The following is a 71436-nucleotide window of genomic DNA, read 5'->3' as shown; positions in this document are numbered from 1 at the left end:
TTGTGTTAATTTACATGACAACGATGCTCAGAGCAACTGAAAACACAACTTTTTGAAAACAGCTCCAAAGGTAGAATTTTTCAAAAATGTTCTCATAACTTTTTGAAAATGCATTGAATCCGTCTCCGTGGAAACGGGGGAAGTGCAACTTTTTCTGAAATGCTGCCACTGCGTGTGTGCTCCACGATTAGTAGTTGTGCACATGCTCAGTGGAGACAATCAGTACAATGTTTCGTCCGTGGTGTCATGACTACCAGTCCATATTCTCCTGGACTTGGTACTTTTATTTTGACAGTCACCTTAATAACAATCCAACTTGGTGGTCTGTCCACGAGAATGTTTGTGTTCTCTCATTGTTGATGTTTAGAGTCCATTGTTTGTCTGCTGCATCTGTGTGTGGTTTTATTACTACAACAACCAACAGCGCCATCCCGTGGCCTGGCCTGCTAACTATGAACGGTATATTTCGGTTACAGTTTCAAAAGTTGAAGTTTGTGCATTCAGTTTATAGAGCTTTGAAGTTCACGCACACATGTTTTTATTTTCCTTTTTATAATATCTGTAGTAGAAATGAGTCGAGGCAGAAGCCAAGGCTTATGCCTGCCTATCCCTTTAAATCCAGTAAAGTTACCGAGGACAGCAGTGATACAAGATAAAAGAGAAAAAAAAACTGATAAAAACGTAACTTTTCCGAAACGAAAACCCAAAAGCGATAAGTTTACACTCAGTTGAGTAAATGAGGTGTAATTCTGGCGTATCGTCCAGAAGGTCTCAGCCCCCGGGGGTGTTCACCACTTCCACTGTTGCTTTTGTTGAAGACTTTTGTCTGAACCCCCACAACGGAACCACTGTCCCAAAAAGGTTGGGACACTTGGCACAAAGTGAAAGCCTCATCCCGCAGCCCAAATACGTATCTTGTTTGTCTAATTGACTCTGGGGGATTGTCGACGCTCACGACTCAGATCAAAATGTTTCAGCTCTGCTTCATCAGAGTATTCAGTTCACTGGCGTCTGCGTCCACCAGACAGGCTTTATATTGATGTCCAGTGGGAGTGTGAACGCAGCACGGATGGACGTGATGGATGTGATGACTTTTTAATGTTTATTCATCATTTTGTGGTTGTATGAAATCCTCTCCAGTTGTCACATGGACCGAGTCGCATTTCACAGCTCCGTTTGTTGCAAAACCTGCATGACATCTTTAAATCTCAACCAGAACATCCTTCTTCAGTCAGTCAATAAAATGTATTCCAAAACAAGCAATCCACGGTTGTTGTTTTTTTATCGTCTTTATACAAACAGATGACATCTAGTGGTGAGTGCATGTACTACACTTTTAGCAGCAGAACCTTTATGGTTACTTTTAGCTGTTTTATCATATTTTGTTATAATGCCTCGTATTTTTTTTGCTTACTGTTCGCAGTTATTCAGAAACATTACAGACTTTTCTTTTGAGTTACCTTCATGAAAAAGTAGAAAATGTTGTGTTGAATCTGTGAGTCAGCTTGTGGTGGCGTAGTGCATTAGTTGTTGCATTAGTTCCTCCACTGTGGCATAAAAACACTCCATTCATCTCCTCCCTCTCTCTCTCTCTCTCTCTCTCTCTCTCTCTCCCTCCCTCCATCATCACGTCATGTGTTCATCTATCCGCTGTGTTCTCACGCGCCGTCCCCTCCCTATCTGTCCCTCCATCCCCGGTCAATCCCTCCACTCCTCTCGTCCCATTCACTTTTTTCTCTCCCTCCCTCCCTCCCTCCCTCCATCCCTCCCTCCCTCCCTCCCTCCCTCCGTCCCATCATCTGCTCGTCCTCCCGCCCCTCCAGTCCCACCCCGGCGGAGATGGGTATTGACATCCTGCATCCGACCTTGAGGACAATCAATCCCAACCCCACATGTCCCCATCACAGCTACACACACACACACGCACGCACGCACGCACGCACGCACACACACACACACACACACACACACACACACACACACACACACACACACACACACACACACACACACACACACACACACACACACACAAAACCAGCCTAATGTTAACATGCATCTTGTAGTAACTGAGCGACTCAAAGTGTCCAAACTTCCTCCAAAAGTTGGTTAAAAAAAAAAGGCAGAATGCAGCTTGAAGGTGTGAAGAAGACGAGCTCGGATTCACTTTTACTTTCATAAAAACCTTCGTCAGAGTCCATCAGAGGCTAAAGAACTGATCTTTATACGGTGAGCATTACGTGTTCACATGCAATGAAGGCATTCGACGATGAACCCTAATAGATAGTAACTGATTCCTGAGGAGTTTCCGTCTCTCCTTCAGTGTTTCCCTTCCATCAGCCAAAGAAGCTGCACGTCTGAGGAAGAGCTGATCTTTCCAAGCGAATTAGCAGCCACAGATCAAATCAAACAGTAAAGCTCCTCCCTGAGGCTTTGTGGGAAGCCTTGACGCTAAATTCTGGACGGATTCAACTTTACCTGCTCAAGCTGAGGAACAGCTGCTCTGAACAACGTCACCTAGACGGTTCATTATTCTGCAGAAGAAAGCAAAGTCTTTCAACTTTCCACTGAACTGAAGCAAAAGATGCAAACACTTTTCAAACGTTCTGGTTTTCCTCTCACCACATCTCCAGTTACTCTGTCGCACTCGTTTCACTCCAGGCTGTGAAATGATGAACTTCTTCACCTCCATCATGAAATCTGTGCATTTTTAAATCTCAGACTGTGAAGGCAGAGACTGTTTCTCTGGGAAGCCTCTTTTTGTCTCTGCAACCTCACAAAAGCCTTGTGAATTATTTCTCATTTCATCAGAAATCCTAATGGAGCTCCGTGGTCCCAAGGTCATGCAGATCATCAATAGTTCATCAGCGGATCGGATGGCGACAGGATGAATTCATGCTCACCTCTGATTGGTGGGAGATCCATTCTGCGGCGCGGCGCAGGGGCGTCCTGGGTTTCACTCAGATTTATCGAAGAAATCCCCGGACGAGGGCTTATTTACACCTCAATGAACTTCAGTGAGTTTCAAAGTCTCAATCTCTTTGTTTTGATCTAATTTTCTGAAGTCCCTTCGTCTCAGGGTGTGTTTTTGTGAGGAGCCTTGGAGGATGCTCTTCCTCAGCGGGACGCGCCCTCCTCCTCCTCCTCCTCCTCCTCCTCTTCCTCCTCCTGTTCCTCCTCTTTCCGGAGCTCTTCCAGGAGCTCTGTGATCCGAGGCGAGTCCTGCTGAGGTCACCTCCTCCTCCAAACCCAGTTTTGAAGACGGTCAGAGTGCAGCGGAGGCTTCTGGTGTCAGGCACAGATCTGGAGGAGGTGCAGGAGAACAACGAGGAAGAGTCTCCAGCAAGCAGCACAATATGTCTGTGTGAAAAGAAGCAATGAGAAGAGGGAAGAGTGTAGCTGGAGAGGCTGCAGGGACAGGCGTCTCACGTCAAAAATTGATTGGAGAAGTTAATTTTGTCCTCGGGGCCGGGGGGGGGAATGCTTCTTTTCCTCTTCTGCTGTAGTTTCCTCTCCTCTCTCTGAGGCATGAATGACTGAGAGCTGCATGCACTTTCTCCCTCGCTCACTCTCACTCCCTCCTACACACACACACACACACACACACACACACACACACACACACACACACACACACACTGGTTATGCCTCCTCCTCCCTTCCTCTCTATAACTCCTCCCTCTGCCATCATTGAATTCACTCTTCAGTTCAGAGCTGTATTAACATGACAGAGCAGAACTGTGTGTGTGTGTGTGTGTGTGTGTGTGTGTGTGTGTGTGTGTGTGTGTGTGTGTGTGTGTGTGTGTGTGTGTGTGTGTGTGTGTGTGTGTGTGTGTGTGTGTGTGTGTGTGTGTGTGTGTGTGTGTGTGTGTGTGTGTGTGTGCTTTAGCCCATCCATATCATAACAGCAGACTTGAACATGATTGTCCATTTAATTTTTTCACTATATGACCTTTTCTTTGTAACTAAAATATTTTAATGTAAAGTTCCAGGGTGATGATGCTGGATCTCGTGCTGGATCTTGTGCTGGATCTCGTGCTGGATCTCGTGCTGGATCTCATGCTGGATCTCATGCTGGTCTCTGCTGGTCTCTGCTGGTCTACTCAGTCTGGTCTGTTCTAGACTGGTCCGTGTCACTCTGATCTGGTCTGACGCGGGTTCAGCTGGTACTACTAACAGATAACAGGCTGGTCTGCTTTTTCCTGCCTGTGGCTGGACTTTGGAGTATTAGCAGGATGTGCTATTGCAGCTTCTGTTTCCCGTTATGTTTTGATCTAAAGAGTGTCACTGCCTTTACATTTTCATGCATCCAGAGCATTGAAGTGAGGGCTTAACAATCAATCAGACTAACATCTAGATTATAGAGCATCTTCCTCCTCTAACCGGCAGATTATAGAGCATCTTCCTCCACCAACATGCAGATTATAGAGCATCTTCCTCCCCTAACATCCAGATTATAGAACATCTTCCTCCCCTAACTTCCAGATTATAGAGCATATTCCTCCCCTAACATCCAGATTATAGAGCATCTTCCTCCACGAATATCTAGATTATAGAGCATCTTCCTCCTCGAGTACTGACTTCAGCCAACATTCACATTATAGAGCTGTTCATGCATCAATCTGACGATTCCAAACCGTTGTGGTGACGTTGCACATTCTCTTGTTGCACCAAAAAGATTCTATCTTATTCATTCATTCAGCTTCTCCATGAGGATGAACGACATCAATGTGCTGCGAGACCGAAATCGGAACTCTGTTATTTTGGTGTTTTTTGTGCATGTGAGGATGCTCATGCATGTTTTGTCATCCAGTGTCCTTACTCAGCAAGATGTGGACTATCGCACGATGCACTGTAGCAGGCGCGCACACACACACACACACACACACACACACACACACACACACACACACACACACACACACACACACACACACACACACACACACATTTAGGTAACCGGAGACTGGTCCCTAATGTGCGGGGGGGAGGGGGGGTTGGGGGCTCTATTTCCTGTGGAAGAAAGTATCTAAGATGAAACAAACTGCTGATAGACACTGAGGAGGGATCAAGACAAAAGCAATGAGATTACGTCAACGTAAACCAGGGAGATGTGTGGTCGCTTTTTCTTTGCCAAAGGAGACGGAGCAGAAAAACACGTTTTAATAGTGAAATTACAAAAAAAAGGTGAATAAAAGGGAAAACCATGTAGATTTGCAGCACATTAACATTTCTAAATTTGTTCTACAAAAAGCATCGTACATCATCTCTATCAGATCACATGACATCCATCAGACACGCGGTGTGATTGGATGAGAGGGACGCACCTCTCCTGCGTATATGTAAAAGTTTGTGCAATTTGAAATGAAGTGACAGAAGAAAAGCCATTAAGGCCCTGCGTGCGTAAGTTCCTGTGCATGTGTGTATATATGTGTGTGTGTACATGTGTGTGTGTGTGTGTGTGTGTGTGTGTGTGTGTGTGTGTGTGTGTGTGTGTGTGTGTGTGTGTGTGTGTGTGTGTGTGTGTGTGTGTGTGTGTGTGTGTGTGTGTGTGTGTGTGTGTGTGTGTGTGTGTGTGGAGATGGGGAGATGTTCTGGGTCAGGCAGGGATCAATGTCAAATGGCCTGGTTAACAGCACACAGCTGACAAAGTCATTCATTTTTGCCGGCCCTCTTTTCTCAACGCACTCTTTCTGTGTGTGTGTGTGTGTGTGTGTGTGTGTGTGTGTGTGTGTGTGTGTGTGTGTGTGTGTGTGTGTGTGTATTCATGCATATCTTTGGATAATGTTGTGTGTCATTGTGCTGCAAACCAACAAAAACAAGTGCGTGATGCGGAGGACGCATCCCACCCATGATGTACACGGTGTCCGCTTACACAACACATCACACACACACACACACACACACACACACACACACACACACACACACACGCTTCCTCTCACTGGATGCTTTTATCTGAAGTGCCTGAACAGGAAGTGCGGGGCAGATTTCTGCGGCGAGCTCGGTGTTCAGGCCGTGCTGACGACAGCTTTGATGAGTCGGGGTGAAATGAGTGACGAGTCGTTTTCGGGGTTCTGGCCGACGTGTTTTCTCTGAGTTAAAGGTGAGAAACGGTGAAAGTGCCTGGCCCCGGAGTGAAGTGCTTCTCTGTGGCTCCTCGTTCCTAAAGCAACTTGAAGTTTGGGTTTACCACTGACCACCTCGACGGCAATGCTTTAGAGCCAGAAGCCTAAATTTAGGTTGAAAGGAAGGAAACTGGGTGGAAAAAAGACGGGAATAGAGTGTATCGGCGTTATATCATGACATTGAACGTAACGGCGGGTGGATGACGATGAATATTTGCTTCCGGTTTGACCGTTTCTTTATTAAAGATATTTATTGCTATTTTTATACTGTGAAGGTGCATTGCTGGTATTTAAAACAACTTCGGTGTGTTGCATCCATTTCCACATTTGACGGTTTAGTTTTTTGAAGCAGCGGTCGACGTCAGAAGCGATCTTGTTGCAACAGCTGTCAGCGGTCAGAACCAGCATTAAGGCCGTTGTGGTGTGTGTTTGGACGTCGCTGCATGTGCAACGTAAACTAAACACTTTAAATAAGCCTTTCAAGCCTGCTTGTTTCAGGCATGGTTCCTGTTTCAGACTCAAATAGTTTAAGTTACCGTGAAAGAAGCCCAATAGCCACAGTAGGAAGAAGAATCCCGAAGAGTTTGACACACGAGACCAATGAAACTGGGGCAAAGACAGAAAATGATAACAGGCCTGTGGTGGCGCTGTAACACTGGAGCTGTATTGGTCTTTAAACTGGTCTCAGGACTACAATTTCTGGGTCGTGGTTTATACTTGGTCTGGAGATGCTCCGGTGTCGCTCTGGACGCTCTGGTTTATCTGATGCCAACACATGAAACTTAAAGCGCAGGATTTCTTGCTCTTCTCAGTTTCTTCTTCTTTCTCACACTGATGGAGTAAAAGAAGAAGATTTGGTCGTAAAATCCCAAACAAACCTGAACCCGTCTCTCTGTTGGTGGGCTGTGGAGAGGAGCTCTCGCTCCATCAGTATATGAAGGGTTAAAGAAGGTATTTGAATGATTGCCATCTGTTCCGCTGTTCTATCAACACATCTGATAAATGTTGCAGGCTTTGGTGAATTATTCCAGATTAAAGAACAAATCTAATCCAAAAGGATGAGGACTTCACTTGCAATGCACGCTAAGCACATTTACATTCATTATCGGTGCTTCTTCGGTGGCGCTATTTCGCCCGACGGAGGGCTGAGACCCTGATGACCTCGCCCTCCCACACCTCCTAATTGTTGCTGATACTTGGGTGTAGAGCGGGGCAGAGCCACCGATCCATTAACCGAGCAGGTCCGGCTTGATTGGCTCCGGACGAACCCCTGAAATAGCCGGGTTGGCCGTCGGCCAAGCGCCCATTTCCTGTGCGTCTGAGAGGAGCTCCAGCCACCGAGGCTCAAATGCATTTCCTGACTGTGTATAAAAGTTTTATTAATGACCAGGAGGAGTGCATCAGCGGCTGTGCCACACTCATTCACCCACTCATCAGGAGGGAGAGGAAGCTCCCGGAGAGAGGCACGACGTGATGCAGGCCGGAGAGAGAGAGAGAGAGAGAGAGAGAGAGAGAGAGAGAGAGAGAGAGAGAGAGAGAGAGAGAGAGAGAGAGATGGGTGGAGGCAGAATGAAGTGAGGCAAACCAGAGCAGCAACTTTAGAAGATAAATGCAGATGGTCGAGGAGGTTAAACGGAATCTGATGTCATCTCATGTAGTGTTTGTGTTCAAAAGACTTTAATAATACATCTTCTACGGTTATTCATCCAAATTACAACACACACACACACACATCTGTTAGTGATACATCTAAATAATTGCTGTTTCTAACATTTCACGTTTTTTAAATGAAATATATATTTTTTTATAAATATCAACTAAAATGAGGGTGAAATATCTTTTAGTGGCAGCAGATTCGCTGAATACAAGCACAGACTGTTGTCCGGTCCATGAAGTCCCGCATACTAATCTTAAATTGGAATTATAAACAGTCTGTCTGACATTACAGATTAGATAGTAAACAAAATAAATGTGTTTTGGGGGATATTCAGAGAAAAACATCAATAGTATTCCCTCAGTATCCAAACAAGTTTCAGTGCGAGTTCCAACGTTCACTAAAAGCTTCACCTAGGGGTGTCAAACATCAGGCCTGTGGACTAAAACCAACCTGCAGGTGGCGCCAATCTGCCAAACCACCAAGGAAACTGTAAATATCCAGAGAAAACGTGGATTTTGTTTTTGTAGCAGCACAACTAGCTCGCCAGCATTAGCCAGAGAAGCATGCTGTCAGGGTTTGTAAAACAAATTTGTATCAAAAAAATACCCAAAATGCAACAGCTATAGGAGAGGTTTTTGGGGACATTTCATTGTATTTTGCCCAATAAAGTTTAATTTAAATTGGCATTATGTTGAGAATGGAGTCATTTTCTGTGGTGATTGTTTGTTTTGTTTTTTTATAAAAATGTATATATTTTTCACATATTCTGCACCACAACAAAGAACATTTTTAAAGGGTCATTTTGGGCAAAATTCACTTTCTAAAGGTTTTCCAACAGTACTAATCGTCCCCATACCTGGACTGACGCCCCAGAAGTGAAGACAGTCTGTCCTCTCTCTCCCTGGCATGTTTCAGTTTTTAAAAAGTGTGTTGCTCCAACCAGCCAATCAGAAATCAAACCCTATATCGTGTCATCGGGGGTTCAGCCAATCACAATCAAGGTAGGCCCTCATACTATAAGCTCTGCTCTGGCACATGGCACCACGAGAGGAAGAACGTCCTCCTCTTCCCAAGATGGGCATGTATGGGCGGAGCCAGTCCAGCTCACGCAGACACAGCAGATTCTGAATGCAGCTCCTATGATCCAATATTCAAATGGAGGAAAATTAAGGAAAAGCAATAAACTTTGAATACAAAGTTTTTGGACTGAGACCCACGTGAAAGTGTTGAAAAGCTGAATTATAAGACTCCTTTAAATATAAATGTTATCATGCCACTATTTTACTGGTCCAGGCCACTCAAGATGGAATTGAACTGTTTGTGGCCCCTGAACTAAAATGTGTTTGACACCGCTGACTTAAATACTTCACGAAAAGCCATAAAACTTCATTAAAAATAGACGTTGGGTGTTTTTTCACTGCTGCCAAACCAAGATGTGATCATGTTAACCTAAACGGGTTGATGTTTCATGGACTTGCCTGATACTTGTTTGTGGTATTTATTGTCTGAAGAGGATGACTCATCGGGACTTTTCAGTTTCTGTTTTTCTCACTTTATTTGCACGTATTTCTTACACCCTGCTGTTCTCTGGCCTGAATGAGAAAAGAATTTAAAAACTTTAAATCGTCGCCTGTGTCCCCCGAGGTTATGTGGAATCGGTAGAAGCTGAGGACGGCATGAATGGAGAGGCTTCCAACGTGCACGGAGGAGCATAATTACATCAAATGGATGAAAGATGAGAGCTGTCAACACTTTCCTGGCAGGGCGGAGAGACGGCGGCAGAGGACGAGCGTGAGGCCCGGAGAGTGATGACGGCCGTGACTGGTGGAAAACTGAAGACTTCCAGACCGAGCAGACGCAACCTGGACGCAGGTCTGGTAGCAGTGTGTGTGTGTGTGTGTGTGTGTGTGTGTGTGTGCGTGTGTGTGTGTGTGTGTGTGTGTGTGTGTGTGTGTGTGTGTGTGTGTGTGTGTGTGTGTGTGTGTGTGTGTGTGTGTGTGTGATGGACCCATGAATCCACTTGTGCATGTCAGCCATCTTGAATTATGCAATCAGTCGGTTCAGCACGTTATGAAGAAACAGGCCTGAATGGAAGTTTTACTGCTGTTTGCATGAGTGTGACCTGCAGCTTCCACCCTCGCTCTGACCCAACACGGGGGGGGGGGGGGGGGGGGGGGGGGGGGTGCGGGGGTGCGGGGGAAACACCACCACCCCCACCACCACACGCGTGCACATGCACACACTTCCCGTCCCCGCTGCCCAGCAGGGGGGCTTCGGCAGGTCGCTGACCCCGGGCATGGGGCCTGGTTACTGGGAGAGGGGGTCGATGGGCCCGGCCGTGTGGAGGAGAGGGTCAATACGCCAGAAAGAAGAGATTTATAGGGAATTTAGTTTGTTGTTGTTAAAAAAAAAAAAACGAAAGAAAAAAATGTATTCAATTCAATACAGAACAAAATATTTTGAAGTCTTGAATGAACGGAGCAGAAAGAAGATTAACATTTATACTCTGCCCCTTTATCTGAATTAATCATTTACAATTTAAAATTAGAAGCAAACGGCAAATCAGAAAAGAAATGTAGTGGCCGACGAAGCCGCTCTCACTTATAGCAGTTATATATCTGGAGATAAGAACAATTTCTGTCATTGTTCGTTGCACAAAAGCAAGAATACATTCACCAGATCCAATCACCAGATAAATAACAGCAAAACCCCTTAAAAATCTCTGCAGAGTTTGACGTCCCTGTTGTAGAGAATTAATTAAGTTTTGTTTTCAAATAAATTTATAAAATCGTAAAGTTGTGAACTTGCTCTCACTCTTAAACCTCATTTATCATAGATATTTTTGGTGGCTTATTAAAAAACCTAATTTATTGCAATTTAATAATATTAATAATACATTGGGTGAATGTATTTTCGATTTGCATCGCTTAAATAAATTGAAATAAAAGGGTAAAATTCTTCAGTTCCTGCTAAACAAATAAAAGATATATGGAAATTTTACCAGTTCGAATAAATTTTGTTAAATGTGCGTAATTGAACGTACAAAAACACACTTCAGTGTAACTCGTGGGGGGGGGGGGGGGGGGGGGGCTGGAATCTAATTTCACTGAAAAGACTATTAACACATCATTATTAGAAACATGATTTACTCAAACTTGCTGAACTTTCAGCCTTTAGCTGTAAATAGAAATTTGACAATAGAAATATTTTATCAAAGAATTTCCCTCGATGAAGTATTTCCATCCTATTTCTTTGAGTAAAACTCATTTTAAGTTGCTGGATTTTTAATAAAAATGTTCAAACTTTGTACACAGAGAGAGAGAGAGAGAGAGAGAGAGAGAGAGAGACTGGAGTGTGTAATGGGGAAGAATTGATTATGGCTGATAACTCTGCTCTTTGATGTGGATAATGCAGTCTCTCTCTTCCTGCCTGCACACTCTAAAACCCCCGGGCCTCAGAGGATATTGGGTTTACAGTGTGTGTGTGTGTGTGTGTGTGTGTGTGTGTGTGTGTGTGTGTGTGTGTGTGTGTGTGTGTGTGTGTGTGTGTGTGTGTGTGTGTGTGTGTGTGTGTGTGTGAGAGAGAGAGAGAGAGAGAAATTACATTTTCATGTGAATAGACATGTTTGCTATTTTAAAAAAGTGTTTTGTATGTATGTGTGTATCAAATATGAATATATTGATGAAATGATATATTCACTGTGATATCAATTATATCTGGTCTGAGGGTTTTTTCGACTGGTTTGAAGTACTTCTGAATTCAGTGTTTACCTTTACCAACATTTAGTTTAACTTTTACATTTTCTTTTTAAGAATAATCTGCAAAAGAAATTCTTTTAAAGAATCAAGTCAAAGTTTGAGCCTTTTCCAACAAAAACCAGGAAGATGGTCAGTAAAATGTTTTAATGTTTGAAAATGTGAAAGTGTTCGTAGATGTGAGCGTGTAAATGTAAAGCTGAAATAGAGCGAGCGTACGTACAAACCATTCTGATAACAACATGTATAAAACCCTCTTTGTATGAAAACGTTTGTTTAACTTCAAATGGAGGTCAATCTGACTTTTTGAAGCTGGTCTGACTGTGTCTCCGTGGAAACGGGACAAATTACATTTTGGGAAATGGTCCGTCTCCGTAGAAACGGTGTAAAACGCAACTTTTGAAAAGTCTTTGACTGCGTTTCCATGGAAACGGGGGAAAACCCTTTTTTTTTTCTGAAACGCTGCTCCTGGACATGAGCACCACCACCGTAGTAACTAGTAGTTGTGCACATGCTCAGTAGAGACAATCAGAACAACGTTTCCTCCGTGGTGTCATGACTCCCAGCCCATATTCTCCTGGGACTTGTTACTTTTATTTTGACAGTCTCCGTAATAACAATCCAACTTGGTGGTCTGTCCACTAGAATGTCTGTGTTCTCCTGTTGTTTATGTTTAGAGCTCGTTGTTCTCTGCTGCTGCTGTGGATTCATTACAAAAACAACCAACAGCGCCCACTAATGGCCCAACATGCTAACTACATCTAATTAATCGCAGATTAATCACTGAAGTGATGCCGGTTAGCACTTCCTGTACACATGCTCCACACCGGTGTTCGGATCCACTGTATATATGTAAGTTTTCATACCGACTCCCGAGGTGGAACGTTTCTTTCATTCCTCCGCCTGCAAAGACTGTCGTAAGCAACGTCGCGCCGTTACTGCACATACACCTCCCACCCTGTGGTCAATCGATCAGCAGTTCCTTCTACCATGAGAGCGGATGCTGATGAAAATTGGCTTTATTTATTAATCCTGAGTCTTCCTGGAGAATACCTAGAGAAGCTTTCAGGTTTTCAGCTTGATCCGACAACTCCTGTTTCCTTCCTGTTAAATCCACGTCTTTCTCTGAAACTCTGACGTCATCCAGAGACTCGTCTCTGACGAGGCTCGACACGACCGATCGTTGTCCATCCGCTCGGTTACAAATCCGGCGTCCAGGTTTCCATAACATGTATTTTTCTTCCTCTGTGTCCCTTCATACCTAATTCATGAGGCCTACATAGGAAAGGCCTGCATAATCGATTCAGTCAAGAAATGTGTCAGTGAGGAGAAAAGGAAGCGAGCGCAGCGGTGTGAGCCTCATGGTGGGTGTGAGGGTGTGAGGGTGTGAGGGTGAGAACTGGGTGAGGACTGGGTGAGGACTGGGTGAGGACTGGGTGAGAACTGGGTGAGGACTGGGTGAGAACTGGGTGAGGACTGGGTGAGGACGGTGAGAGTCAGAGTGGATCAGAACCATGAAAGTGTCCCGTTGCAGCCTGGAGGAGAACATCCTGCAAGGGGGCATGGAAAGAAGAGTACTGGAAATAGAAAAGAAAAGAAAAGCAAATCATCTAATTCCATAGATTTTACTTCTAAAACTTTCATATCAGACGATACAGGTTAGTGATGTAATCCATACTCTCATGTAATCAGTTACTTCCTGGTCGTGGGTATCTGCTGATGGTGGAGCTTTCTGTGAGGAACCACGTGGGCTGAGACGTTGCAGCCAACTGAGCCGAGCCCGACAGAGCAGCTTTGACCCCATTCTGCTCCATCAGCTCCCCCTGTGGAGCGGCGCCCCCTGCTGGACACACCCAGACTCACGGCCTCATGCAGGACCATGTCAGATGGTTTATTTAGTCACATGAGGAAAAGAGGATAGATAGAAAATATGCCGATATGTGAATGTTTTTTTTGAATAGTTTTGTCTGTGGATGAATGTCGGGCGGCGCACAGTATCAAGTTCAGCGGTTCGATTCCTGAGTTGAAGTGTCTGGATGAGCTGTTGCTGCCAGCTGTGTGTTTGAATGTGACTGATCGTGTATAAAGAGAAAAAAACCTGAGAAACGTTCATTTTATTGTCTTGACTTTATGATCTTGACTTCCTTTTGAGCATTAATTTAGTAATGAAGGATGTTTTCACCTGACTGACGTGTTTCCACTGAGTCTGTTTCTCAGAGCGTCGTCTGTTTGATGAGATCAGTCAGCTACAAACATTCATTCAATTTCATCAACAGTGCACAATATTACGTGAACATGCAACATGGTCGTTCTTCTTAGGCCTTGTTTCAAGTGACACCTATGTAGTTCGCGCCCTCATGTTGGGCCACTAGTGGGTGCTGTTGGTTGTTTTAGTAATGAAACCACACACACATGCAGCAGAGAACAACGGGCTCTAAAAATGAACAGCGAGAGAACACGGACATTCTAGTGGACAGGCGACCAAGTTGGATTGTTATTACGGCGACTGTCAAAATAAAAGCACCAACTTGGTACTTTTATTTTGACAGTCATGGAGAGAACATGGACGAGGAGTCATGACACCACCGCCGCCGTCACTTGAGCGTCACTTTATAGACGAAGAGCAACTCTGTAGATTAAAAACACAACAAGTGCATCTTTGCAAAGATATATTACTGATTTTAATCACAATCCATCTCAGGACAGACGCTCCTCACACACTGAAAACGAACAAGAAATCCATACGAAAATATATTCAGAAATTTCTATTTGCATATGAGCTCTGTTAATTTTGCTGAACGTACATTTAATGTTCTCACAGATCCAACAGAAAGACAGTGGATGAAGAACTTTACTCAATCAGCTGCAGGATTCTCATGTTTTCACTGAATGTAGAGTTGTGTTGACAAAAGCTGAGCATGAGCATGAGCATGAGCTGAGCACGGTAAACAAAGCAAACACAAACATGGAAACGTCATCACTGTTCTGATTTTTTTCTTTGGCTCTGTGTCCACTGGGGAGCTCCCGGTCGGTTTGACATGTGAAGGCTGCTCACACACTGTGACATGTGTGTTTTCTGTGTGTAAAACTCATCTAGGACACCAGCAAACGCTTTACACACACGCAGTATGAAATATGTACAACAATACCTGGAATGTCCAAGTAATCTGGTGAAAACACGCTCGTGTGAATGCAGATCTGCAGCTAAAGCATCTAAACGTTGCTCTATTCATTAGTAGACTAAAGGTGTGTCTCTCCAACGTTTCTTTCCCAGTTTACATTCAGACTCGGACCAGGACCCTGCAGGACTGGGGTCCAGCTCCGGTCTGAGCCGTGAATGTTTGGGATGTAAAGATCAGTTTTAATGCTTTACGACAGGCAGGTGAAGATTTCATAGATTCTGGTGTGTTGCAGGACGGAGGTGACCAAGAGTACTTCACTTTTAAAAGTATTGAGAATAATAAAATGTGTTTTCAAAGAAGGAAAATATCAATAACAGTGTATTATGGTTATAATTCATTCAGAAAAAGAAGACATGTATTTATTGTGTGTGTGTGTGTGTGTGTGTGTGTGTGTGTGTGTGTGTGTGTGTGTGTGTGTGTGTGTGTGTGTGTGTGTGTGTCCATTCAGCAGTTTAAACTCTGATAAAACAATAAATAGAAGCTCAGTTTGAGGGTTGAGTGTAATTTCCTGTCACGCTGCCCCCTAGTGGACACAAACCAAAAGGAAGAATCCAGACTAAACGTACAGTTACACATTATTGTGCTTTAAAATAACCTTTCACCTTCAAATCCCACATAACAACGAAAAACATGCTTCAGTTTGTACACATGAATCCATCCGCCCTTTAAAACACCTATACGGACACACACACACGCACGCACGCACACACACACACGCACACACGCACACACGCACACACGCACACACGCACACACACACACACACACACACACACACACACACACACACACACACACACACACACACACACACACACACACACACACACACACACACACACACACACATTAAAATAACAGCGAAGCAAGCTACAACACACCCGTCGTCCAGACACATTACTATTTACATGCAGGATTACAACAGCAGAGCTGCATCCACCTCCTCGTCCCCCTGAGAGGGCGGTGGTGGATTTATAGACGACTTCACGCTACATGGAGCCAGAGCTGGCTGGATGAGGGACAACTGGGAGCCGAGTGAGTTTTTACTCCACAGTGAGACGGGACAGGAAGTGAAGGCAAATCTGATTAAAGTCGAGAAATTAAGTCAAACTTTTCAGAAATATTCACAAATTCAAAGTCTGCCTTGCGTGTCGGTAGGAGTTGGTATGAGATCCCAATGCTTGTTGTTAATGTGGATCAAAGTTTATATTTGTTTCCGTGCAGTTTCTTGAAGTTTGAAGCTTGAAGTCGAGGGTGTCGAACATATTTTAGCCATAAAAACCTTTGAATTTAATCTTTAAAGTTTGTTTTTTTATTGCAAAAAACAAACAATTACATCTGAAAATGACTACAATAACAAAATTAAAGCAATTTTAATGAAAGCTTCTGGTGTAAAATACAGTGAAATAAAAAACATTCTGTGGCTGTTGCATTCTGCATGTTTTTACTTTGAGGCATTTTTACAATGTGAGTCTGTGTTGTGTTGAATCTGCTGATCTAAAGACATGTCTTCAGAAATCTCTCTTTTCTTTTTAAATGTTGTACCATGTTCTGGGTGTTTTGGCCGGATCGGAGCCTCTTGCCGGTCGGTTCTGGCCCACGGGCCTCATGTTTGACACCCCTGCTTTAAATTATTCTGCTAAAAAATGTGCTTCTTTTTGAGGACGTTCACACTTTTTTGCTTATTAATGTTCTTTTGTAGTTTCTGCGACATGCTAAAACTGCACTCAACATTATTTATTCATTCATTCTAATCTGAACTTTTAACAAGAGTTTGCATACGAGTGTATTTTAGTGGCTCTAAACAAACTCAGCCCGAACGTTGGGAGGAAATCACACTAAGAAAGTTTTCTCTCGATTATAGATGAATTCAGAGTTATACCATGAAACAGCTTTAATACATAAAGCAACAAAAAGTCTTTTTAAATTTGTAAAGAAGATGCATTTGTGGGATGAGCAGTGGATCAGAGTGACAAACGTCTCGAGACTGAAAACTGTTTTCTCTGACTTGTAAACTTCCCCTGAAGTCGGAACACGTCGACTCAGAGCAGACATGTGACCAAGTCACACATGCAAATCTCAAGTCATTTTTTCTTGAGCAACTCAAGTCAAGTCACCTTATTGTCACGTCTGTTTTGATATATATCTATTATCTTTACCAGCGACGGTTGAGGGGAAGGTAATGTTTTTGTCTGCATGTATGTATTTATTTATTTCTTGGTTTGTATGTACGTATGTCCCTATCCAAGGATGGCTCCATTAAATTCTGAGAGCGATTAGGTCAAAGGTCAAGGTCACGGAAAGGTCAAAAACATATTTTTTGTCATGACGCAGTCAGTTTGAATCCGACTGATATCAAGGCCAAAACCTTCAGTTTTCAAGTCCCTATCCCGATCCCATTAGGACGAAAATTCCCCCCTGACCTTTGACCCCTACCGCTAACCAGGGTAATGACATCACTCTGCCCTGTGGCATATCCGAAGATAGAGAATTCCAAACTTAATGTTTTGGCCTTGATTTGACATCAATCGCATTAAAACTGACTGCGTTATTACAAAAATGTGTTTTGTTCAGTAAAATACACATATTACACACAAACCAATTAATAATAAATACAGCAAGACAAAAACATAACCTTTACCCCAACTTTGTTTGGTAACGGTAATAAATACATGTTAAAACAGTACATGAACATAAGCTGACTTGACCTTGCATGTGTGACTCAGGACCCGTTTACACGACAACGAATACGAGCGTATCCGCAAAACTTTCTTCATCTTTGGGGGGTCCGTTTACACGGCACCAGTGTTCTGATGTACTGTATCCACTTAGTTTTTAATCCGGCTCCCAAAGTGGAAAGATTCTTTCACGGCCGCTAATCCCTCCTGCAGAGACTGATGGAGGCTACAGAGCCTGTTACTGCACATTTCTCCCCCTCCCCCCTCCTGCTCATTCAGTTTGTAAACAAACATGGCGTCCGAGTAGTGGTACGACCCGTAGTGGTACGACCCGCGGTCCATATTCTAGTTTTATCGTCCAGATCAGTAGTTTAATAGTTGAGACTCTCCCTGAGATCATCTGATGTGTCATCAGTCCATGCGGATGTCAGGTTCTCTCCATTTTCCTCACGTTTATAGTGTTTTGTTCTCTGGACATGTCTGTGTGGTTTATAACAAAATCAACCAACTGCGCCCTCCTGTGGCCCAACATACTAACTACATCGTTGTCTCTGTGTCCGCTGCTGCCGTGTAAACGCACTCTTTGTTTTTAACAGATTAGGTGTTGTCACGTGAAACGTTGTCGTGTAAACGGGGCCTGAGAGGAACTAATCCAGAAAGTCCCAATCACTGCTTAAAAAGTCTTCAACTGATTCAAAATGCAGTGAGAGCACCGACAGGAACCAGCAGGAGATCAAGTCCCTCCAATATGAGCCATCTCTTCATTGACTTCCTGTTCAATCTACAATAGAATTTAACCCTTTGATGCCTGTTGTCTCTGATTCGCCTCGACACCTTTTGCATTCAGACTGCAGCCCAGTTGATGAATTCATCCCCCATCACCGGTTTGCTCCTATTCAACACATACCTGGAAACTTTTTCCAAGCACTGGTTTCTCGATGGACCAGCCGGAGAGGGACCGACATGACTCATGACCCGAACTCAACAAAAACAACTGCTTTCGTGTGTTACACGAGTAAGGGTCCAATCTGACTGGAGAAAAGTAGACAGACTGTTTAACACCCTGTTCTAGTTGGCCTCTCGTTGCTATGGTGTAAATAGTTGTAAAGGATTTTGTGTCATCAGTGCTCTAATCCTAGGCGAAATGTAAATCTCTACTATGTTCCATAGACAAATTAACTATGTCTACTTAATTTAGCATCAGTTTGAAAGCAAAACCTTTTTTTTTAATATAATTGTAAGTAAATTCAGGCATCAAGGGGCTCTAACATATGATGGACCCTGGTTGTTAAGAGCTTTATAGGTTAAAACAGTTTAAGACTTACACTTGGTTCTCACAGTGCTGCCCCCTGGAGGTTCCCAGGTTATCTACAGAACGCTTGGTTCTCAGAGTGCTGCCCCCTAGAGGTTCCTAGGTTTTAGTAGAAAGGGAGCAGAGCTTTCAGGTCTCAGGCTCCTCTCATGAGGAACCAGAACCCAGTTTCAGTCTGGGAGGCTGACACAGTCTCTATTTGGAGGTTTGGCTCAAGGCTTGTATATTGCATTAAGCGTACAGTAAGAGCTGCTGCTTCAGGACACCCTGGACCGTTTTCTAGTCAAGCTGTTGTAGGTTTCACTGAGCGTCTTTCTCATCTGGTGCTATAAAAATCAAACTGAATTGAATTGAAGGACTCTGGTTTAACGAGACATGTTGTCCTCAGCTTCCTCCTCATTCTGTTTGTGTCTCCAGAGCTTCACTGATTGTGGGGACGTTTGGTCCAACCCTGTAAATCGTCTGATCTGCACTGGTTGAAAAAGTCCTCAGCGAAGACAAATCTTCTCCACACTGTTACCGTTTATTCTTTTGACTCCAATCCGATCCATAAGGTTCAAATCATGCCGTCTGCACCTGAAGGGGGGGTGGGGGATTGGCAGAAGCTCAGAGCAAGACAAGCACCAGCGGAGAAAAGCTGTTTGACATGCGGCTCATCCCACAAATGCAGCATTCAAAAGGAAACAGGCCCGATGAGCCTGGTTGATATGAACTGCACCTTCGGGCTCCTGTGGATTCCTTGTCGAGGCATTTCTGCCCTCTTCAGGGGACATTTCAGACGGAAACGCTCAAACTTTCTCTGGAAATTTAGCATTTATGAAGCGTCCCTGTAGCGTCTCATGCAGGCTCATTACGTCCTGCACAGCAGGAATGGACGAGGAAACCAGTGATATATCACAATACAATCCTTTTTTTTTTTTTTTAAGTCTGAATGAAATGAACAGATCAGGTTTTCAGCTGATTCATGGTTAACGTTGTATAACAAAGGATGATTGCAGTATATCACAGAATCACATGTTCTGTGATTCTGCAGGAAGAGAAACAGCACAGGTCCCACTGCTACCGCGCTCTGATGTCAACACGTTAAATGAACGCCGGCGTTTCTCATCAGGTCAGAATTGGTTTGATTTGTTGATTATACTCTCTGGCAGGGGTGTCAAGACAGATTTTTGAACAATTTCCTAAGCGTAGTGAACACAACTCAATAATGAGACCCTGAGATCATTGCAAGCAAACTAGCATTAGTCTCAAAGCCAAAAATACCCATAATGCAACAGCTCCAGGAGACGTTTTCGGACATTTTGCACCAGATCGTCTCATTAAAATATCCTTTATGTTGAAATTGGGAGTCATTTTTGGCCGTAGCTGTTAAAATATAGATGATTTCATCATCTTCATAAAGAATAACTTTTAAATTGATTTTAGCCGACTCAAGATGAGGTCTGGCTGAATGTGGCCCCTCAACTACAAAAAATAAAAAATCTGTTTGACACCCCTGATCTGTGGTCATCTGCGGACAACTTAAAAAGGACAATGCACCTTTACAGCTCAAGAGGTTTTCCGTATAAAACTGACTTTATTAATCTCACCCAGTTCCCAGTTGTCATGATTGAAATCCAGACCTGGCTGTAGCGCCGCCTCGACACTTCCATCATTTTGATTTATACAAACAAGGAAAGCCCAACCAAAAAACTGCAACAAGCTCAATTTGGTTCAAGCAAGGACCCCAAATTTCATGGGGGGGGGGGGGGGATTTAACCACCACCAATATTGGAAAGCCCTGGGGGGAAGGGGAGGAGCATGCAAGGGGGGTGGGGGGGGGGGGCGTCGGGTCTTCTGGTGAGGGGATCATTCCTGTCGGAGAGAAGCATTGTGTGTCTTTAAGGAGTAAGAATGATTTCCTGCATTGGAACGAAACACAGGTCAGACGTTAAGGTGTATTTTAAACACACACAAATCAAGAACACTGGTTTACTCAATGCTGAAAACAAATGGCAAAAATGTCAAATTTTTCAGTTTGCATGAGCAGAGTATTTGATTGATCAGCCTTATTTCCCCCAATGAAACTTAAAAGTACAGTGACACCATCAGAAGCAAGTCGTTATATTTCTAATAAATCCGTTCAGAATATCCCAAAATATCCAATCGGTGTAAAAGCGTTTTGATCTATTTTCTCTAATTAATTATTGTTTTTTTTAACAAGAATTATGAGTTCAAGTAACAGTCATATTGTTTTTAATACGAAATCAGATTAATAAAAAAACAACTATATAAGAAGAAGAAGAAGAAGAAGAAGGATTAATAAATAAATTCATTCATTCATTATGTCATTAATTAAAAAAACACAATAGTTTAGCATTTTCACTTGAAATCGGCCCCTCGGTCCTGAAGTCTCCCCGCCGCTGCTTTTACCTGTTTGATCATCTCGCCGGTCCTCTCGATGACGATGGTCTTGGCCTCTTTGACGGGCGAGGTGAGCTGGTAGTCGTCGTTGAGTAAACCCAGCAAGGGGTACTGGTTCCTGTACCTGAACACAGTCACACACAGATCAGCTCCACTCACATCATCTGTCGACACTTCTTTAGAGCGAATAAAACTGTGATGATTTTATCTGTTTTTGATAGTTTTGCCAGCATTTTTTCAAGTGAGGAGCAAATAAAGTGTTAAAGATTTAAAGTGGAGCTGTATAAACGAATTGATTTGCCTTTAAAAAGCCTGAAAATCTGAAAAAATGACTTTCTCAATAAATCAAGGTGACATCAGTAAACCGCCTTTTCTCCAGCTGAGACGATTCATTTTCAGATTTTTGAAGCCGTGAGGTTTTAGCTGAGAGACGATTAAGAGTCGACGATGTTAAGCAGCGTGTACCTCTTGGTGATGACTGTCTTGGTGACGCTCTTGGAGTTGTCGCTGCTTTTCTCCAGCATCAGTCGTCTGATCTCCTGAGGGCGACGGGAGGTCAGAGGTCAACGTAAACAGAGCTGTTAATACGCACCAAGGTGACGGTAATGTAAGAGATGAACCGTGTTGAGGTCAAGCTTGCTTCAGCTCCGCTTCCAACACACTGGGTGTTTGTAACGACTTAAACTTTTATATGCAACTAAAAGCCATAACTATGACCAAAGTGACATAAAATAGTCTTGTTCTGTACACTGTCTACTTTGGACGTCCTTCCTGCAGGGAATCAAACCGGGGTTTCCCTGTGTGTGTGTGTGTGTGTGTGTGTGTGTGTGTGTGTGTGTGTGTGTGTGTGTGTGTGTGTGTGTGTGTGTGTGTGTGTGTGTGTGTGTGTGTGTGTGTGTGTGTGTGTGCGCACTCTGCCAACCGGTGTCATGTTACAGGATTTATAAACAAACTTAAAATGCAGTTGGACCTGAAAAGTGAAACAAGTCTGTATGTGTGTGTTTGTGTGTGTGAACATGCGTGTGTGCGCGTCCTACCTCCTCCTGTCGAGTGATGGTGGTCTGCCGCTGCTCCAGCATGGCGAGCAGCTCGGAGATCTTCAGCTGGAGACTCCTGTCCGAGGACGAGCGGTCGGTGGTGATCTCCGTGGTGATCTTTGTGATCTGGGTCTGGAATCAGCACGACGGGAGGATCTACTTTAATCTCATGGAATTTAACGCCTCTCATTGACATGTGAAGATGGTTTCTGTTTGGGGAGTCAAACCCCCATCCCCCCCCACCCCCACCCCCTCTCACCCTCAGCCTCTGGATCTCCTGGTCCTTCTCCCTGCTCATGGCGCTCAGCTGGTCCTGGTACTGACGCGACAGCTCCTCTGTCTTGATGTGCAGGGTGGAGTTGCTCACCTGACCGGCCAGCTGATGGAGCAGACACAGAGCTGGGGTCAGTAATCAGATTACTCATGTTTTATGACGATCAACATCCAAACATAGAATAATGGTGAACGTCCAATGAGCGGATGAAGGATCTTCACCTGTAAATCACTTGACTCATTTCTTATCGTGACAACAGGGTGTCAAACGTAAGGTCTGTGTGTGTGTGTGTGTGTGTGTGTGTGTGTGTGTGTGTGTGTGTGTGTGTGTGTGTGTGTGTGTGTGTGTGTGTGTGTGTGTGTGTGTACCTTCTGTCGCAGCATCTCGTTCTCCTTCTCCAGCACCCTCATCCTCCCCTCCAGCTCCTTCATCTTGAACTCCCTCCCTGAGTCGTTGCTCCGGCTGCCGCTGAGCTGCGACTCCAGAGAGCGCTGAGCGGCCGTCGTCTCCTTCAGGGACAGCTGCACCACATCTGGATGCTTAGTATCCACGTCACACACACACACACACACACACACACACACACACACACACACACACACACACACACACACACACACACACACACACACACACACACACACACACACACACGGTACCTGCAGCTGCCTGTTGTTGTCCCTCACGGCCTCCAGGAGGCTGTCGTACTGTTTGGCCTGGTCGGCTTTAAAGCTCAGATCTCTCTCCAGAGCCTCCTTCTCGGTCTCCAGACGCTGCCAACAAACAAATCTCATTTGTCACGTGACACACTCACCTCTTTCAGACGTTAAAACGAACCCAGGTGCTTCTTCACACAGGGAAAGACGCTCATTTGTTGTTTAAGATTGAAAACCAAAACCCGAGCTTGTAATTGTTCCTGTTTGGAATGCAGAACCACAGTAAAACTGACGTACCGGCTCTGACCATAAAACAGGCAGTTTTCTGCCTGAAGCCTGCTCATTCCTGCCGAGAGGAGCAGTTAAATGGCTTCACACACATCTCTGTGAGGATGTTCATACATTCACTGTGGGACATGCTGTTCCAACCTGCAGCAGGGAGCTGGAAACGTCCTCAGCCAAGACTTTGTTACATTTTGTTATGAATATAAATCAAATACAAACAGGCAATCGGGTCGTTACATAACCTCCTTGTTACATGACGTATTTGACCTCAATGGGTTAAATTCCGGATTGATAAATTGATATTTGCAGTATGTCAGGAGGCTGTAATGTAACCCGGAGATGCTTCTGAAATGTGAATGACTTTGTGAAAAGAAGAAAAGAGGCTGGGCCGGTGATATCAGCTGAATGAATGTAACAACATGTGACAAGGACATGATGTAATAAATACAATCACCCAAGTCTTTCTTTTTTTGTCTGTTATTACTGGAAACTGATGCAAAAGTTTAGAACTTTACAATCGTGCAGGAAAAATCCTTTTTCAAAAATGTCGCCGTGTAAAACTGAAATTTTTCTGAAATGAAAACGCAATGACGATGTGTTTTTGGGAGTGTCGGAGTCACATTCCCTCGACTGGAAACTAAAGGAACATTTCAACATTTTCAAGTGGGAAGTTTTACCCTCAGATCCTCGGACATGTGCAGCAGATCCTCCCGGAGGCTGCTGAAGGTCGCCAGCAGCAGACGCATGCTCTTATCGGCAGTGAGACGAGTCTGGGACACACACACACACACACACACACACACACACACACACACACACACACACACACACACACACACAGTGTTATTTTCTGTTCATTAAGGAAATCATGCGTTGATGCATTCAAAAGAAGAACATTAAAAAACCTACAATAAGTGAAATGTAGTCTGTGAGTTTTATGCAGACTCACAATAAAAGTTCAAAATAATGTCTTTTTTAAAGTCTGAAATGGGCTTAAATCTTTCCGTTTCCATGTTTGAACATAAATTGACGGGAAGTTTAATTCATGCAATTTTTAACCTGCAGCCGTTAGAAACATATGAATGATTGAATGTTTGATTGATTATAACGAACATGAAACTGACGAACCTGCAGGTATAGCCCGCCTGTCATCAGAAATATTGATATGTGATGCATTTCAGTGTGAGTGGAGAGTTTGAGGAGTGACGAACCTGCAGCAGGTAGCGGATCTGTTGTTTGGTCAGCTCAGTCGCTCCTTTGGGCAGCAGAGCCTCCACCTCCTCTTTCTCCACCTCAACGACGCAAAGTCAACAAGAAAGACAAGATTTAGATTCTGATCTCTTAAAATGGAGCAGAAACAAACTCAAACGTTCCTTCTTTTAAAGCAATAGGTCAGATTGAAGCTGCAGAGCAGAAGGTAAAATAGAACGACAGTTGCAGGCTGAAGATAAAGACCCTCCGACACAAAGTGCTACATGTTGAGCTCAGAGGAAGAAATTCTACTTTCACTTTATTGACATATGCTCTTAGACGTCATATTCTTTATCTATTAGTTTTGGTTCACTGTGGAGAGATGAGATGGAGATCTGAGAGAGAGCACTAAAAAAGAAAGGGATAGAAAAGGAAATGAAAAAGAAAGAAAAGGAGAAAAATTATAGAAACGTAACAAAAGAATGAAAAGAAGAAAAAAGTAAAGAAAAAAACCCGAATGAAGTAAAATTTAGAGAGGGTAAAAAAGAAAACAAGAAAAGAAAGAAACAAATAAAATACAAACTAAAACACAAATAAAATGAATTATTGAGATACGTGTTATTTTTGCAGACTATCAGACAATAATACAAATAAATAATTATTTATTTCTTCCACCAATGTTTTCTCTGTAAATATATTAAATATGAAAATATAAAAAAACAGTGATTGAACATGTCGACAGAAAGTTACTGAAACAAAGTAAATCTTCTCTTTGTTTCTCACCTTGTAGTCGACGCTCGCATCCAGCTGGTGTTTCCTGCAACACACACGGAGGCTCAGCCCGACAACGTTTACACGACAATGTCAGAGAACAATACGTCATACACATTACTGATGGCAGTACACAGACATGCTCTTCAGGGTTGCTCTCAACTAGGAATCTGCCACTATGCAATCTAAAACTAGAATATGGACTGAAAGTCATGCCACTCTGGAGTGTTTTCTAAAAGTTCCACCTTGGGAGCCGTTTACAAAAAGGGGTGTTTTCAGTGACCGTGAGCAGCGCTGTTGTGTAAACAAACCCTAAAACACAACAAAAGTTTGGGATTTTAATTTGGCATTGACGTGTGGACAGACGAGACGCACATTAGCTGAAAACGATGATGCCCCCCTCGTCGCTTCAAAAAGGCCACATGGTGGATTTGTCGATTTCTCCATTTTTTCATGCTTCGTGTCTTCTTCTCCGTTTGTGGTTTATTTCTGTGGCAGCGTTACAGCGCCACCTACAGACCTATAGTACTATATCTATTTGAGTAGTTTTTATGGTGTTGCATGGACGCAGATGTTTCCCATGTGGGCGGGAAACTTTTGAAGAATGACAGGGAGAAAAAAGATTGTTTTGGCTCGAGTGGTTCTTCTGGTTGTGTTTTTCAGATTTGGTCTAAACTTTGAACCCGTGTTAATCCCACATTCCCTTCAGATCGATCGAACCATGACGGATGTTTGCTCTGCACCCAAACGTCATGCCTGATCATGTATCTTCATCCCTGAAGAGCGTGTAGCGTTTAGAACTCGTTTCTCACAGTGAAGGCAGCCCTGTTGGAGGCCAGTGAGTTTGATGTGGTTCTACTCCGGGACCAAACCTGGCGCCCGCTGCTTCTTGTTTATATAGAAGGTGAACGGCTTGAAGTGATATTTTCTGCCACCAGGAGTTCAATCTGAGGGTTCAGTCAGTGATTCGGTGAATCATGGACTCAGGTGTGGCAGAGGTGAAGAGTTGAAAGGAGGATTACCGTCACACTTACACACTCACACACTCAGCTGAATGAATCATCAGCGTGTGAAAGGACAACTCTGTTTTCTCTCCACTTACTGTCCTCGGATCTTGGACACATGCTCGGAGATGCAGGAGTGGATGTCGCAGTTCTTCCTGTAGACGTCGGCCAGAAGCTCCCCGAAGTAGCGCGTGTCCAGCTTGGTGGGCTCGGGGAGCTCCCTGAGCGCCGTCCTCACCTCCGTCCGGGAGATCTTCTGGATTGCCGGCGGCGGGTTTTGCTGGATGACGTTGACGATCTCCACCTCTTCCAACTCCACATATTCCTCTCCGTCTTCCTCCTGCAGGAAGATTTGTGAATTTAGCCATTTTATCTGACGTTTCAGGAACATGTGTTTGTGTTTTGAACTGGATTCATTTTAAAAGTGAGATGAATTTGCTTCAGATCGCATCTGAAATACCTGCAGGGGGCGACTGGTCATTAGGGGCAGGGGGACTGAGCCCCCCCTGGTGTCACCAGAAGGGACTGCATGCAAAGTATGTTCTACATTTTTATACAATATTTTCTTGTTTGTGAATAAAACTTCCTCTTATATAGCAAATAATTAGTGTGTGAGGACTGAACACCCTGGTTATTGGTCTCTTCTTGCTGCTGCAGGTTGTTGATCCACACCGATGGTGCATTAGTGTAGCTCGCCCCTCTCTCGCCATGCAGTGTGTATTGGATGCAGTAAAGTGTAAGTGTTCATGCTCAGTCTCTGGCTCCGTTCATTCAGATCACATGATCTTGACGCGTCGTGGGGCTTGAAGCCTGAAGCCCCACCAACAAAGTCATTTAGAAGCTCAGAGCTGAGTGGCTGGCGCTGATTGAGGCTCTGCGTCACAGAACTGGAAAAAGTCGTCATAAATACCAGCTTGGTAGCAGCGAGAGCGAACATTTCAGAATCAAAATGAATTAGGTTGAATACTCACTGGAGTTTGAAACTTACTTTAGAGGTAAAACTGCAATTAACTGATGATAAACTGAGACACGGTGACCAAGACCTTGCAAGAATCTAATGTTTATGTAACTTTACCGGAGATCCCTGTTTATGAAACAGCAGTCCTCGGTTCGACACCCGACCACAACTTCATTTTTTCTTTCCTAATTGAATTTTTCTTTTTTGATCGGCTATCTCCAAGGCTCAACCTTTTCACGGGATCAGTGCCTATATGGCCGTTATACTGTTGTGGCTAAAACGCCACGCAGCCACTTTACTCTGCCATTCAGTGGTGTCATATAAAATCTTGCTCCACCAAGTATCTAGATGTAGAAACGCCACTGAATACCTGAAAACAAAACTGGTTTTGACGCATTGAAGCTTCTGCTTCAACAGTTGATGTAGACTGATGGTTGGCTTGTTAAGGCTCTGAAGCTGAGGTGTCAAACAAAAGGCCTGCAAGAGGCTCCAATCCAGCAAAACTACCTAGAAAATGATAAAACTCTATAAGACAATATTTCTTAAGAGCAGCGATACAACACAACACTGAGACCCAAACTGAGATGTCATGATGCTGCCATGAAGCGTAGCAAGCGAGCATTAGCCTCAAAGCCAGACTATCTGGGTGTAAAAACACCCATAATGCAACAGGTTTGGTTTTTGACATTTCACTGAATTTTACCAGAGGCTCTTATCAAAATTTGCTTTATGTTGAAATTAGAGTAATTCTAGGAAGTAATTATTTGTTTTTTGTGAAAACATTGAAATTTTCATCAGGCGTACTCTGCAACACAACCAAGAAAAACTTTTAACATTTAAAGTTAAAGATTATTATGGCTCTAATTTACCGGTCCGGCTCACTCAGGATGAAACCGGGCTGAATGTGGCACTTTAATTAAAATGTAATACACCTCTGATGTAGCATGAACACAAAACGATCGATAGATAGATAGATAGATAGATAGATAGATAGATAGATAGATAGATAGATAGAGAGATAGAGAGATAGAGAGATAGAGAGATAGATAGATAGATAGATAGATAGATAGATAGATAGATAGATAGATAGATAGATAGATAGATAGATAGATAGATATGACTGAAAGTTCTGACTCCGTTCCTCTGTGGGTGAACCCGGCGGTTTAACATCTGCCACAACAGTAAACTGTATGAAAACACATATTAAAAATTGCTGCACTGAAAAATTATTGTTGCATTGACACAACTGAATTTTTTTATGAACAACTGAAGAGATTAAATCCCTGATAAGAAGCTCAGAGTTTAAAAAATAATAAAGTCATTCTGACGCCACTCATAAACTGATCCAAGTCAAACACGCCCATCAGCGCCTCTTATCTGCAGGTAGAGGCAGAGACGAGTCGAGCAGGTGCTGCATAACAGGTTACGTAAGGCCAAGAGGAGCCGAGAGCTCCACCCACCGAGAGCACCTTCACTCTCCGCAAACACACAGGGGGTCCAGAACACCACTGTTTGAAATGCCTTGCCTCATTTCCACCTCTTTTTGTCTATTTTTAGCAACGCAGTCGCACCTACACGACGGGCGCAATGGTTTTTCTCACAAGCGCTCCAGTGGAATCCCTCCAAAGAGCAAGATGTGATGAAAAGCTGGCGTGCAGGCTTTCTTATCGCAAGCTTCTCTTCTTTTGATCAGAGCCATAAATAATATATACGAGCTCAAAACCTGACAACAAATTAATTGCATTCTTTTTGCTCTGCATTGAAAAGCAGGGCGTTGACATCCCAGCATGCATCTGCCCGGAGAGAAGGAGTGGGAGTCTTTAGCTGAAGCTTTTTAATGAGGATCTTAGTTCCATCTTCAGAGTGCTAAACCAACATGTCGAGAAAACAGAGAGAGAGAGAGAGAGAGAGAGAGAGAGAGAGAGAGAGAGAGAGACGCCCTCCTGAATATTCTTACTGTGGCTGTGCAGAGCGGCTGAGCCAGATTCCACAAGTCAGAGGGAAGATTACAAAGCCAGGTTTTCCCACTGTGAATTTTACACAACAGTGTCACTGTAGAACCACCGACATCTTTGACAAACCATTCAGACTGAACGTGAGCCACTGGGAACATTTCTGGTGTGTTATCGGGACGTTTAGGTTAAACAAACCAACTGGAGTCTTAGAAGTTTTCAAATAAGTTGGAATAGAAACGTCTCATGTCATAGTTTAGAGCCTTCAGTGAGAATTAGTCCTGTTTAGATGATAATGTTTTAAAGGGGACATATCATGCTAAATCCACTTTTTTAGCCCTTAAATGCATTTTGTTGTATATTTAGAGTGTTTAGAAGTACAGAAAAGTTCAAAGTAGTCTCTTCAGGTGCTCCGTTGATATCTTTATATTCTGTTTTGGTCATATTTTGCGATCGGTTTCGATTTTTCTATTCTCTATTACGTTTTTTGAACAATGACGTCACAGTATTCTCAGCGGAACTGCCAAATTAGGACATCGACATTTCGAGCAATCCGCCATTTTTGTTTAACGCTGCGATTTTGTAGTCCAACCGAAGTTACGAGAGGATAAGTCGAAATGTTCGGTTGTTGGATGTAGTAACCCACAAGCTTCGTTACACCGTCTCCCAGCATCAGAACCTTTTCCAAGTGCCTGGTTGAGTTTTATTTTTCACAGAAATGTACCCACATCTGTGGGTAAGGTCATTTTTGTGTGCGCGAATCACTTTAAGGACGACTGCTTCAGCAACCTCCGCCAGTATAAAGAAGGATTTGCCGAAAGACTTCGTCTGATTGAGCGGTCAGTTCCTTCTATCTATGGAGACGACGAACAGAGCACTTCGGTAAGCTGTATATAACGCTAAAAAGTGTGATGATAAGACGTCCCTGTCATTGTTTTGTTAGCATTAGCAGTTGCACCGTCTTCATATGTTAGCGCTGTGTGCTCGTTTTAGATTATAATGTAACTTCTGTGTTAAATAGTCGTTGTAATACAGGCAGTATTGTAGTAGTGGGCATGGATGGAGAAGTTAGTGTAAATATAGTAACACACCATTGCGTTACATCCATATGAAGACGTTGTTCTGTAGGTGCATCATCGTCATTTTCATCTCGCTCCGCCGGGTCCGACTCTGGCTCCAACATGTATGGCTGGATGGACAAATCTTCCCTTGTTGACATTTTGTAAATAATGTGTGAATATAAAGTTTCTGCGCCGCTAGATAATTGTATCTGTTCTATCAAACTACAAAGATGGCCGAACAGGGTGACGTTGAACCGAGTGTCACCTCTGCAACCTGGAGAGGAGGCGGGGTATGAAGTGTCTCATTTGCATTTGAAGAGACCGCCCCAAAACGAGTTGCTCTCAGAAGCACATCAGAAAAGGGGTAGAAAAGGGGCCTGTGGAGCTATAATAATGAGGAATTCAGACCCAAGTATTGCAGTTTCGCGTTGTATAGACCACAACTGTATGATTTATATGTAAAAAGGAAGGATTTAAAAGCATGATATGTCTCCTTTAAGTGGAAACAAATCGTTTTTGAGTTCTGGGTTCAGAAAATGTTTGCGTTTACACGGAAACGTTTCGAAAACACACACCTCCGCACAGAAAACAATCTGTGTTTTGAAAAAGTTCCACCTTGTGAGCCATTTTTAGAAAGTTGCCCGAGTACCGCAGTGTAAACGGGGCCTACGTCAGTCCCACAAAATCAGCACGATGGTGTCATCACACTATAAATACACATGAAATTATGCTTGTAAAGTCAGTGTGATTGATTAATTTGGCTTTTACACAGAAAATCTAGAAATTCTGTTGAAGTTATTTTCTCTGGAAAACTGCAGGAGCGTCGGTTTATTACAGAGAAATACTCAATTCTAGATCTCATACTGGCTGATGTCTAATTAGCATATTTTTAAAATTCCTTCCTTGTGGGAAGTTCCCAGTTTGACAGGATTCAGACGAAATTCTTCAGAATGAGAAAATAGGACTTTTCCCGTTGTGCGATTGGCCCTGAATGCACCATGTCACCCGGCTGCAATGCCGACGTGTAGAAGACTAAACAGAGGTGTAATCTCTGGGTTTGAGTTTCAGGAGATTTCACAGTGACGAAGGGGGTGAAATAGTTGAAAGATTACACGTTGGATTCCCAGCCTGGAGCGTAGCGAGCTCAGGAACGACAACAACACTGTAAGAAGACACAGACACGCCAGGTTAATGGCTTTTTACCTGCAGGTGTCAAACTGATTCCACCTCTTTTAGTAGAGTAACAAAGACTTTCAAGTCTCCCGATGAGACAAGAGGTGTCAAACGCATTTCTGTTCAGGGGCTACGGACCAGTAAAATAGTTCCATAACAACCTTTACATCTAAACTTTTGTTGTCGTGGCGCAGAGTATACATGAAAAAAATGTCTATATTTTCACAGTTACTATGGAAAATGACTACAATCTCAAAATAAAGGCAATTTTAATGAAACCTTCTGGTGCAAAATACAGTGAAAATTCTAAAAAAAAACTCTTATAGCTGTTGCATTAAGGGTATTTTTACAAAGCGGACAGAATGGCTTTGAGGCCAGTTTGATAGCAGCGATGTAGCTGGCTGTCATGGCAGCATCATGATATCTCAGCTGGGGTCTCAGTGTTGTGTCGCTACTCTTCAGATATTTGTTTAGAACAGGGGTCTCCAACCTCGGTCCTCCAGGGTCCCTGTCCTGCAGGGTTTAGCTCCTCCCAGTTGCAGCACACATGATTGCAATGAGCGGCTCGTTATTGGGCTTTTTCACAACCTTGGTGATGACATCATCATTAGATTCAGGTATGCTGAAGCAGGGAGAGAACTAAAACATGCAGGACAGGGCTCCTCCAGGACCGGAGCTCGACACCCCTGGTTTAGAATAATCAATGTTTTCTTTGACATTTTTTAGAATAGAAATTAATTTAGCAAGTTTTTGGCCCACGGGCCTTATGTTTGAGAAACAATACAACAACAGTTTCATTAAAAAAAACTTGTATTTAATGTGTGTCTCTTTTACATTGTGCGAGATCCTCACGCAGGCCCAGCAGAACCCTCATAAAGGCCAGCTCTGGCTCCATGTTTGACACGCCTTCAAAACACCACCACTTCTTTAAATCTTTACAAAGTAAAAGCCGTTTTTAATAGACTCGGATGGTAAATTTTTTATCTCGGATCGTGTGAGTCACTGCGGGTCTTTGTACCAGTGAAGCAGTGATTTGATTGCGCGGACACGCACCACAAACACAAATGATTAACAGCAGATGACGAGGGATATTTCACACACGGTGACACACACACCCATGAAGGACAACTCCAACGACACACACCTCTGCTATCAGACGGTCTGGCTACAATAAAGCCAGAGTGAAACCTTCCAGAGATCAAAGGTCACAGCGCTTCCATGTGCGTCTGCTCGCTTCGCGGTCGATCAAAACGCAAACAGACGGATAGTAGAAGGTGCAGCCGAGGGAAACTATGCCCGGGATGACGCCGGGGGTGGGTGTGTCTGCGGGGCGGTGGCTGCTACATTAACATGCCTGTCATTCCTACCCAGAAAAGGAGAGTGAGGACGAGACGCAGTCAGGAGACAAACCAGAACGAGCTGCCGGTTGCTGGGAGACGGCGAGCCGCTCAAGGTTTCGTCAGTGTTTGTAACATGTATATCAACAAGTCATGAGATAGTCGGTCATAATCTCATCGGTTCATTACCTCCTCGTCTGTCACGTGGATCTAAAACCAGAGGAGGTTAATAAATGAGTCTAAAGACTGGAGGCGTTGTTTCTGTAGCAGTAATACACAAGGTGAAGTGAAAACAAACTTTCATTGTGTTTTGGGTGTCCGTTAACACAACAACGGCGAGTCGCTGAAAACGTAACGGTTTGAAAGCGCTCCGACGCCGTCTCCATGGAAATGGTGGAAAACACAACTTTTCTCCATTTCCAGGAAGGTGAGAGAAAATGCAACTTTTTGAAAACCCTCAGACTCCATCTCCTGGAAACACGGACAATTGCAACTTTTTAAAACCGCTCTGAATCCATCTCCATGAAAAGGGGAAAAAACTCTTTTGAAAAGAGGTATTATTTTAAAATGTTGCTGTGTAAATGCAAACGCAAGCACTGTTTTTGAAACATTGCAGTGTGAAACTTTTCTGAAACGTAAACACACACAAGTTGCATTTTCACTTGAAGCGTTGTCGAGGTCTGACTGGAGCTTCACACAGGAAGCACTCGGCCTGAACTAGTTTTACTTGACCGTAGCTCTGAAACTCTGTCACGCGTTTCTGTTTCTGTCGTGTCATCGATCTCTACTATTTCATAATCCAGTATCGACATGATTTTCCAGGCCCGATGAGGATGAGGAGGACAGGGATGGCCTTAGTGATAATGAAAGCACCTTGTTCGTGTGCTTAAAAACTCCACAGAGCAGTTTGTGAATGTTCCCATCTGAAGAGCAGCTCCTTGTCTTCCTCCTGCCTGCGCCTGTTTGAGTGGATGGAGGTCAGTGTGTGGCCGGTAACACTAGAGGTTGTTATTGGGGAGAGAAGAGTCGCCTTACCACACTGCCTCTTTGTGTGTGTGCACTGAGAACCGTCAGTGTGTCAGCGCACAGGGACAATTTCAACCTGAGCCTATTGTAACGCCGTATTTCACACTGTTCACAGGAATTTTAATGCTTTTTCTGGAATAAAGACTCGATTTCCCTGCTTTTTCTACAGTGTAGGAGGACGTCAACATGCTGAGTCCACCTGAATCCCTCCTGACATCCACTTTCTAGGAATTACCAGAAGAGGTTGGGACAGGTGAGCCTGCAGGCTTCAAGGCTTTGTTACATAACTGGGTCATTATGAGCCATTTTTGTGGCTTTCAATCAGTTTGAAACTGAAGACGAAAAGCCATAAAGAGAGCAACATATTTAAGATGAGACTCTCACATGGTTTTTATATGAAACGAGTGCAGGTTTAAGGCCGTGTAAATATACATCTGGATGAGATTCTCAGAGCTTCGTAGTCACAAAAGCCAACTGTTCTGAGGGGAACTAACGGGACGAGCTAGATGTTGAAGTCAGAACAAATCTTAAAGCTGCACCAAGAACTTACATTAGTGACCAAAAGTTTGAATTTTCATCAAACCATTTAGCATTTTTCCATTTTGTAACTAATTCTGCAAACTCTATGTTCAAGACAGGAGAGAATTATGAGTATAAAACATCCTGGGGAGCTTCAAATGCTTCAGACAGCTGCGTTTGAAGCAACATTATGGAATATCTTCTTTGTGAAACACTGAATAAAATCCAACAAATCTAACAATGGCTGAAGCTGTGACTCACTGCCATCGTATAACTTACATTTTACACACTATGAAGAACAACTATTCGGCTTTAGTGATATTGGATTCCACATACATATATTTACATATGTCAGGTTAAAAAACACACTAAAGTTTGAGAGTTAATTGCCATTCTCTTATCCAATCACAGTCAATATGTTTCACCACACAACCATTTCCATTGGATTAAGCCACGCCCCTCAAATCCAGCATGAGGAAGAGAAACGACAGAAAACACTACAAAAAATACTTTTAGAAAGTAATTATCGACCACAGAGCGAGAGCAATAGACACAAGAGGAAACGTTTCTTTTCGTCATCGGATCCGTAAAACAAGTGAATGACCTACTTTGGTCAGCTGTTTGTCTTCTTCACCATAGTTGGTTTGTCTGTTTGTCATTTTAACTTTTGCTTCCTCTTTGAAGCCGCGTGTTTGCAGACGATCAGATGCTTTTAGCAAACAGAAACACGTTTCCTGGAAAAACCTCAGGACACGTCGCCTCGGGTGCTGGAGGGTTCCAGGACCAACGGCACACGTTTTCTGATCTCTATGGGTTTCAGGATATTCTTCTTTTTGGACTGTAACCGTTTGAAATTGTGACGTGTTAGAAGACCGAGATAGTTAGAAGCATCCACTGACGTATAAAGATGTTTAAATAAATATAGAAAAATAACATTTTCCTCTGGTTCTGATATGTTTTAATGTGATTGAGTGTTCTGCTGTTGACAAAGTAGCATGTAATGAGGAAACGAAGCTCCTTCACATGCACACAGCCCGAAGCAGAAATGCAGAAATGACATTGGAGTCATCTCTCGCTGTAAGATTGAAAAAAGCTTGAACTTTGCTTGGCTGTGCTCCCCTCAGGTGAAACTGCTTCTGTGAACACAGGCCAAGTTCAGTCTGAGGTAATTAGTGAGGAATGCAGCTTGTTTATCGAGTCCATGTCTTCCAACCACAAAACACCGGCCCATCAGCAGGAGGGTAAATCATTCAAAGGGCTGAAACGCCTCAACAACAGGAGCGTCAATGACTTTCACCGACACCTGCAGATACCATCAGACAGGAAGACAAAGACGCGTTTCGGCCAATTGATTCTGGAGGAAAACGGTGTGTGTGCATTAGATAGGAAAATTCTGTAGATTTCTTCATGTTTCTGCAAGAATTCACCACAAAATGCAGCCAAATCTACTTATAAGTTACAGTCCTGAATCCTCGAGTTGGATAAAGCGGGACGAGAGATGGATGCACGCTTCATATCCAGCTGGAGTTCAAAAGTTCCTGCAGGATTATTTAGACTGAGAAGAAACTGTGCATTTTGAGATTTCAGTGTTTTTCCTATAAGTCTGTCAAATCAGTAAAAAACAGACTGAACACATTTTTGCAACAAACATTCCAATTTCATCTGGACCAGTAAAACGCTGCCATATTAAGTTTTGAATTAAAACTTTGAAGTGTTTCTTTGTTGTGGTGCAGGGTACACGTGATGAAAATGGTTTTCTTCACTGCATGTGCAGTCCCCAAAGCACTTTCCACCATCAATCACATTCACCCATTCATTCTCACTCACGTTCACACACTCGTAGAGGCGGCTGCAATGCAAGGTGCTCAGTCCATCAGTGTTCAGTGTCTTGTTCAAGGACACTATGACATGTGGACAGGAGGAGATGGGGAATCGAACCTGCAACCTTCCGATTCAGGGACGAATGACCGCTCTACCGACTGAGCCATAGCAACTCAAAATGTCAATATTTTCACAAAACCAAACCAATACTCCAGAAAACTACTACAATCTCAACATGAAGCCAATTTTAATGAAGCAAAATACAGTGAAAGACTTCAGCTGTTGCATTATGGGTGTTTTTTCCACTTCGTTAAGGCTCATGGCTCCACACCCAATCTGGCTTCACTGATGCTCCACACCCGATCTGGCTTCACTGATTGCCAATGAGCTTTTTGCACGGTTGAAGTTTCCATAAAGACGTTACCTGTCATAATTGTTTATTTGGTCGCAGGTGAAGCACATCTGGACCAATCAGTGCAGGAATCAAAGAAATGTCAAAGGTTTCATAAAGGTAGTCTTCTACTGATCATCTGAAGCGTCTCTACACGAGCCACTCCCGTTCAGTTATCTGTACAGTCGTGTGGTTATAAAGAGGAGTTCATGTTATCTGTTCACACAAAGACTCAAACGCAAGCTGACGCTGCAAAATAAACAAACTGTATCTCACCTGCAAAGCTGTGAACCCTGCTGACGCCAGAAGGAAAGCTTGGAATGAGAACTGGTCCAAAGACAGAGTCACTGAAGGCTACAAATCAAATGTCTATTCCAGTAAAGGCTTTGAGGGCCTGACAACAACAATTCAAGTGAAAACACAAAACTTTCCTTGTGTTTTGAAGGTCTGTTTACACGACAACGGTGCTCAGAGCTGTGAAAACACAACTTTTTGGAAACGGATCCCAGGGTGGAACTATTTGAAAACGCCCGGGACTCTGTGGTCATGTAAACAGGAGAGAACGAGACTTTATGGAAAACGCTCAGGCGGTCGGGAGAAACGCTGCTACTGCTCATGTGCACCTCGGCTGGAGCCAATAGTTCTTCTGCACACGCATCCGTCAATAACAAGAATGGCGACATCGTTTTCAGGCCTCGCAAACTTTTCATCGCATTTAGGGGAGGCCATGGAGTGCTTTTCCTGCGCATGCGAAATAGGGTGGCCCAGTCTGTATTCTGGTTTTATCGTCCATATTGGTAGTTTAATAGCAATACCGATATCGGGTACTCGTCATTGCGTTAACAATTATGGCGTATTGTTCTCTGCACAAGTGTGTGTGGTTTCATTACAAAAGCAAGCATCAGTGCCCCCCCATGGCCCGGCATGCTAACTACATCATTGTCAGTGGGTCTGCCGCTGTTGTGTAAACGCAACACTTAGGTGTTGCCGGGGCCTAAGAACACTGTTGTGTTAATGTGAAACTTTTATGATGCATTTTTCGTAACGCTAACCCGTGTAAAGAGGGTCTTGTTTGCACATGACGTCCCGGTTAATGTTCCCGGCTCATTGTGACGCCTCCTCTGCCGTCCCGTAAATACCTGAATGCTTCTCTTGCCCTGCAGTGGTGAGAAAAGCCTCTGCAGGAGCAGCTGTGCAGAAACACTTTCACCTGTAATGCAGAATGTGATTTATCTGCTTTTAAACACCACTTTTAAATCATTTAAATGCTGTTTACTGCAGCTTAACAGTTACTGTGGGTAACATCAACTTAACTTTAAGAAAGTATGACAATATATATTAGTCTAGTAACCACATGATTCACGTTTTGCTTTTTTGTTTTAATGTATTTTCTGGCTGTTAACTTGTTTGTTTTGAGCCTGAAATGTTCCTTTAAGCTTTTCAAGCACTGTGTTGCTATACAATCTTGAATTCTATTTAGCTGAGTGAGCAGAGCACAGCAGAGAACCTGCAAAGCTTTACTGCCTTCATTGGATTGAAGTTTGAAGAAACATGTGCAGACAAAGCCTGCCCTTCTGATGTTATGACAGTGAAATGATTATTTTACAGTACCACGATCCTCAGTCAGGAGTCATAACTATCCTGCAGCTGTGTGAAACATGCACAAACCTGTAAAGACAGATGAAATGACAAGAGCAGAGATGTTTGTTTGCATGAGGACAAAAAATCTCTGCTTCGTTTTCTTGTTTGATCCATGAAGTTGAAGCATGTAAGGCCTGTATTTGGTCTCATGCTGCTTTGATCTCCCGCGGCTCTCTGAGCTGCAGCAGCGTCGGTTATTCACGTCAGACGTTTGGCTTCAACACACCCTCCATTCAGCCAGTTATCCTCATTCCTAAGGCTCATGGTGCGTTGGCTGGCAACAGTTCCACCGACTGCTTTACACACTCCAGAGAGAAGAAAGACTTTTAGGACAACTGCACTGTTTGAGCTGATTTCTAGCAATAAAACTAAAGCCGGAACTGTGATTGTTGATCGAGGGAAAGATTCAAACACTGTGCCATTCTCGTGTTTGTTTCAGGAAAAGAACAATGAATTTGTGCAGTTATTTCCAATGACAATCCACCCGTCGTTTGTGAGTGAGAGGCAGGCGGGTGGAAAGGTGGAGCTGCATAAGGAGAGGTCCTTCAGGTGGATCAGTTGAAGTGGTCGGCATTAACCTTTGACCTCTGTGGTGACTGAAGGAAAATTATGTTCAGTCGGAGAATTAAGTGAGTGTGGAAGTGGATCTCTGGAAGATTTCTTCTGTTTTCCCTCTTAAAGGTGTCCTCCGTATTAATTATTAGTAGTAGTAGTAGTGTTGTTATTATTATTGTTATTATTTGTTGCCAATAAAAACAAAAACAACGTTTATTTACAATTAATAAAAACAATTTAATCCAAATATACACAAAGGTGGTATATAAATAGTTATTTTAATAATATTAATAAGAAGAACAGAAAACTCAAAAAAGTCTCTCTACCAGCTATGATATAACTTTGCATTTTGTTTTCATTCACCTAGTTTATTGAGTTCAATAAGTGCAGTAAGTCCAAGATATATAAATAAAAACAAGTAAAGAGGAGAAACATATGTTAAATCTGTCCAGAAACTGAAACCAGGAAATCATTTTGGTTTCACACAGAGAAACCAAGAAAAGACTAACTTTTATCTGTCGTGTGACACTCGATGATTCCCCACAGTTAAAGCCACGAGGAGTAAATATGACAGAGTCCAACCGAGACCAGACGGAGAAACGCCCCTTGTACAGCAGACTAACCTCAGACAGGCGTGGCCGACTGTTTCATACGACTGTGTTACTGACAATACGCTCATCTGAAGGTTTCTCTAAACCGGATCAAGTGGCGTCCATTGGAGGATCTGTGGCTGGAGTCTGACAACGGGCCAAGTCATTACACGAAAAGAGCAAACGCATCCCGAGCCAGTCAGAGCGAGAGCAGATCTAAAGGATGAGCTGCAGAAGATGTGACTTATTGGATTCAAGTCATCCTGAAGGAGACGCAAGGAGAATTCGGGGGTTCAGCTGCGATTCTACTTCCTCTACTGAAACGTTCCGATGGTCCAGGAAGACGAAAAGGTCAAAGAAAAAAAAAAGTAGAACCAACAGAGGGTGGAAAACAAGGAAATGTGGACAAAGAACGAGAAAGAAGAGAACAAAAGGTAGAATATGAAAGAAAAGGTATACAAAGATGACGTGGAGGAAGAAGACGTAGGGAAACAGGACGTACAAGATGAAGAAGATGATGGGATGAAGATGAAGGAAAGATGAGTAAGTACAACACTGAAATGTATAAGATCCTGAAGATGATGGAGAAGAAGACGAAGATGTAGAAAAGTACAAGAGGATGTAGAACAAGAAGAAAGAGAAAGAGAAAGAAATGATGAAGAAGACAAATAAGGTGGAGGAGACAAAGTTGTAGAAAAAGAAGTGGACAAAGACCAAGGAGATGCAGAAACCAATGTAGAAATGAGGAAGATGAAGATGAAGAAAAGTACAGGAAGATGTAGAACATGGACAAGAAGAAAACAAAGAAAAGAAGAAAAAGATGGAGGAGAAGACGAAGGAGATGCAGAAAAATATGAAGTAAAGTCCATTTAGATGTAGAAGAAGAAAGAAGAACACATACAAGAAGAAGACAAAGAAGAGAAAAGAAAAAGTACGAGATGAAGGTAAAGACGTACAAGAAAGAGTAAAGGAAGAAGAGATGACAACAGTTCATTAGAGATTAAAACTGGAGGAAACTGGAGTTCTTTCCACTTCCAGTGAATCTTGTGTAAATCAGAGCGATTGGAGCCGGATCTCTTTGTATCCTGATTACACTGAGTGATAAACTGATAAATACTTGCAGCTGTTTCAAACATTTCTCTGTTCGAGGATGAAGAGCAGAACACAGTTTTCACCGTGACACAGAAATACTGTCAATCCAACAAGGTTGATGGAAAAAGCAAAAGACAGGAGGCGTTTCGAGTCCGAGATCCTTCCAGTTCAGACACCCACATGGTTCAAAACGTTCAAAGGAATGCGCCCAGATGCAGCAAAGCATTGTGGGAGGAGGCCAGACACACCTGGCTGGAACACCCAGCCTGCGATTGTTTCGTCACGCCGACAGTTTAAGGTCCTGTGATTATGAACAAAGTGCTGTTGTAACAGTGTGAATGTGCCAGCAGGGCGGGGCTGCTTCCACGAAAACACCCCGGCTCAAACAAAACCACCTGGAAAGAAAAATTAATAAAAGCCCCGCCGAGGTTTCACACAACGCCGTGTTCCCATGTTGCTGAGGTGTGGGTGTGTGTCCAGGCCTGCGAACAGATCGACGACACACCCCGACTCGGCAGTTCACTCAAATCACACTTTCTGTTTGAACGTCTTCAGGGAGCCGAGACAGCGAGCTGTTCAGCTTTGAATAAAAACATCAACGTCCAATTAATACTGAGGACGTTTACACAGCAATATTTCAAGTGAAAACCCATCTTTTTTTACTTTGCAAAAGTTTTGCGGTTCCACAGCAATGGTTTGAAAACAATGTCGTTTTCATGTTGGGTCACTAGTTGGCGCTGATGGTCGTTTTTGTAATGAAACCACACACACAGACACAACGGACTCTACACATGAAGAACGGGGAGAACACGGACATTCGAGTGGACAGACCACCAAGTTGTATTGTCATTACGGTGACTGTCAAAATAAAACTACCAAGTCCAGCAGAAAATGGACTGGGAGTCATGACACAATGGAGGAAACTTTGCTCTGATTGTCTCTACTGAGCATGTGCAGAGGAACTGTTTAACAAAAAAGTTGCACTGACAAAGAGTCGAAGCATTTCAGAAAGTTGCATTTCCCCACTGTTTCCATGGAGACCGTCTCAGAGCAACTGTGCAGAACGAGTTGCTACGGTCGTGGTGTTGCAGTAGCAGCGTTTTCGCCGTGCACATGGAGACTGAGTCAGAGCATTTTTTTTTTTAAAACGGTGCACTGTCAGTGGCTCCAACCACTGCAAACACTGTTGCCGTGGTAACGGACACCAAAAACCAAAAGGTTTATTATTTTGACTTGAAAAGGTTCAAACGGGAACTGGAACAAATCACGACAACTAACAAACTTTTCCTTTGCCAAAGCAGTTCTGGTGAATTGAGTTAACCTGTTGATGCTAGGGTTAGCTTTAGCCTCAACATTCACCCGCGCCTTGATAAAATTGCTAATTGCTAACTGCTAACTCTAGCTTTTTGCAACACTTTCTTGTTTCTTAATCGTCAGTAGGTAGGCAGAGTTGCTCAACATATAATAGTGGCAATCCGATTGTTTTTGAACATGGCAACGGTTGCTTCTGTTAGCATGCTACATGCTACACTTTGGATGAAACTGTCAGTGCTGCTTCAGCTGGATGAGATCAATATCTGGTCAGTTGATCTGGGTTTGTCTATATATTTGTTCAGTATCAGTTTCCAGTTTATCCAACGCGCCCTTCTGGTTGGACCTGCTGGGCCACTTCTCTTTTAAATCCTCAGAGGAACTTAAATGATGTTTACAGTGAGCGGGGATTGTCCACAACTTGCTGCAACAAGTATAAATTTCCACAAACTATGACAATGTTTTTTTTAACTGACGCGTCCATCGGCGAAGTCTCAACTTGTAATTCTTTTTTTTAATTTGCATGTGGGAAGTCCACATTTAACACTTTGTGTGCCTAAAACTTTGACTCATTCTGAAACAGTTATTGTTTGTATTGCCACGCCCAAAACTCTGGTACGCTGTCAAAAATGTTTTTCAGCGATTTTTAGGTCATAGGGTGAACATGGTATTTTGTGTGCAGTGCAGTGTGTCTCCTTGCCTCCTCCTCGTCCTCCTCCTCCTCCTCCTCCGTGCAGGGCTCTGGACTCTTCATCGGACTGGACGACTGGCTGAACAGGGACGACGACTGATTGCTGATGCTCTGAAACGAAAAGCCGAAAGAAAAGAGATGTGACCGAGTTTAGACACTAAAAAATCACCTGCACTGTTATGAAAACGCTGCCGACCATGTTGAAGCTCATTTTTGACCCAAAAATATTTCAGCTAAAAAGCTTTTCGTGTTCCACATTCGGACTTCAACGAGAAGAACCTTGTAAACGTCGCCATTGTGTCATGCAAGATGAAGCCTTCAAAAGCCGTGTGCCCCAGAGGAAATCATTAAAAACACTGAGATTTGGAAAAGATTTGTCTTTAGCATTTTCAAACCTGAAAACGGGTTCCAGAGTGGAGAACTATTCAAACGCCGCCTCGGCTTTTACGTGTGGACGGCCAAGACGTATACTTGCTGAGAACGATGCCGCGACCCTCTCCGCAACGTCACTTACCAACAGCCGCGTGGCGGACGAAGCTGCTCATGCTAGTCGCTTCAATAAGGCCATATGGTCGGATTTGTCGGATAATGTTTTCATGCTCCATGTCTTCTTCTCCGGTTTTGGTGTATTTCTACAGTGCCACCTATAGGCCTGGTATATATACTACATCGTTTTAGGGAATTTTAACGGCGCCGTGTGGACGCTGGGGGGGAGAAGAACCACGAGGAGAGAAAAGCTGGTTTTGGTTGGTGTGGACAGACCAAGAAAGAGCTGACGTGGATCTGACACCATCAGATGATACTCAGTGTTACGGCTGCACATCATAACATCAAAATCTACAATACACATACAACACACAATGCGCTTTGCATTTATATTCTACTGTCATACATTGTGTGACCACAGTTCTGCAAAATAGACCTCAGATTCATCACAATATCAACAAGCACAGTATTTATTTATATAAGACTGGCAGACCTGCCATAAATTACTTTTCCAAGCAGATGGACAACAAGATCGTTTTTCTCCAGACGACCAAGTTAGAGTTTTATTACAGTGACTGTCAACTCTCAAACTACCCAGTCCCTGGAGAACATGGACTGATGTTACCATGGAAACAGACATTGCTTTCAAAAAGCCCAAAACTTTTTCTGAAACAAAAACGCATGTAAACGGGATCTTGATACTTAAAGTAGATGAACTATAGTCGAGGAACTGATTTGGTGTTTGCTCTTTGAAGCAGACGTACAGAAGCGGCTCTTGGTGCAGCGGTTGCCTCGTGTTTGCGTGTTTTGGATTTTCTCTGGCTATTCTCTTCCCACACTGGAGGTTATTTACTGCCGGTGTCAGCAGCGGCTCACGGCTGAACGGACGGAAACAGAACTGTGGAGTTTCAACGCTCCCCTAAACAAAAGCATTTCTGGTAAATGTCCTTTGAGGAAAAGCTATTTGAGTTATTTGAAGGAGGTTTGCTGAAAACCTTCACCTGAACGGAGCTCAGACTCGTTGGCTTTTAACTCTCAGAAGAACTTTGCATGAATAAATATCACGTGTGTGTTCAATGACTTTTAAACATAAAACAAACTCAGCTTATCTTGTGTTTTCGTTAAAGTAAACAGGAACACATTAGAGCCTTCAAGCTCTCACACACTGGGGGTGAAACCGACACGCCTCCGCTCTGACACCGCGTTGTGAATTTGACTTGAATCACAGATTTTCGTAGCGTCGCAGGCAAACGCCCACGTTTCGTCTTTTTTTTCCCAAGTTGGCGTTATTCATCGTGTACGAGCGCGAGCGGCAGATTTCCGAGCTGAGTTCAGCACCGGTTCACCTGCTTTTGGTTCTTTTGATTTATTTCTCTGGCTCTTCGAGCTCCTCCAGCTCTGATCATCACTTCCTCCCGACCAGGAGTGAAATCTTCTCACAGGCCAACGTTCTGCTGCTCATTTCAACTCTCAGAAAACAAAGCCTTGAAGTGCAGCGTTGATGCTCATTATGGTTTCTACTCTTTCATTATCTGTTCTGTTCACGTGGGGAACTCGTTGCTCGCTCCTGGAAACGAAACCTCGGTGTGCACAAGGACGTCGCTGCTCCAGGCTGGTTGATATTCATCCTTCTAGATACTGTTTGATCCAGCGGTGCCTGTACAGGTCTGCAGGATTAACCAGTCTGTACGGGAGGGGAGCGATGCCGGGGAGGGAAGCGATCAAGCATACTTTGTTTGTTTGGGGTTGGTTTTTTTTAGAGATTGCCGCAATAACGGTAAACATGCTTTCACATGTGGAGAAAAAGAGGTACAAATGACTTATTAACAACAATAACAACATTGGAAAAAGTTGAATTTCTGATTATACTTTCTAATAATTGTGTGTTTTAAAGTGCAGTGCTGGCACATTGAATAAATATTCAATGAATTTCAGTTTTGTCTGCACAGTGTGGATAAAACATTTAACATCTAAAGCAGCATTCAAATTCAATTAACTTGAGTAAATAGGAGTTTTGTTTGGAAATGTTTCTTAGCTATGCAGCGTGTTCAAGTATATCTTCATTTGTGGGGCGGAAAGAGAAGTTTAATGGGAAAAAAAACAAAAACACCAGGGAGTCGTCCAGAAGAAAGAGTGAAAACTGTTAATGTAGTGACTGAAAATGTTCGATTTCTGTTTTAAAACGTAATGTTATGCCTCCTGAGTTGCCGGTTATAGCAGCACTGAGATTGTATATGCGTCACTATTTAAAGATCTATACAGTGTACTGTCTTATCAGTTCAACATGAGATGTTGCATTGTGCTATAATTAAGTATAAGATGTAAACGTTCTGAAACGTGTTGTTTGAAATAACAGTGCAGGTGTTTCACAACGGCCTGAATCACACTTTTCTTTCAAATTAAAATTTCTATTATTATAAGTCCCTGTTTACACAACATTTCAAGTGAAAAAGCATTGTTTTATCCTTTTTGTTTCAGAGAAGTTTTGCGCTTATATGGAAACACTCAAAACGATGTAGTTAACCAGTTGGGCCACTAGTTGGTGCTGTTGGTTGTTTCTGTAATGAAACCACACACACACACATGCAGCAGAGAACAATGGGCTCTAAACATAAACAGTGGATAGTGAGCAGGCGACCAAGTTGCATTGTTATTGCGGTGACTGTCAAAATAAAACTTATAGATGATTGTGTTTTACCATTTCCATGGAAATGGAGTTGGAGCATTTTTAGAAAGTTGCATTCTTCGAGCACGCGTAAACAAACCTTGAAAATGTGCAAACGGGGCTTCAGAAACCGCCAGTGCTGTTATGTCAATATTCATCCACATGCAAACACTTAAATTATTTCATGTAAATGTAAAGCTGAAGAATTGTAATTTGTATTCGTCCGTTTAGTTACGTCCCAAAATATCACATGATGGGGTCAGACGCCAGGCTCTGGTTTTCACTCCTGCTCAGCATCATCTGTCATACTCACTTGTTTATTTGGGATCTCAGACTGTGAAATGTCAGAGCCCAGTGTGAGAAACAATGAGCTCATGTAATATGAGGGAAACTTGCTCACGCTGCTGGAGCCTTCCCAACAGCTCCGAGCTCATTGGACGGCAGCCTCGTCCCAGCAGACGTCACCCAGAGTGACGGAGCATGTGAGACGTTTAGCGGGCGACCACGACCCCGACGTGACTCACGGGTCAAACGAGAAAGATGCTTATTGTGACCGTTTAATGCAAAGACGCAAAAAAAAAAAAAAAAAAAACTCAGTTACACTTAAAAAAAACAAGAAATCTGCAGCCAAGCCAGTAAATGTGACCTTAAAGAAGGCAGCCGACAATCCCTGTGCACAGACGTAGAAGTAACTAATTACAGAGTCACAATACTGTAATTACCAGTACCAGTACTGTTTCAGCTGAGTAACTTAACACAACCTTCACATTTAATCTACTTTGCTGCTACACGCCTACATTATAAGGAAATAAAGCATTTTCATCAGCATTTGTACAGAAAACGAGTTTAACAGAGAATTTTCAAAAATTCAAAAATGTACTTAAAACTGAAATCTTTAAGTATCCTCTACACTTTTTTTTTTTTTAAAGTAATATTTCATTGCTTTTGAATATGTTGCATCTCAGTTTCAAACACTGAAAATATACTTTAGATGTACATATTCGATCCCATTAAATGAAAACAAATGTCTGATACTGATGTGAATAAATTCTGTTTAAATCAAGTTTTTAATCAATTCAATCGCGTTTTTAAAGGTAATTGGAATTATTTAAATACTGTTTCAACTGTGTAACTGATACACACTTTGCTGCTAAACACCCACAATATAACTTAATCAAGCATTTTGATTATAATTTGAGGAGGAGGTAAGTTTTTTCTTTCTTTTACCAGAGAATATTCCTGTTTTATATCTGTAGAGAGCCTAAGAATATATCTTTAAGTGTACTCTGCACTGGGCAGTCTATTTTTAGATAATGTTGATCTTTGTTTGTATTTCTTGTTGCGTTTCATGTTACAGCCCTGTGTCAAACACTCTGGATGAAGATATTTAATCCTATCAAATAGAACTGAATGTCTGTAACTGACATTTTGATTAAATTGATCAAGTTTTCAATCAATTCTTTTAATAGGAATTGAATAGGTAAAGCGAATCACCTGTACTTCAGGAGAGATAAATATTCTGTATACTCCCCCCATAAAAAATTAATTGCTGGCTGAACATAATGAATTGGATATTGATATTGAATATTTACTTCAAATTGTATGATTAAAATGATGTTTCACTTTATTTGTTAAGATAAATACAACCACATTTGTGTATGTGTTTCGGTTTAGATGTACTCACTACTTCCCCTTCCGTCCTGGCCAGTAAGCAGAAAGGTTTGGCTCCACAAACCCATCAGAGTAAAGTTCTGTTGTTATACATTATTCTGGTTCTGGAGTCTGTAACCTGCTGCTCTGGAGCCACATGTGGCTCTTTGGTTGTTTTGCAGCAGCTTCATGAAGCTTTCATTAGACTCCATGGAAATAAACATGTAATCTTATTTTTATTTCATTTACACACCAGAATCATTTTCCAAATGACTTTAATCTTTCGGATAAATTATGCTTTAAAAAAAAACAAAGCACAATAACTAAAATGGGGAAATGCAAAAAATTTGTAGAATTTTGAAAAGGGAAAAAGCTTTAAGATTAAAATAAAAAGCAAAACTGCTTAGAAAAGAGAGAACATTGCTAGAATGTCCACGTGTCAATAAGACTCCATAACTCCTCCCAGTAAATAGTATTTACTGTGTTTTGGCTAATCCCATCCTTTATGTGCTGATATTAATCACCATAAAGCCTTGTACATTTTAATATTTAAAATTACTTATTTAATATTTATCCTGTTGTTATTCTGTCTTAATTGATATTCAGCTTTCTATCAGTTTATTCTGTGTGGTGCAATGGTTAAAGAATTTTCCCTCTAATAAAGTATTTCTATTCTTTTCTAAAATGTAAAAATATTTCTAAACAATGCTGGAAAAGAATGATGAAACCACTAAAATCAGGTACAAAACCAGCTGAAAATGTAATGGCATGTTTACCAAATGAGATACCGTTTGAAAGCTTCTTTATATACGTGACTTTAGGCTGCGTTCACCTCATCAATTTGAAGATTCGACATGTTTTGCGGCTCCAGATAAAATTGATTTGGTGGAAAATCATAGAAATGTCTCTTTTGGTCCTTAAGATTTCCAAACCCCAGATTTATTTGATAGAAGTTAAATGTTATGTTAGTAATTATGTTGACGTAACAAACACTTTGAGTGTCATGAAGGGAGATTTCGGTTGTGACTGGTTCCCTCCTCGTGCTGCAGGAGGACCGAGTCCACGGGGCTCACCTCCAACGCGCTCTGCTGCTGGTACATCAGCAGCTCGGAGTCCTGGCTGCTGACGCTCATACGCGGCATGCTCTGCAGGTACATGGGGGACACCACCTGCTGCATCATCTGCTGCTGCATCATCGGCTGCTGCATGAGCACGTAGGACGGCTGCTGGACGGCCTGCTGCACCGGCACCAGGTAGCGCACCGTCTCGTAGGAGCCGTTCACCGAGTACGGCAGAGTGGACACCTGCGACACCGGAGACACCTGCGACACCTGCGTCACATGGGACACCGGAGAGCCCGGCTCGGGGGAGGCCAGGTTCAGCGTGCGGTACGTGGTGGTGGTGGTGGTCTTCTTACTTGAATTCACAGACATCTTGGACGGATCAGACCCCCCACAATGAGAAAAACACTAAACTAAAGCGAAAGCAGCGGCGGGAAGTTTGGAGTTCCCCCAAAGCGAATAAATCCCCAGCGAGGCTTTAGTATCCCGGCAGAGAGGTGATCCGCCCCGGCGTAAGCTTCCTCCTCTGCTGCGCCCACTGGAGAGGAAAGTCCAGTCCGAGGAGAACTTTATGGAAAGGAAAAGCCAAACTATGAAGGAGGGAGGCGCTCTGTGCTTCTGTATGCAAATTCTGCGGAGTGCATCAGGATGTGGGAGGGCTCAGGGGAAAAAATGTTTCCCGCACAGCTGACAAAGGTCAAAACGATTCATCTGGTCAGAAAATGTCTACACAGCTCGAACCGTGTGAGATCAAACTGTTTTAAAACCGGATCCTGGCCGTGAGCGCAGTTTGTGCGCTCCCGGTGCCAAAATACGCACGGACACTTTGCACCCTAAAGTGTTCTCCCTTCAATAAATGTGTTGGTTTGTGGAATGCATTTATTACTTTTGGTCCCATGTAAGACTAAAGTAAGAGTAAGTTTCATCAGGTAGTGAAGGAGAGTAAAAACAATGTTCGCCGCTCGGTGGCGCGACACATCCATTTTACGCACGACTCTTCCTCCTCCACAACGTCAGCATTTAGTCCTGGATTTATTATTTTAAAAACCAATTCTTGTCTTTCATTGTATGATTAACTGAGCCACTCTATCACATCCCTTCAATATGCGTGACTTTTGCCACTAAATTAGATTAATGCATTTGATTACAAGAATTTTGTATTTTACAAAATAAAAATTGCACAACAGAAACAGTTAAGGTAACATTTAATAGCATTGATAAAAAGATCTAAACATGAACCAATCAATCTAAAATTGTAATCTCAATTTGAAAATTTTATGAATTAATACACTGTAATCTGTATTAACTGATGAAACATCAACTTTCAGAGCTTTCTCCACTTATTGTGATTAATAGGGCCGGTCTCCTGGGGTCATTCTGTGGAAAATATATAAAAGAAAGCTGTCCTTATTTTCATACTCATTCTTCATGTCCCATAGTTCCTTCAATTTATTGTCTTAAATCAATAATTTAAAAGTAAAAAAAAAAACTCCACTGACTTCAGACATTATGTTCTACAGCAGTTGTGTCAAACGTAAGGCCAGATACGAGGCCCCAGTCTGGCCCGCCAAACTAGCAAGCAACTGTAAAAGTGTCAAAGAAAATATTGATATATCTTAACAAATTTCATAAAAGTGGGCATAACACCACACTGAGACCTACACAAAATAGCTGTACATTTAGTGTATTTATTCATATTGATCCATATAATATGTGTACACCTGTATTTTTAATCCATATTTATACTTATACAGATAATATCTCAATATCAACTGTGGCTGATAGAAATCTATATAGAAATATAGATATATTCACAATGTCTATAGCTGTATTTTTGACGGTATCATTCAAACAAAATGTATTTACTCAACTGTTTAAAATTTACTATTTCTATTTGTTTATGTTCATGTAACCTAATTGTGTTTCCTCAATTTCATGAAGCAGATAACTGGTCGAGATTTGTTTAATTGTTTGTAAAAAAAATTAGTTTTACATTAATAAAGTTGTAGTTTAAGTTTGAAAGTATGACGTCAATGTTCAGAGAAGGAGATTCAAATCTCGCGATACTCTGCGAGAACTGGCGGCGTCACGGAGGAAGAGGAGGAAAATAATTTATTGAAGATAATAATGGCCGCCAGCCGACGTTTTAGCTCCTTTCCCCACAGATCAGTCGACATTGGAGGGTCCTCGATGTGTCAGTCGTCGCTTTGAAGCCACTTTTACCCCCCGGTGAGAGGAAATCGAGGCGTTTTAAGACGACGTCAGATCGTGTTTCTGTTTGTTGTTGAATCTCGGACTGTCTGGTTCCGCTATTTGACTCCGCAGAACTCCGTCTGAAATACACATGAATAAAGCTGCACAGAGGTTTTATTGGATCCTGTCACTGTTAAACCTCATATTGTGACTATTTTTTAAATAAATGTGAGCTTCCCTTGCGATCGGCGCGAGTTAAACGCTGTCAAATCGTGCCCGTTTTTATTTATACCTCCCAAAATGTATGTTTTTGTATGATTACCAACAGGCGTTCACAGCTTTTATTTGAATGTGTGTTGATGTTCTTTATACATCCAGACGTTTACACAAAGCCAAAATATGTAATTCTGGATTTATTTCACTGAATCCTATGCACTCATAGTAAATGGTGATAGATGTAGGTATTGCTGAGGAGTTGTGTCCCTGCAGGCTGAGGCCTCTTGTTGATAACCTTGGTGTGCTTTATGTTTTATGTGTTTAATTCAGGATTTTTCTCGCTTCAAATGTGATGCTCTTTAGAAATAAGACATTATCAACATTAGTGGATCTGCTCATAGACAAATGTGTGTGTGTTTGTGTATAGGGTGTGTATCAGCATTTGTGTAGGTGTGTTACTATGTATGTGTCTCAGTCGTTCTTGGTTTGTTATTCTGTGTGTGTGTGTGTGTGTGTGTGTGTGTCTGTGTGTGTGTCGCTTGCCCACATTCCTTAGCTGTGGTTCACCACGTAAAATATTAACAGTGGTGTTTTAAAACCAGGTGTGATTTTTGCCACATTGCAGTTAACTGAGTGATGCTGCGTCTCCTGCTGCTGCAGCCCTTATGTCATCCTCACACGTCATCCTGCAGGTCACGGCAGCAGCACGAGCAAATTCCATCTTTTCCTCCTCTTTATTTGATCAACTATGGCAGATTGCAGAACTCCCATGTTTTTTCTTTGCATGGCCACATCGCTCCATGTATAAGATGTCACCTGTAGGGAGGTAGTTTTTCTTGAGGAAAGCCTGTCCTGTCCTCCCCTCCCGTCTCCTCCGTACGTTATTGGCGAGTTTATTGACCTCTGACCTTTCCTGTCTCCTCAGTTGCTCCCCTGGCTCTGCTGCTCCCCCACAATGCATTGCCAGACGTATTTGTTTGTCTCAGAAAGACCAGTGTAACCATCACCGCCACTCCACCAAACCTCAAATCACACAGGTAGCAGCTTTCACCACAATGTGCTGATTTCTGGAGGAAACACAGAATCTGGTGAATTCTTGTGTTTTAATTTGTCTTTTTTTTTTTTATTATTAATTAATTCTGCAGACTTGCTCTTTTTTTTTTTTTGCAGGTGCAGTCCCATTTGATCTTGTTCATTGTCTCGCTGCAGTCATGTCCGGTTCTGGTGATTTACCAGGTCAGTACTTCCTGTCAGACGTCGGGGTGTGGAGCCATTTCCCCCGTTTTACAGTTTTTTTTAATTAAGGCTTGCGGTCTGACTCAACAACTACAATGAAAGGAAGCTTTTAGAATTGCCTCCAAGCTTTGTGTGAATTTGATTTCAAGTGTTTTAGGAAACTTTATCTGGGAAAACAGATTTCAGCAGGAAGGAAAAGACAAAAGAAATGTGACTGAAACATTTGACTGGATTTAGCAGCAGGTTTCCTTATAATTGGCTTTATGCTGAGATTGGAGTCATTTTAAGTCGTAATTGTTTGGTTTTGTAAAAAATCTAGATCTCTCCAACATGTTTGCTCTTCACCACAACAAAGAAAAACCTTTTAATATGTCAAAGTTATCATCGAACTATTTTACCTACTCAAGAAGAAGCCGGACTATATGCGATGCCTAAAGTGAACCTCTGGTTTTAAATTTCAACACGATGCTTCTGAATCACATTTTCATATTCAATTTAAAAGTAAATTAAAATAAATTCTACCTTGGTTCTTTGCGTGTTGTTCGGTGACATCATCACTGAACTGCAGCTTTACAAATTCTAAGTCAAATGGGTGAAGCATTATCAGGCAGTTTGGATTAAAAAGGAACAATTTGTCATCATATCAGACGGTTTTCTGTGCAGAAATGTTGAATAATTGACCGCAGCCTGTTGACTCTGCTCCTGTTAATGATTCAGAGTGAATTGTGGGAAACTTTGTGGTTCGTCTCCGCAGCCATCGAGGGTCCAGGCATGGGGGGCATGAGGCTCCCTGTGGGGATGACCCGGAGAGCGCTGAGCTACGACGACAACCTGGAGGCCCCCATGTCCACGCCCCCCCACGACATCAGCATCAACAAGCTGTGGAGACGCCCCATGATCCCAGAGAGGAGGTTCACACACCTGGCTGAGGTGGGCGCGCGCACACACACACACACACACACACACACACACACACACACACACACACACACACACACACACACACACACACACACACACACGCGGACATTTGTGAATTATCACATGAAGAACTAGAGCTACACTTGGTAGAGCGCAGACCTTCGCCAACGCCACATTTGTTTGTAAAACCGAGTTAGCGTCAGTAGCGTGATAGCCGTTAGCTCATATGGATGCTAACTAGCCTGTCAGGTAGCAACATCGCTGGTTGAAACACTGAGCAGGGAGGGAGCGTCTCCATGGCAACAGACGCTGATCTCCTCCATGAGGTGCCTCTCTCACCCGCTTTCTTTGGGAAATCTTTTCGCAGTTTGTTGGGATTTAATCGGAAACGGTTAGCCGCTAACTTCCCCAAATCTAATCGATTGGTCCTTGGATGATGAGAAATCATCCCTGAAAATTTAATGCAATTCGGATGTGTAGTTTTTGGCGAAAAGTTGGTAAAATAGATACATGCATACAAACCAACAAATAAATACACGCAAACGAAAACACAACCGTCTCGTCCTTTGGTGCAGTCACGACCAAAATACTAAACTAGTCCCGCACACACTGGTAAATGCTCCTCACTGGCTGCGGTTCCAAACCTCTGGTCCTTTCAGTTGCTCGCCACAGATCCAATGAGCTTTGTCTGCTCTGATGACGTTGAAATTCGACGAGTCATCAAAACCTTTCTATCACCTGGAGGAAGTGTGTGTGTGTGTGTGTGTGTGTGTGTGTGTGTGTGTGTGTGTGTGTGTGTGTGTGTGTGTGTGTGTGTGTGTGTGTGTGTGTGTGTGTGTGTGTGTGTGTGTGTGTGTGTGTGTGTGTGTGTGTGTGTGTGTGTGTGTGTGTGTGTGTGTGTGTGTGTGTGTGTGTGTGAATAATCCACAAACTTCACATTGAACCAGTTTTCTTTGAGCAGGAGGACGAGAGCGGCGGGGGGAACCCGTCGACCGTGCAGGACAGCGCCCCCTTCAAGTCGGCGCCGGTGGTGAAAACCAAGGCGTCGTCCATCATCATGAGCTCGCTCATCACCAGTACGTCACACGTCCTCCTGTAAAAGCGAATAATTCATGTGGAAATATTAATCTTCCTTCTTCTTTTGTCACTCAGAGCAAACTCAAGACAGCATGTTCAAGTTTGAGCAGCGGGCGGGGCTCACCGACGCCAGCTACACCCCCCACAAGGGACTGACGGCGGAGGAGACCCGCCACCACCACCGCATCCCCGAAGCCCTGCAGGTCAGTTTACACACTGTGTGTGCGTGTGCATGCAGACGGGAGGCTCCGTCTGATTGGCCGGCTGACATCGGGAAGCTCCATGTCAACAATCACAGATCGATGCTCCACGATTCATGATTGAACATCATCTTCATCTTCATCATGAGAATCTAAAGATGTGTGAAAGCTTCGGGAAGATGATCATAAAAGTGAACGTAGAGAATGATAATTAATCTCCTTGTAGCTCGTCGGGAACGGATTAACTGATTTAAGCTTTTCACTGTGAGATTAAAATTTTTCTTGTGTGGCGTTTTTAGAAAATCCAGATTCAGAGTTTGGAGGCCAGAGAGGATCGACAGAGCTCCTCGGCTCAGTCCACACCGTCCACCACTCCACACAGCTCGCCCAAACAGCAGCGCAGGTACACACACACACACACACACACACACACACACACACACACACACACACACACACACACACACACACACACACACACAGATGTTTCTGTTGTAATCTCAAACAGGAAGAGCATCGACACAAAACCCTGAACTTCTGTTTGTTTGTCTTTCAGGGGCTGGTTCGGCAGCACGGGTTCAGAGGTCAGCATGAGCTCCTCCAACAGCAGCGTGGACATGGGAGGAGGAGACGGCGCAGCAGGAGGAGGCGCGGTGGAGAGGTGGAGTGTGTTCGGGCCTCGGCCTCTGGTCCACAAGTCGACCTCTGACCTGGGATCAGACCAAACCACTGCAGGTAACGACTCCCTGAGGAGGAACATTATTACCATTATGACAAGCGTTCATAACCACTAAACAAAAGCAAAAACAAATAAACAAGAAGGTAAACATGTAGAAGCTCCGAGTTCCACCGTTTCTCTCTTGACTTTACGTATTAAAAGTTTTAAAGTTTTTGCCTTAAGAGTAGCAAATTATAAACAATTTGCCTTAAAAGAGTCTATTTTAATAGTTTAAGAAGTTCAAATGTTCAAGTTTTTTACTTTAATAATTTTAACGTTTTTCAGTTGAAGGATTATGAATTTTCAAATTTTGACTTTAAAATGTACCAATGATAAAGTTCTGAAATGTTGATGTTTTTTACTTACAAATTAGAATTTAAAATTTTTTTTACTTTAAAGATATTTCATCTGAATGTTTTTGACTTTGAATTTTAATGTTTTTGAACTCAATAATTGTACATTTTAAAGTTTTCGACTTGAAAAATTTACTATTAATGATTTTGACTTAAATTTTAATGTTTTTTTAACTTAAAAAGTAGTGAACTTAACATATTTTCCTTTAAAATGTAGTCAGAAACATTGCAATGTACTTCCTTTAATGTTTTTAAAGTCAATAATAGTACATTTTTACGTTTTCGATTTGAATATTTGCTATTAATGGTTTTGACTAAAATGTAGATTTTGTTTTCCCTTGATAATGTGAATTTAACATATTTTACTTTCAAATGTAAAGTCAAAAACATTTAAAATACACTGTATTTAATGTTTTTGAAGTTAATATTCGTAAATTTTAATGTTTTGACTTAAATAATAGTACTTTATACTATATAAATAATAGTACTTTGCACTATTATTAGTGTGTTGGACTTAAATTCTGATGTTTTTTGACTTAAAAAGTAGTGAATTTTAACCTTTTGACTTGAAAGACAGTACATTTGAATGTTTTTGACTTAAGATTTTACTGTTTTTGAAGTTAATAGTAAATTCTAAACGCTTTTCACGGCACAGTAATTCAAAGACGTTGATAATCTTGAACATGAACTCCAGAATAAAGCCTGACAGCAGTTTATCAAACCTTGCGTTTGTCCGGGCCCCTCGGAATCTGGACGAAAGGTGAACTTTCAAAATAAACATCCGAGTCCAGGATTTAGGTTAATGGACAAATGAGTGCACAAATGAATGACCTTTAGACGGTGAGTAAACCGCCCGCTGGGACAGGAAGCTCATTTCTCTTCGCTCCGCCGACATGAGAAGGTGTGATGGATTTGACTGAAGGATTCAGAGGAGCTTCTTCTTCTTCTTCTTCTTCTTCTTCTTCTTCTTCGTCTGCTCGGGACGCTTCAGTCTGACATGAGCACACGTCGTTTTTCCAGCATGACCATCGGTAGGTCGTCGAGACGTGATCGTTCTGTGGAGGATTGATTGACTCAGAGCCGCCTCTCAACCGGTTCACGCCACAAACGAAGGGAAATTTCCGTTTTAGCGAGTGTAACGGGATTTTACGAGCCGCCAGCCTCCCCTCTGGAGGCCCGACGTCACACTGTTTGTTGTCTCGCTGTTGTTTACGACCGCTGCTGATTCTAATCAGATTAAATCCGTCTGGACGTGGGTTCAAATGAATTCTTAGGGTGGGAATGAGTCTGATCGTGTGGAAGATAGATCCCGTTTCTGAGGAGCGTCTCAACCTGCTCAGGTGTGTATGAGTTAAAGAGAAGACATGTAAAGTGCGACCAAACAGTTCTGTTCAATAGACGGTTCAGATCACAAACTGGATTAGATTTTCGGGAATGACTGATTTTCTTCTTTCAGTCCAGAATCAGATTATTTGTTGAATTCAGACTCTCGTGATTCCAAAAGGGGAAATTAGAAAACCGTTGAACCTCTGGTATACATGAACCAACACGTCACACAATCTGAGGGTTCTCAGTCGGATTTCTTTTTACGTTTTTTTTACTTTAAGAAATAAGATAAGTAAATTTTAACATATTTGACTTTGAGAATATTAAATTGAAATGTTTTTGACTTTAATAATAGTTCATTTGAACATTTTTGCATTTAAATATTCAGAATTTTGAAGTTTTTGACTTTAAGAATAGTTTATTTGAAGTTATTTGGTGTTAAAAGTAGTACATTTTAACGTTCATGACTTTCAGAAGTGGAAGTTTTAGTGTTTTTGACATTAGGAATATAGTAAGTTTGAATGTTTTTTACTTTAAATATACTAAATGTAATTGTTTTTGACTTTAATAACAGTGAATTTTAATATTTTTGAATAAAATATTGTGAAGTTGAGTCTGTCAGACTTTAAGAAAAGTACATTTTAAGGTTTTTGACTTTGACAATCGATCCGGGCAGCATATGTATGCTCGCTCTCTCACGCACACTGGTCAAGCGCAGTGCGTCTCTTAAAGGGGCCACACACACACACACACACACACACACACACACACACACACACACACACACACACACACTCTGATAACAAAAGTTTTATTGAAGTTTTATTCTTACAGTACATGTGGCAGTACCATAAAAGAACTACTTTTGAATGTCAGTACATCACAGTGTAGGAAAACATCTGTGGAAAAAAATAAATGTGTGTATTGGCCTAAGTACTCGGTATCGGTGAATACTCAAATGTAAGTACTCATACTACACACTACTCGTTTTGGAAAAAAGTGGTATCGGTGCATCCTTACTTACTTTAATCTTTCTGTTTTTGACATTAAGAATTTTACATTTTAGTGGTTTTGACTTTAAGAAATGTAAATCTTTGCATTTTTGACTTCAAGTATAGTAGATTTAAAATTTTGGGACATTTTATGAGGCGTTATTCTGATTTCTTACTGTTGGACGTCGATTATCACCAAACACATCACATCCCGTTTAAATGGCCACTTCTCAGAACTCCTGATCTGGTTCTGGTGTGATTTCCTGTCAACGGGCTGAAAATGCCGTCGTCACCTCCACGTCGAGCGAGTGTTGAGGAATCTTTTCTGCTTTATTTCCTTTCCCAGAAGGCTTTGCGCTGCAGGCGTACCGTGGAGCCCAGAAGCCGACCCCCATGGAGGTGATGAAGTCGCAGGCCACTCGGCTGGCCGACGTCCCCGACGCCCAGAAGGCGTCTCTTCCCAAGATGGAGATCCCCACGGTGGACGGCCGGCGGCAGGGGGCGCGGCCGCACAAGCTCAAACACCGGGACATGAACGTCCTGACGCCGTCCGGCTTCTGAGCGGGCCGCCGGCCGCGGCGCGGCAGTGTCACCCAAAGCATTTCATTCATGTTCACGGCCGCTTGTAAACGACCATTCCCGAAACTCCAAACAAACGTTGGCCAGAACGAATCTGAATCTCTCCGTTAGTTCCGGCTCAGAATCATGAATCAGCCCAGCTGAAGCGCCGCGAGTGTAAATTACACACAAATAATCCCATAAAAATGCACTTTAGCTCAACACAACCTCCTTTTTTGTCTTTTTAAAGGAACATTTCACCAAGCGAAGTCTTGAGTAATCCTTTAAATGTAGTTTACGGTAATCACAGAACAAATTCCTGTATGAATCTCGTCTCAGGAAAGGCTGAAACGTTCCTATTTGTTGTCCTTTTCATGTTATTGTTTTTTTATATATATATATATATAGATTTGTGTCCTCTACTGTAGCCTCGGATTATAATCTTAAATGAAAAATGCACTCGACCAACGCTCACACACAAGAAGGCTTGAATTCAACAGTGGAAAAGAAATCAGAACTTCAAGTTTTGATTGGATTGGGAGAGTTTTGGTGCTGAGGAGCTTCTGCAAATTTGCAGGAAATAGAATTTTACAACGTAGAGTTGGAAAAAAAAACTAGGCCTTCCTTGACATGGGAAGAAGTTTCGTTGGTGAATTTTCATTCCATTGCTCCGGAAGAGGAAAATGACAAATGGAGCTGAGGGACCTAATTTTGCACTGTTATTCTGAAGTGAAAACAGGAAGTGGTTTTATGTTACATGAGAGAATAGCGAGCGTCTTGACTCATTCTCCAGGTGTGTCTCTCCCGCGGTGTTCGGTGTCGTCCTTCCCTCGCCGATCCACAAGTCTGGACTCAGAAAAAAACGAATTGTAGATACTAGATAGAAATAAAGAAGTTTTGTTTATGTTGTTTTTCACTGGTGGTTTGTGTTTGCTGTTCCCTGAAGCATCACGAATGAATTCCCTTGTTACTGATGTGTCGTACAGTCGGAGTACAACTTTGTTTATGTTTTTTTTTCCCCCAACTGTTTTTAATTTGAAGCATCTGTTCATTTTATTTTTCTTCTGCCGAAGCAGTTTTGACTGAATAAATGTTACGTTGAATTATGAAACCTTGAAGTCAATGAGTTGTTTTTTGGGGTTTAGAAAAGTTTATTTTGGTAAAACTTCTTGGCACAAATCAAAGGTTTAGTTCCTCTGAAACAAGCAGATGTCACCTTTTTTTTTTTTTTTTAACTATTCACAAGTAACATCAGGTACATTTCTCACAGTTTTGTATTTATTTTTTTTTGTGAAGTTTCATTGGAAAGGCATCTTCATGCAAAGTGAATGGGACTGCAGGTTCGCTGACTTTTAGGCCCTGTTGACACATTTCAAGTAAAACCGGTTTTTAAAACGATGTAGTTGGCATGCCAGGCCACTAGTGGGTGCTGTTTGTCTTTGTAATGAAACCACACACACATGCAGCAGAGAACAATGGCCTCTAAACATTAACAATGGACACAGACATTCTAGTGGACAGACCACCAAGTTGGATTGTTATTACGGTGACTGTCAAAATAAAACTTCCAAGTCCAGGAGAATCTGGACTGGGAGTCATGACACCACAGAGGAAATTAATTGTTCTGATTGTCTCTACTGAGCATGTGCACAGCTACTTGTTACTACGGCCGTGGTGCTCATGTGCAGTAGCAGCATTTCAGAAAAGTTGTTTTCGCCCCATTTCCACAGAGATGGAGCATTTTCAAAGAGTTGCGTTTTCAACCGTTTTCACGGAGACAGCTTTTTTGAAAAGTTGCATTTTTGCCTCTTTCCATGGAGGCCGTTTTCAAAAAGTTGCCTTTTCATCCATTTCCATGGCGACGGAGCATTTTCATCCATTTCCACTGAAATGGAGTGTTTTCGAAAAGTTGCAATTTCACCTGTTGCCACAGACGGAGTGTTTTCGGAAATTCGCTTTTTCACCCGTTTCCAAAACACAACTAAAGTTTGACGTTTTCACTTGTAAACATCGTATAAACGGGGTTCACAGTCAGAAAATCACCGAATGAGATCCTGAGTAAAACCAAACAAAACGTTCTCTTCTCATAACTGCACCTTCAAATCCCTCAGACGACCTGTGATCAATGAGAAAATGGATTTAAGAGTCGGTGCGGTAAAATCGACCTGATTTTGAACGTCTCATCACAATGACGTTTCCCCATCGGACACAACGTTTACCGCTGACAGGTAAAGTGGATCACACAGCTTAAATTTTATGGTCAAGCATATAGAGTTCTTCAAATCATGATGTCCAGACGTTTGGGTCGTAAAAACAGTTTTTGGTCAGAATCAGTCGAAACTGGGAAAGTGAGCTGTTGCTCATGAGCGCGGCTCAAACTGCTGTTTCTGGTATAAAGGATAAACCAGCACATTACTGGTCATAATGTTCTGGCTGACCGATGCGTGCCTGATGAGAATTTGGTGGATTCTGGACAAACACACAGTTTACGTCACGCCCTTAGATGTTGGCGCGTTAAAACAGGTGTGGAACTGAAAAGCAGGAAGTAGAAGACAGAAACCGTCCGGTTGTGTGAACATGGAGCGAGGAAATGAATGTGGGCGGCAACGCCTCCGTCGCGTCTCAGTGTCCGCAATCTCAACCAATCCTGAACAAAGTCCCGCGCTGTGCGCTGCCCCGCCTCGGTCATTATGTGGCTACTGCAGGTTGGACTCTCTACAACGTCCTGCAATCCCAACCTTGGAGGTTCACTCAACCCCTCCGCGGTCCTCGGTCCAGACGCTGAATACTGATAGTGGCCGAGCACCTTGGATGGCAGCCATCACTATCAACGTGACGAATCAGGAAAAGCTCCTTAATTTGGCAAAATGTACTCTTTTTTTTAGTTGTTTGTTTGTTTTCAGCATAACACAACAGGAAGTCAAGTGGAAATCTGACATTCACTGTGTAACCACCTTCAAACAAGACCTTTGTCTTCTGGATCAGACGCCCACAATATTTTTTTCTCGCTCCGCTCAGTGAAGTCTTCAGATGCTGCCTCCTGCTTTTCCCTCCTCGTCGCCGCCTCTTTTCCGGACGTCTCCGTACATTTGGAAGAAGGTTTCCATCTCCTGCTGCAGCGTGCTGTTCCGACGGTCGGCGTCGGCCTTGGCCTGCTGCATGTTGCGGATCTTGATCTCAGCGACACTCTGGCTGCGCTTCTGCTGCTCCAGACACACGCGCAATACTGCCACCTGTCGTTCCAGGACGTCATTGCAGCGCTCCAACCTGAAACGGACACACGTACCAAAATACATCAGGCTTCGATCAAACACCAGCAAAGCTTTTTGGTTTCAGGTTTGATCTTTTCCTTTGTTTGATCAAGTGGACTAAGGTCATGACCTTCGCCAATGAAAGTTGGGCAACCAACGAAAGTTGCCCGAGAAGGTTATGTTTTTGTTTGAGGTGATCCTGGCGCCCTCTATTGGCCAGCCGCCACTGGTGTGGAGGTACTCTTTGTGAGGTGAGGTACTCTTTTCATATCTCACCTGTATATCCTGGCCTGGTATTCAGCCTTCTGCTGGGCCATCTGCGTCCTGAGCTCAGCCAGGACCGAGTGGGGGTCCTGGGCCTGCGGCTGAGGCTCCGGGCCCTGGACCTCTGGAGGAGCGGAGGGCAGGAACACCTCGGAGCTACCCGTACTGAGGGGACTGTTGCTGAGCATGGAGCCAGATGCTGGGGAGGTAGGGTGGTGGACGTCCTCATAACCATCATCATCATCATCATCATCATCATCATTGTCCTCGTCGTCATGATCGTCGTTCTCATTTTCCTTTTCAGCAACCCGACCTGATGGCTGCCTTTTGTGTCTTCTTGAAGACATGTTTAGAGGATCTTCCTTCATATGATCACTGCACTCATCTGAAGGTAGAACCTCACCGGAGGACCATGAAGAGGAGGAGTCTCTCCCTTCCTCCACCTCCTCTTGCCCTTCTTCTCCCTCACAACTTTCAACAAGCTTTTCTTTAGAGTCCGCCACAAAATGTAAACGGGTGGCGTCGTCCCTCTCCAGGTTATCGTAGGGGGAGGGAGTACTGTCTTCCTGGGCCTCGCTGCTGCCTCCACTGGCTGTCTCTGGCACTGCACTTCCTCCCTCTGCAGCCGAGGAGCTCCACAAAGCAGAGGCGGCCTCTCCTGAGTTCGGCCAGGCTTGAGCCCAGGCCGAGGGCGCCGGCCTGGGCTTGGACCTGTCCGTCACGCCGTCCTGTAGCCCGAGGCTGCTCGTCGAGGCCTGGACGTTTGCGGGGGAAGGTCCACGGCCACTGTGACGCTGATGGTGGTCTACGTTGTGTTTGTCGGAGTGGTGCTGGACGGACTGACTGGAGGAGGGCAGCGGGTAGAAGCAGTTCTCCGGGTGGGAGGAAGTGTAGCGGTGGCCGAGGTGTCGCTTCTGGCCAGAGGACAAGTCTGACTTGGAAGCAGCGGCGGAGAAGACACAGCTACAGAAAACGAGAAAAACAAGACTAGACTTTAAATGCTGGACACCTCCAGTACGGAAGATTTGATTTTGACTTGACTGACACAGACGTTTAGCGAGTCGAGTTTATTCACAGGCTCGTTAAACTGGACAACCTGCTGAACGTCTTCTTCTATTTAGCTAATCATGAGGCGTTGTTGGGGCGGGGACGATTTACCTGGAGGCGTCTGCCTCTGCCGCAGCTTGTCCCGACTCCCTGGAGCGCTCGGCTATGAGCGGCAGAGACAGCTGGCGGAGGCAGGGCGGGTGGAGGTGAGGCTGCTTCAGGGCGCCAGGCGAGGCGTGCGCGCCCCCTGGTGGACGGCCGTAGACCGGTGGAGGGATTTTGGCAAACAGGGACTCGTGTTCGGTGATGAACTCGATCATCAACACCTGGACCAGAGTTGCACCTTGGACACATAGTTCGATTAGAAGTGTTCAGCCTCACTTTGCTTCCACACAATATGTTGTCTGTACTGATCCGACGATACGTGAAGTCAGCTTCCTCAGGAACAGGACAAACACACAGGGACAATTGTAGAACATGAACTTTCAATTGAAAACACATAGTTTTTACATTCATGTTTGAGAAAAGTTTCTCGTTTACGTGGCAGCATTTTGAAAAAGATGTGGTTTTCATGTTAGGCCACTAGTCGGCGCTGTTGGTTGTTTTAGTAATAAAAACCACACACACGCAGCAGAGAACAACAGGCGCTAAACATCAACAACGGGAGAACACGGACATTCTAGTGGACAGACCACCAAGTCGGATTGTTATTACGCCGATTGTCAAAATAAAAGTACCAAGTCCGGGAGAATCTGGACTGGGAGTCGTGACACCAAGGAGGAAACTTTGTTCTTATAGTTCATCTACAGAGCATGTGCACAGCTACTAGTACTATGGCCGTGGTGTGAATGACCAGTAGCAGCGTTTCCGCCATCTACACGAGTACTGATTACTTATTTTTGAAAGTAACTAAGTTAGATTACAAGGTACTATTTTAGTTACTTTCAGCACTCTGCTGATCACAGTCTCCTGCACCATGTTTATACATATTTTAATCTTTGACCTTCATTCTTTGTCGTATTTAAATCTGACTCATGGTTTTATCATCAGATTTTTACTAGTAATGGTATTTATTTACCCAGAGTGTAGTTGTCTGTTGTCTGTTGTCTGACACCATGTATCTATTCATTTATTTGCACTGCCTGCTGTTTGCTACCATTTAATTGTCCCCCAAGTCTTTGATTGATTGATTGATTGATTGATTGATTGATTGATTGATTGTTTGATTGATTGATTGATTGATTGATTGATTGATTGATTGATTGATCGATCGATCGGTCGGTCGGTCGATCGGTTGATTGATTGATTGATTGATTGATTGGTTGATTGATCGATTGATCGATTGGTCTATTGATCGATTGATCGATTGGTCGATCGGTCGATCGATCGGTCGATCGATTGATCGATTGATCGATTGATCGGTTGATCGATTGATCGATTGATTGATTGATTGATTGATTGATTGATTGATTGATTGATTGATTGATTGATTGATTGATTGATTGATTGATTGATTGATTGATTGATTGATTGATCGGTTGATCGATTGATTGATTGATCGATTGATTGATTGATTGATTGATTGATTGATCGATCGATCGATCGATCGATCGGTCGGTCGGTCGGTCGGTCGGTCGGTCGGTCGGTCGGTCGGTCGGTTGGTTGAAAGAGTGGGGCTTCCTGCCAATATATCTTTTTATTCAGGAAAATGACTAAAGTAGTGTAACATCTCTGCAGTCGTGTTGTTGTTGCAATGATATGGTTTATTGATTATGTTTGTTAGAGCGAGTTGGCCTGTGATTGGCTGATGGTGAAGGGGGCGGGTCAGGTGAGCTTGAATGAGTGGAAATTGCCTCTGTGTGTGTGTGTGTGTGTGTGTGTGTGTGTGTGTGTGTGTGTGTGTGTGTGTGTGTGTGTGTGTGTGTGTGTGTGTGTGTGTGTGTGTGTGTGTGTGTGGAGGATAACGAAGGAGCGGCCAGTCCAGTTTAATATTAAAACGGCTTTACAGAGAAGAGACGCTACCACAGTAACACACAGTGACTTGGAGACGTAACTTTAATCTGAGTACTGGTTTAGATATAGTAACGAGTCAGATTACTCGTTATTGAAAAAAAGTGGTCATATGAGAGTCACTGCTCATACAGTAGCAAGGTTACATGCCAAGTGTAATTAAAATACAGTCATAAATGAGCTGGAAAGTGCATGTGCAGCACACGGCAGTGCGGCACCACCAGACTCCGGCCCAGACGGTGGCACAGAGGGAGCGGGCCGAATAAATTCATGTAAAAAATCAAATGATCAAAAATCAAGTGAAAATGATGAAGTCATTCTGTTCAGCGGGACCCTGGAGTGCTGAACTTTCTTCTAGTTCTTTTGGAATATGAATCGGCCTTCAGCGGAATCTCAACTTGCTGCAGGAGCTACAGATCTTGGGAGTGATTGTATCCTGGTTCTCTAAAGGCCATTTGGTCACACTGACTGTTTACCTTCACAAAACAAAACCTGTTTTTTCTCCCCTGCAACTCTTGGCTGTCTAATCCTGTTTGGCCTCAGTGGTGCGGGTTACTACAGGACATCCTAACAAGGTAGCTCACCCTTTCCACAATGTGTTTGAGAATCTCTTTTTATTTTGTTTTTAACCCTTCAAGTTATTCAGTCTTAAAAACCCATTTGTTGTCACAGACGGCTTGTTGATGTTTTTGCAGCGGATTATACTTGGAAGCACACAGTCTTACCTCTTCCTCCCATAATGCTTTGTGGGTCTTCGGCTTTGGCTCGGAGGATGTTTGGTCCAAACACTGTGGCCAAGTTCTGGACACTCATCTTGTTGCTGCCGGAGTAACTTTGGACTTCATTCAGAAATCTGCAAATAAATCCACACATTGTGTTTTCAAAGCTGATTAACATGAATTACCAGTAGGATTCTTCTGAACTCAACCATAACCAAACATGTTAAAACAACAGACAGGATAAGTCCTCATTATACAAATTACTGATTAGATCTGAGTCCACACAACAGTAAATAATCCACATCTGTATGAGTTATTTCCTCATCTCTTGCTGTTTTTTGGTTTTGTTTTGTTTTACAAGTTGATTAAGTTGAAGCATCGGTTTGTTGGCCTTACTGGAAGATGAAGTCGAGCAGGTTGAAATTTGCGACTGGCAGCTCATGAAGAAGATTCCTCAGCTCGCCCAAAGCCTGCGTAATAAAAGATGTGGAAAAAAAGGAAAGAGGAAGAGAAGACAAGGACTAAAACCACTAATAGCTTCACTGATACGTGTCAGAATCACTCCACCATAGCGGAGTCAAACCACTGGAGGGCAGCAGAGAGGAGCTGATGCACAGGGAGATAAGTTGGCTGCGCTTACTGTTGTGCGGTCACTTGTCAGTTTCTGACTGCAGAGCAGGAAGTCCTGGTAGCGTTTATAAGGAACCAGAGGCTCGGGCAGCAGTCTGAGGTAGAGCTTCAACAGTGACGCCACAGTATGGACGTCTGTGCTACTGCAGGGAGGCACACAACTTCCTTCAGACACTGTGGTGGGAAAACGGTTGTACAGAAGACAAAGTGGGGCCGCTGTACCTGTCAAAGGTTGGTCTCTCCCCGGAGTCAAAGGCCTCCTGAAGCTCTTTGACCAGGCTGGCCCGTCCCGGCTGGCGAAACAAGCTCACTTCGTGCAGGCCACGCTCCCGGATAAAGGTCACACATTGCTCGACCACCAGAGGAACCAAACGCACCCCGTAACGTCGTTCATACAGAACCGTCTCCTCCAGACGCTGACCAAACACTCCTGCGGGAGAGACGGCGGTGAATGAGATTAAATGCAGAGAAGGGGATTGATAAACTGCTTTACTGTGAGATATTAACCAAGGGTGAGACCGTAAGCAGTAAAGGTGGGATGTGCTGCTGCCCCCAAACTCCAGTGTGGATGAAAGTTTTATAGAACTACTGATGAATAATGTTTCTCCTGAATACATAGTAAATATAAACACAGTTTGACATTCTGGGTGTACCTGTGAAGGGGATCCAGACTCCCTTGTTGAGACTCTTCAGCCACTCGTCGCCCTGGCCTGCACTGTTTGATAAGAAGAAATAGGAGCCTGGACTGGCCAGCACGTCTCTGTTACCTACAAACATACAACCATAGGAACAGAAATAAGTATGTCCTTCGCCTGGTCCAGTTAATTCTGTACTGCCTTCAGAACTGAGGACAGATTTATTTTTATTTTCCTTTTTATTCTTTCTTATTTTCCTTCATTTTTTTCTTTTTTCCCTTTTTCTTGTTTCTTTCTTTTTTCTTTATTTCTTTTATTGATTAGCAGGTGACTGCCTTCTGGCTACAGTTCAATAAAGTGAACCAGCTCTGGTTCAGGAGAAAAGATGACCAAGTCAGACACACATCTGAAGCAGGATGCAAACCTGATTCTGCTCTCAAGCTTTGGCTGGTGTACTTTTGTCTACAGGCGTTCATTCGTACAGAAACTGGGCCAAAGTTTTGATTCTGGCATACGGATCTGGAACATTATGGGCGCCAACTGTTTCAGCTTTGTTCTTCACGAGTGAAACCTTTGAGATTTAGGCCCCATTTGCACGATGTTTCATTGTCTATTTACACGGAAACAGCAGAAACTCTCAAAACGATGTTGTTTTCCTGTTGGGCCACAAGTGGGTGCTGTTTGTTCTTTTTTGTAATGAATCCACACGCAGCAGTGAACAATCCACTCTAAACATGAACACCATGAGAACATGAACATTCTAGTGGACAGACCACCAAGTTAGATTGTTATTAAAATGACTGTCAAAAAAAAACTACCAAGCCAAGGAGAATAAGGACTGGGAGTCATGACACCATGGAGGAAACATTGTTCTGATTGTCTCTACTGAGCATGTGCACAACTACTAGTTACTATGTGGTGCGCATGACCAGCAGCAGCGTTTCCACTGCCTACATGGTGACAAGTCCCGAGTGTTTCCAGAAACTTTTCACCAGTCTTCACAGCGATGGCGCTCAGGCATTTTTGAAAAGTTGTATTTTCTGTAGCTCCAAGCACCGTTTTTGTGTAAATGTTCCCTTAAAGTCAGCAATTAACATCAAACCTATTTATTAGGACTGCAGCGTCTCCACTGTCTACACGGAGACGGAACCCGAGCGTTTTCAGAAAGTGTCATTTTCCCCAATCGCAATACAGCAGAATTGGAGCATTTTTTGAGTCACTCTGACCACCGTTATCATGCAAAGACAGCTAAAAAACACAACGGAAGATTTGTGTTTTCACTTGAAAACGTTAAGGTCAGGTTAAGGTTTGGTTAAGGTTAGGTTAAGGTTAGGTTAAGGTCAGGTTAAGGTCAGGTTAAGGTTAGGTTAAGGTCAGGTTAAGGTTAGGTCAAGGTTAGATTAAGGTCAGGTTAAGGTCAGGTTAAGGTTAGGTTGTGGTTAGGTTAAGGTCAGGTTAAGGTCAGGTTAAGGTCAGGTTAAGGTTAGGTTAAGGTCAGGTTAAGGTCAGGTTAAGGTTAGGTTAAGGTTAAGGTTAAGTGTGGTGTATTAATACTGTTTATATGTGCATTAAGTTTGACCTTGTAGACTTGCCGTAGTTAGCTCTTGGGTGCCTACTGCGCATGTCTTTGGCGGAGGCAGCTTGTTAACCCCCTTGTATCACGTTGTCTATGTTGCTCCCAGATATCTGAATAATAAGTAGTGAAACGCGTGCCTCGCCTCGTTATTGAAGAACCCCACAGTTAAGGTTAAGGTTAGGTAAGGTTTGGTTAAGGTTAGGTTAAAGTTAGGTTAAGGTTAGGTTAGGGTTAGGTTAAGGTTAGGTAAGGTTAGGTTAAGATTAGGTTAAGGTTAGGCCCACACACAAAGGACGTGATTATACCTAAGCATGGAACCATTAAAATGATTTGTAGACCAGGTCTTTTTCTGATGATGGGCTGATTGTGCTTCTTCTACATGTTAACGTCTTCAGAATGTTGATGGCCTCTTGAGGCAGTTTCATTTCATGTAGATAAACTCTGGACAATCTGCACCTACTTTATTCATCCACTCATTAATACTCCTTCCTTTCTTCTCCCCTTTCCATTTCCCATCATGCCCCACTGTCTGTCCTCGTCAAAGTCACATCAAACACCACACACACACACACACACACACACACACACACGCACGCACACACACACACACACACGCACGCACACACACACACACACACACACACACACACACACACACACACACACACACACACACACACATACACATACACACACACACACAACCACACACACACGCCGCCACCTCCGATAGAGGCCTTGGGACCCTGACTCAGCATTTATCAGTTGCCACTCAAGGGCGCCGCTCTGGAACGCAGCTCCAGTTCAGGAGGGATTAACGAGTAATATGCTGATGGCGTGTGAAGGTGCGTGTGCACGTGTGCCTCACCTTTGTGGCCCGCACTGTCATGTTTCCAGGACTTGAAGCAGCTGAGTCCCATGCTGCAGCTCTCTGGTTCTCGTGGTCGCCGCTCGCCGCAAATCAAACTCAAAGTGGAAGTTCTTTGCAGGAAACTAGAGAGTGTAAAGGAGAAGAAAAGCTTAGAATAAAGTTCCAGTTCAGTTTTGATCTTCCCATCACCGCCCAGTTTCAGCCATGAGGGTGGATCTTTCTGGACTTTCTGATGGACTCTAATGAGCTGCTGGAAATGGGCCATGAAACACAAGCGTGTGGATATTTCACCTTATAGGATTAATTGGGATTTTTTTCGTTGGATGTACTTGCAGAGTCGTCCTTGAGGGAGGTGAAATGATAAATTCTCAGTGAATAATGTTTTAGTACGAGACTCCAGATTGAGAATTGGTATTCCCCAGGACCTGTAAAGGTTAAAGGTTGTGAAGAAGAGGGAGGAGTCTGGGCCGATGATAAATCTTGCAGACAGTCTGCAGGTTTGCTCTGTTCCTGGTGGGTATTTAGATTTAACTGGAGGTTTGTGAATGCAAATGTGAATGCTGAAGCTGAATAAAGCTGAACTGTAATGATCTGCTTGACTGGCTTTAAGCCACAACCCCATCCACAATGGCTGGCGGTGTGGCTTTCTTTCTTTCTTTCTTTCTTTCTTTCTTTCTTTCTTTCTTTCTTTCTTTTACTTTTTTTTAATGCAACTTCACAGAAGCCAACTGCCGTTAAACCCAAATAAAGAAGAAGAAGAAGAAAAGAAAAAGAAATAGAAAAAGAGGAAGAGGAGAAGGAGAAGGAGGAAGAAGAAGAAGAAGAAGAAGAAGAAGAAGAAGAAGAAGAAGAAGAAGAAGAAGAAAAAGAGGAAGAAGAAGAAAGATTTGGCTCACTAAAGTGGGACTACCTTCAGCATTCACACCAATATGGCCAATATATAAAAATAAAGAAACCTAAACCTTCCAATAGTTTTCTGAATCTTACAAAACTTCTTTCCATGAAGATTCAAACTGGGATCCCTGTAAGACGCCGAACAGGAAGTGAATGTAAAAGCTTCAACTTTGTCAAAAGGAGCAGAACTGTTGAAGAGACGCCTGTTGAACCGATAATAGTTTGTCTTTGTTTGGATTTAACCCCTGATAAGACTTGTTCAGGTTGCAGGGCCTCATGACAACATGTTTGGATTCAGGGAGACACAATCTGGTGAGGGATCCTGCTTGAAAAAGTTCTCACAGGTTCTTCAATAAATCAGTGCTTCATTGAAAATGCCCCTCTCGGTAGACGTCACAGGGAACTGAGTGGTGTTCTTCAAGGTTCTTGAGTGAAGGTAATTGACTGCCTTGTGTTAACTGCATCACAGGATGAAGGTCCTGGGAGGGATCCTGAGGGAGTTTCCTGGAGAATGGAGCTTCCTGACGACGTGTGCAGGGTGCATCCTGCTCTCGCCCAGGGTGAGCTGGGATTGGCTCCAGCGCCCCGCCACCCTGCAGGACGAAGCGGAATAGAAGGCGGATGCAAGAAAAGAAAAATTCCTGATGTGGTCACTCGGAGGTCTCTTGTTCGGGCAAAAACTACCTCCAGTTATTTCTGAGGGAAACTCAGTAAAGGTTCGGGGCGAACTTCAGGTGAAGGAGAATGGGTGAAGCAAAAGTCAAGCTCATTATAGCAGAGAGTTATTGTTCAAACTCCTGTCCCTGCGAGAGTCTCCCCTGGCCCTGGAGTCGGGCCGTTTTAGTCGCTCAGACAGAACCAGGACTTTCAAGCACACTTCTTTAAATTGTGCCATCGTGATGAACTACGAAGAAACGATGGGAACGTAAGAGAAACTAAAGTTAACTGGCGTGCTGGTATTCGTTCAATCGTCAGCCATTTCCACGAAGAATCACAAATCACTTGTCAGACGTCCTGACAGTCGGTTTCAGAGTGGACGGTCACATCCCCACACCCAGCCAACTCCTCACTGTCTGCAGCCCGTCGAAGCTCCAGGAACAAAAAAAATCCCAGACTCTGTCTCACAATGACACACAATCATCCGTCTCTCCTTCTGGACTTTCTCAAAGCTTCCTGAGAGAACGTGGAACTCTTCTTTCTCCGAGCAGAGGATCAGACTGCTCCATCCTCCGTGTGGGCGAGCTTAGTATTCCTCCCCGCATCTTCCCTTGTCTCCACCTCTATGTCCTCTGCTTTATGAGCTCCTTAACTGGACGTCCTGCCCCGTTTCCAGGACCACTGCCGCACATTCAAACGTCCATGTCCACGTCCCGTCCATCCTCATCCCTCCTCTTCTTCTTCTTCCTCCTCACTCCATCCCGCCTCACTTTCTGTGT

At 43.2% G+C, this 71436-nt stretch overlaps 4 protein-coding genes across 8 annotated transcripts in view; 1 reads left to right on the top strand and 3 right to left on the bottom strand.

Annotated features, from left to right (window-relative positions):
* Positions 1-3187, bottom strand: part of LOC308122071 (protein sprouty homolog 3) — a 22441-nt gene extending 19254 nt beyond the window's left edge. Inside the window, exon 1 of the mRNA XM_080483696.1 lies at positions 2904-3187. The gene's annotated coding sequence lies outside the window, so the exon portion shown is untranslated. The remainder of the gene's footprint in view (positions 1-2903) is intronic.
* Positions 3188-19547: 16360 nt separating this feature from the next.
* pof1b (POF1B actin binding protein) lies at positions 19548-48955 on the bottom strand. Of its 2 annotated transcripts, none has more exons than XM_080483654.1 (13): positions 48326-48955; positions 42461-42562; positions 26432-26673; positions 25342-25375; positions 24579-24659; positions 24045-24137; positions 23086-23199; positions 22795-22947; positions 22412-22531; positions 22153-22284; positions 21581-21654; positions 21125-21239; positions 19548-20566 (listed from the first exon to the last, which is right to left on the bottom strand). In XM_080483654.1, exons 1-13 carry the CDS (start codon positions 48683-48685, stop codon positions 20561-20563), a joined length of 1626 nt encoding a protein of 541 aa, XP_080339780.1. In that variant the 5' UTR covers positions 48686-48955; the 3' UTR covers positions 19548-20560. The 2 variants fall into 2 exon arrangements, with proteins under 2 accessions (XP_080339780.1, XP_080339779.1); XM_080483653.1 differs by having other exon boundaries at positions 19548-20613; positions 48326-48878.
* A 1428-nt stretch (positions 48956-50383) lies between these two features.
* kiaa1191 (KIAA1191 ortholog) lies at positions 50384-59208 on the top strand. Of its 4 annotated transcripts, none has more exons than XM_080484007.1 (9): positions 50384-50542; positions 51648-51759; positions 51893-51958; positions 52713-52888; positions 53841-53955; positions 54032-54159; positions 54456-54559; positions 54713-54891; positions 57892-59208. In XM_080484007.1, exons 3-9 carry the CDS (start codon positions 51934-51936, stop codon positions 58104-58106), a joined length of 942 nt encoding a protein of 313 aa, XP_080340133.1. In that variant the 5' UTR covers positions 50384-50542; positions 51648-51759; positions 51893-51933; the 3' UTR covers positions 58107-59208. The 4 variants fall into 4 exon arrangements, with proteins under 4 accessions (XP_080340133.1, XP_080340136.1, XP_080340134.1 ...); XM_080484010.1 differs by having other exon boundaries at positions 50403-50542; positions 57895-59208; XM_080484008.1 differs by having other exon boundaries at positions 50403-50542; positions 51648-51810.
* Positions 59209-61129: 1921 nt separating this feature from the next.
* On the bottom strand, positions 61130-69155 carry LOC308121915 (rho GTPase-activating protein 22-like; the record flags this gene model as incomplete). Its single annotated transcript, XM_080483441.1, has 9 exons — positions 61130-61370; positions 61631-62581; positions 62777-63008; positions 65401-65528; positions 65791-65864; positions 66035-66167; positions 66247-66454; positions 66678-66791; positions 69104-69155. 9 exons carry the CDS (start codon positions 69153-69155, stop codon positions 61130-61132), a joined length of 2133 nt encoding a protein of 710 aa, XP_080339567.1.
* Positions 69156-71436: the final 2281 nt, after the last annotated feature.

Source organism: Lipophrys pholis (genome assembly GCF_963383615.2).
Source record: "Lipophrys pholis genome assembly, chromosome: 16".
NCBI classification, from domain to species: domain Eukaryota; kingdom Metazoa; phylum Chordata; class Actinopteri; order Blenniiformes; family Blenniidae; genus Lipophrys; species Lipophrys pholis.
This window is presented reverse-complemented; position numbering and strand designations above follow the sequence as displayed.

What these genes read in the sequence shown, in the direction of transcription:
- pof1b (XM_080483653.1), bottom strand. Translation starts at nt 48,685, where the DNA reads ATGTCTGTGAATTCAAGTAAGAAGACCACCACCACCACCACGTACCGC. An exon ending in AGGAGGAGGACGAGGAGGAG is followed by an intron (nt 26,674 to 42,460) that starts GCAAGGAGACAC and finishes ATCTTCCTGCAG; the next exon opens with GAGGAAGACGGAGAGGAATA. An exon ending in ACGAGATGCTGCGACAGAAG is followed by an intron (nt 22,532 to 22,794) that starts GTACACACACAC and finishes CTGCTCCATCAG; the next exon opens with CTGGCCGGTCAGGTGAGCAA.
- kiaa1191 (XM_080484007.1), top strand. Translation starts at nt 51,934, where the DNA reads ATGTCCGGTTCTGGTGATTTACCAG. An exon ending in CGGTTCTGGTGATTTACCAG is followed by an intron (nt 51,959 to 52,712) that starts GTCAGTACTTCC and finishes TCGTCTCCGCAG; the next exon opens with CCATCGAGGGTCCAGGCATG. An exon ending in GGTTCACACACCTGGCTGAG is followed by an intron (nt 52,889 to 53,840) that starts GTGGGCGCGCGC and finishes TTCTTTGAGCAG; the next exon opens with GAGGACGAGAGCGGCGGGGG.